At 38.9% G+C, this 71,724-nt stretch overlaps 5 protein-coding genes across 6 annotated transcripts; 4 read left to right on the top strand and 1 right to left on the bottom strand.

Moving 5' to 3' along the window:
• Positions 1 to 18,121: 18,121 nt before the first annotated feature.
• Positions 18,122 to 21,637, bottom strand: hmgn6 (high mobility group nucleosome binding domain 6). Its single transcript, XM_072663358.1, has 6 exons — positions 21,440 to 21,637; positions 20,556 to 20,582; positions 20,371 to 20,400; positions 20,127 to 20,174; positions 19,487 to 19,609; positions 18,122 to 19,002 (listed from the first exon to the last, which is right to left on the bottom strand). Exons 1-6 carry the CDS (start codon positions 21,452 to 21,454, stop codon positions 18,955 to 18,957), a joined length of 291 nt encoding a protein of 96 aa, XP_072519459.1. The 5' UTR covers positions 21,455 to 21,637; the 3' UTR covers positions 18,122 to 18,954.
• A 1,023-nt stretch (positions 21,638 to 22,660) lies between these two features.
• Positions 22,661 to 37,274, top strand: sh3bgrl (SH3 domain binding glutamate-rich protein like). The gene is made up of 4 exons (XM_072663873.1): positions 22,661 to 22,903; positions 33,252 to 33,437; positions 34,012 to 34,092; positions 35,534 to 37,274. The coding sequence occupies exons 1-4, from the start codon at positions 22,859 to 22,861 to the stop codon at positions 35,567 to 35,569; spliced, it is 348 nt and encodes a 115-aa protein (XP_072519974.1). The 5' UTR covers positions 22,661 to 22,858; the 3' UTR covers positions 35,570 to 37,274.
• A 776-nt stretch (positions 37,275 to 38,050) lies between these two features.
• Positions 38,051 to 42,161, top strand: LOC140541079 (uncharacterized). Of its 2 annotated transcripts, XM_072663603.1 has the most exons (3): positions 38,051 to 38,664; positions 39,340 to 39,484; positions 39,566 to 42,161. In XM_072663603.1, the coding sequence occupies exons 2-3, from the start codon at positions 39,352 to 39,354 to the stop codon at positions 40,237 to 40,239; spliced, it is 807 nt and encodes a 268-aa protein (XP_072519704.1). In that variant the 5' UTR covers positions 38,051 to 38,664; positions 39,340 to 39,351; the 3' UTR covers positions 40,240 to 42,161. The 2 variants fall into 2 exon arrangements, with proteins under 2 accessions (XP_072519704.1, XP_072519703.1); XM_072663602.1 differs by having other exon boundaries at positions 39,340 to 42,161.
• A 252-nt stretch (positions 42,162 to 42,413) lies between these two features.
• On the top strand, positions 42,414 to 56,282 carry LOC140540750 (sodium/hydrogen exchanger 2-like). The gene is made up of 12 exons (XM_072663178.1): positions 42,414 to 42,723; positions 45,635 to 46,098; positions 47,687 to 47,937; positions 49,880 to 50,097; positions 50,272 to 50,468; positions 51,878 to 51,967; positions 53,474 to 53,544; positions 54,149 to 54,301; positions 54,437 to 54,533; positions 54,880 to 55,008; positions 55,803 to 55,851; positions 55,964 to 56,282. The coding sequence occupies exons 1-12, from the start codon at positions 42,414 to 42,416 to the stop codon at positions 56,146 to 56,148; spliced, it is 2,214 nt and encodes a 737-aa protein (XP_072519279.1). The 3' UTR covers positions 56,149 to 56,282.
• A 2,886-nt stretch (positions 56,283 to 59,168) lies between these two features.
• On the top strand, positions 59,169 to 68,544 carry LOC140541482 (transmembrane protein 182-like). Its single transcript, XM_072664133.1, has 5 exons — positions 59,169 to 59,348; positions 62,791 to 62,908; positions 63,112 to 63,210; positions 64,999 to 65,136; positions 68,321 to 68,544. The coding sequence occupies exons 1-5, from the start codon at positions 59,169 to 59,171 to the stop codon at positions 68,539 to 68,541; spliced, it is 756 nt and encodes a 251-aa protein (XP_072520234.1). The 3' UTR covers positions 68,542 to 68,544.
• The last annotated feature ends 3,180 nt before the right edge of the window (positions 68,545 to 71,724 follow it).

Below are 71,724 nucleotides of genomic sequence, written 5' to 3'. Positions count from 1 at the left end.
ACACACCCACACTCACACAGCAGGTCCTCGTCACCACGCTGATAAGAGAACTGAGGTCTGTGATCAGCTGCTTTGTGACAACACAAGCAATTAAATGCTCTTCCCAAAGGTCAGCCTCATTCCTTACAGACTCCAACACCTGAGCCAGTGCCAGGGATTGCCGCCACAACAAATCAGCCTATTTATCATTTCTTTCCCATGAGTGGGAAATGTCATGTCAAACCATGTCTGGGATTACTGTTTCGATTCCTAAATTAATTAAGAAGGACAACCTCTTCTTTATTACAAAGGGATACAAGATGACAACTAAATATTTAGCTTGGTTGGGTTATGTCTTTTGAGTTTTGAGGCAAAGGAGTTACCTTTCAGATTACCAAGCAGATCAAGACCGATTCAGTATCAAGGGAGACACTGCCAAGATGAAAACACTTAAACACAGCTCCAGGTAGAACTACTTTCTGCTAATGTCTGGGGCAAACTACGGGATAATCAGGCTAATTTTAAGGCAGATTCACACCTCTTGAAAATCACTTAAAGTGTCATGCAAGGTTTGGACACCCATTGGTCATAGGTTCTGTTACAGTGAATAACTATTACTTGTTTAATTTCCATCTCTTTCAGTTTCAAAATAACAAAAAGAAATGGAGCCTGAAGCAAAATTGTGGCAACCTGCATGGTCAGTAACACCCTATTTGTACCAAGTCAATTACATTTTTGTTACCCCTTTTTTGTACCCATTCTGCCTTACAAAGGGTTTCTAGATCTGAAAGATTCTTGCAAGTTTTTCTAGCACTGCTCTCCTTAAATTGTCAGTGATGTTGCATGGCAAAACATTCAGCACGTGCGTCTACAGGTAGTCCATTGTGGATTTTGAGGTGTGTTTAGGATCTTATTGATTTAATGGTATTAAATTAAATCTATTCTTCCCTCTACCAGTGTAATGTTCTCCATGCCAAGCCCAAAGCATGACCGATACACCTCCATGCTTAACAGCATAGCCCTTTTTTTCTCCAGGCATGCCTTTTTGTAGCCAAACAGTTCTATTTTAACTTTATCAGTCCACAGGACTTGCTTTGCATCAGACTGGTTTAAACTTTCCATCGAGACCTGATGCAGAATTTTGTGGTGAGGCTGAACCTTTTTCTTTTCTGATGACTCACAGTGCACTGAAAAGTGCATTACCATTCAAGAGTCAGCTAAATATTCCTGAAGGTCTGTAGCAGTCAAACGGGGGTTTTGATTTGTCCTTCTATCAATCCTTTATGCAGTTCTCTCTGAAAGTCATCCTGTCCTTATCTTGAACTCCACTTCATTCCTATTAACGTCCATTTTTTAATTACATTACGAACTGATGAAATGGCTACCTAAAAACGCTTTGCATAATTTTCAGCCAGATTATTTACAAAGCTTTGGAATTTGCATCAACTGACCTTGTATATAAATTATGTATATAAACAAGCCTTAGCACTAAAATACTAATTTGGTAAATTTGAGACTTAATTTATCTAAGAGCTCAGATCTCTTGAAGTGCCTGGTGATTCTTTGCTTTTTTCACTCAAAGTCTTACAGTTTTATTTAAAATAATGCTTTTGATCTCTTTTGAAAGCACAAATTACAGCAGTGAGAATACTAGAATACTTATTTTTTTAGCTTTCAATGACTGAAGAACACTGAACATGTCTATAAAATACAAGCAAGGCCTAGAGAAATCAGGGTGTTCCTGAAGCAATGGCATGATGGTTGAACCCACAGTATTGACAGGTCCGGTTGATCTCAATTCAAAGACATCAAGAACACATCAGCTACTCTGGCTAAAAATGACATGCCACTCACTTGGGGCGGGAGCATTGACACATCTTGTCATCGTATGCCTGTCATCATGTTCATCACAAAAAAAGACGACATCTCAATGGCCTGATTCACCAACTGAACAAGACATTCAGCAAGAATGCAGCGACACAGTGCTGGAATCATCAGGGTTTCATTTCATCCAAAAGAGTGCATTCAACTCCCACTCTCTTGGAAGCCATGATATCAGGCATGAATGCTGTTCCATCTGAAATCTGGCTGTGAGAGAGGCAGTCAAGGGGAAAAAAAAGATGCAGCGATCTCCAATGTAATGGTGTCTTGTGTCGTTAAAAGAATCTCAAATTATGCAGTGGGTGTCCATGGGCAAACTACAACATCAAGTAAGGAAGTGCCAGCGTGGATGGAGCTGTCCAGTCATCCAGCAGAGCTTGCAGAAATCTCAGCACTACAGGGAATTTGCAGCAAACTGGATCAACAATCAATGCTACTGGCTAAGACATCTGCCTAAGTCTCTTTCTGAGTGTAGACAAAAACAAACTAATCTATCAATCTATATGCAACTGACAATACCACAGACTAAAATGAGTCAACTTTCTAGTAACATCTTTCAATTGCAATCCTTAAACTGAATCACCTATACTGAAGTAGGCAATAGTGCATTGGCCAGGGTACGCGGGAGAATGGGACAGGATGTGTTGGGGACTGTGTTAGCCACTGTATGTGAAGAAAGGTTTCCATCTGTCTCGCTAAACCTACATTCACACCTGCATGTTTGCCTGGTTATTTGCCAATAATTAAATAGAAAAGCAAAACAGTCCATGGAATTTGACTTGGGCTAAAACAAAAACCTGCATTCATTGTGGCCCTCAAGAGACTATGTTAAATTACCCAGGTGTAGAGAGTAAAGGTTCAACTCATGAAGAAATCAAAAGCATCATGAGTCTCACTGTTAAAGTGCCCTGTGATATCAGCCTATTCTGAATGGGGGTTTCATATTCACTAGAGGTTCGAGGCAGAACCCATCTGTAAAACCTGAGGCAGAACAATTCATCAAACAAGGTTGAGATGGAGGCCCAGCAACCCCCGATATCTAGGCTAATCCACCTACGTAGGATTGCTGCAGGCAGAGGGACATAAAGCTTTAATTTGAGAGGAATCCAGTAGCGCCTTCTGGAGGTGTCTGGTCCCGAAGCACAGAGGGCATAAGTCTTGGCCAGGCTGGGTCTCCGGCAAGGCCACACAACTGTGGAAAAAAGTGAAAAAAATGGATGTCAGGAAATAAGAACATGGCCAGCCATTGTAAAAAGTGGCAAGAATACATTAGCCTGCCTTTAATTATTCTTTAAACCTAAGTATTTTATCAAGGGAGGATGCCCTAATATTTTGATGACAAAATTGTGCACGGCAAGTGAAGCATATAAGGAGCAGGCAGCATTCACATTTAATACGAATTAACTTATTATGGCTTATTTGGAAAGTCACAGATGCATCTCAGCATAAAATTAATTATGTCTGCAAAATACAGAACACTTGCTACAAATTTGTTTGCTGCAACATATTATTGGAAGAGAGTGATGACATGTGTTCCAACTGGGTGCAATTAAAGCCTCGGAAGCAAAGCGAATAACCAGCAATCTGGTGAAATTGAAAAAGAGAAATCCATGGTGTTTGTGCTATATCTTCTGTTTTTTTTTGTTTTTTTTTCCTGTGCAACAGAGAGTTATGGTTCTCAGCACTAAGGTTATTGTGGCCTTTTTTTCCTACTGTTTGAAAAATTATCTAGCAAGAACCTGGACTGCAAAATGCAATAAAATATCTAAATGTCCCTACATATACACTATACATATCCATAAGACACCTACTCATGCAATTTCATCCAAATATTCATACAGCTTCTTTCGAAACTAAGAGTTTTACATTAGAATTAGAGCTGTCAGCCTCTACTCTTGTGGAAATGCTGGATGTTGGACCATTTCTATGAGGATTTCATTTCATAGTGCTGGTGTTGGATCAGTATTTCTTGGTCACAATCCCAACTTTATCTTATCTCAAAGGTATTGGATGGAGCTCCATCATTCCAGGGAACGCAGTTCCACTGCTCCATAGCCCAGTGCTCGGGGGGTTTATACCATTCTAGCCGCCACTCAGCATTGGGCATGGACACTTAAGGCAATGCATTTCTATAGAGATTACATAAGCTATGGTACCAGTGGGTACCAGTAGCTGAATTTACAACCCTGTTATTTTACGATAGTTCTGTTTGTTTTTGAGGGAGCGGACACTGGTTTTTACTTCAACATCTTTGAGCTCCCCTTCTGTAAACACTGGAAAAGAAAATCTGCAGTCACAAATATTCCATTAACTAGCGAAGTCTTGAGGTGTCATGTCGCTCCCCGGTATTAACAACACAATATTCTCCATCATGCCATCATGTTTTTGTCGGTTGTCCAGCTTTGACCAGGTATTTTACCAGTGGGCTGGGTGTATGTAAATGTCTGGGGCGTCAATGTAATGAATCAAGACTGTTAAAAAAATGTCTGTTAACTGTCTTGGTTATGCTGGATTTTTTTCTGAAGGAGGACACAACTGTCTTTAAGGTACCTAGTATTGAGTGTCAGTTCCATGTACTGAACACTTATGATTTAGCTAAAAAATAATAATAATAATAAAAATAATAACAACATTCTAGGGTCCTTTTTAAAATGAAAAAGGCCTCCATTCTCAAACATGTCACTGCAATGAAGGTGTTGGCTGCACTGTAAATACATGTGGATTCAGACAGTGAATTGTGATTACCAGCATGTCATGATGGACTCTCTCAGAGTATGACTTCAAAGCACTCAGTCTTTTTTATTAAAAGGACCTTCAACAAAATCTTAGCTCAGACAACATGGCAGCTAGGGACTGGCTTTTACTTGCCTTCAATTTGTTAATTAGCCCAGGGCCTGGCTTGATCATGATCATGTCCATTAAACCAAAAGGATGATTAATAGATACACAGTGCGTTAATCAAAGGACATGCACTTTGGAGATGTTGAAGAGCTCATAACAATTGCTTTTGGGATCAATCCTCTGCAAATGACACCTACTTCGGAAGTAGATTAAAGGCTTCTAATAGCTACAAGCAAGGCACTATCACTGAAAGGCAACAATTTTACACAAAACCTTTTTTTCTCCCTAGAGGTCCTAGGATGGTTTTCATGTGAGCTTTTTCTTCTCCACCTTTTTTCCATCTGATTATGTTCTTGGTTCCAAGGGTTTTATGCCGGAGGGCTTATTCCACGCTCCCAGTGACAAACATCACTACGTACTTCATTGTTTCCTCTGATCAAACACACCTGATTTAACTCAGTCAGGTAATTAGCAACCACTTTGTGAATTTAATCAAGTGTGCTGGAAATTTAAAAAGCCTATGTTGCTCAATAAAATCTTGAGATTTTTGTATACAGGGGAATTCAGAAACAACCACATTCAGCATTTGTGTTGGACACAGATGGAATTTGGCCCACTGACATGACCATGAAGTGGTGGACATCCTTTGCTACAACACACTGGCTGCAAAGAGGGTTAAGAGCCTTATTCAAGGGCCCAAGAGTAGCAGCTTAGCAAACCCAGGTATTGAATTCACGAATCTATCGTCAATAACCCAGTGTCACCACTGTCCTAAACAAAGCCAACACTGGGCTTTGAACCTAGGATGTCCTGTTTACTAGGCAGGTGTTATAACAGGCTCCAGGACATTGGACTCTGAAATACTTTGTTTAGAACATTATTTATATACACACACACACACACACACATTCCCCAAGACCCCCGACCCCCCAAAATTACTTGTGCACTGAATTCATTTTATTTTTCTATTAAAGATGTGCATTGTACATTTAGTCTGTTCCAGTCACTGAAAGACTAAAATGGCCACGACATTCATGTTTCCTATGAGTGTATGTAAACTTTACCCGACCCCAGAGAGCATCCATATTTATACATGCTTATTTTGAATAATCAAGTTTTATCATGGGATACATATGCTTGTGAAGATTTATAGGAACTGGATATAGATTTAATGTGCTGAACATGACACTTAAATCTGAAAAGGCTAATTAGCACACGTGTCAACATTTTTCAGATTACTTAGGTTAAGACAACTTGCAGGTAGGTTGAGACAACACCAAATTACCTGCAAGCCTAGGACTAATTGGCAAATGTAGGTTTTATGTATTATGCAAATGAGCAAAAATGAATGGTGGAAATGAATGGATTCGTCAGAAGTCAGGGTATAAAAGGACACAATGCAGTAGCACCCCTTTAAGGCTAATTGGGCAATTGTTGTGCACCTGAGTAGTGGAACGTCTGCTACTACTTGTCTCATGTCTTGATTCAAGTCTGTACAACTAATAGTTTGGGCTGGAAAAGTCATTTTATAGAAGAAGAAAAAGAAGAAGATTAGGGTTTTAGCACTGCATGCACAACGGCAGCTATGAAACAGTGGAACTTCCCTTTAACAAAGCAGCCATTCTCCTCTCAGGAGATATGTAGAGGGATGAATCCTGAATTGAAAGACATGGGGATGCTGCCCCCTACAGATTGTCAACAAAATAACAAGTCCTCAAAATTCCACATTGTGGTTAAACCTTTCCATAAAATGTTTAGGCAGAGGAAGTGATTTTTTTAATGCACATTCTGAGTGATTCATCACTGAGATAACTCACTCCTAGCTTTTAAAAATCATCTGCCAATTTTAGTCATCAGGCTACTGGACGAATCTGGTCCCTCAAAGCGTATAATCTCCTGATGGGTTGTAAACACACGGAGGTAAATGGAAATAGGCAGTGTGTCTGAGCAGGCCTCTTTTCGTGACTCACTCTTTTGTGCGTGCCAGAAGCTGGAGAGTGCAGGTAGGGCCAGCAGTGATTCACACATCCGACAGTGGGGACATGTGACTCATGATGCTACAGCCACACAGGAAGATAACAGCCAATTACACAACAGATAGCTCCAGCTGAACCAATCACGTCAACAGGGGATACAGCCACAGCCATGTGTATATAAAATCCATTCATGCTTCTGTCGCCTGTGACGTGTCCTTGGTTCTGCTGCATGTACATTAAGAACGCAGGACTCCAGACTGTCCATTGTTTGCAGATCATGTACACTGCTGACCAACAGAGTGATTTATACTCATAACCAAAAAAAAAAAAAAATCTTATTATTCTACAGTAGCATGCAAATGTTTGGGCACCCCTGGTCACATCACCTCTTACAGTATAGCTAAGCAAGTAAAAGATGACCTGATTTTCAGAAGACAAAGTTACATTTAAAAATATGTTTCAACCAAGATTACTTATCATAATGTACATCTTTTACAGTTTTGAAAAGGATTTGAAGCAAAAGTTTGGGCACCCCACATGGTCAGCACTTTGTAACACCCCAGTGTCAGAGCTCGTAAATGCTTATTTGTGTCAAGCTAAGAATCCTTCTATTCTGGTTTGGGGGCTTTTCAGTCATTCTTCTTTGCAAAGGGCTTCTAGTTCAATGAGATTCTTGGGCTGTCTTGCATGCACTGCATTTTTGAAGTCCATTCACAGACTTTCAGTGATGATAAAGTCAGGGGCCTGTGAAGGGCATGGCAAAACCTTCAGCCCATTGTGGATTCTGAGGTTTGATTAGGATCATTGTCCTGCTATAGAACCATTCTCTTTTTATCTTCAGCTTTTTACAGACAATGTGACGTTTGCTTTCAGAATTTGCTGGTATTTAACTGAATCCATTCAGTCCTGTGTCACTTTCTGCAACATAAGCCCAAAGCATGATAGATCTTTCCCAATGCTCAACAGTCAGAGAGGTGTTCTTTTTTTATTAGATTCTGCAATCTTTTTTCTCCAGATATATCTGGAGCCAAAGAATTCTACTTTCACTCCATCAGTCCACAGGACGTTTCCAAAATGGTGTCAGACTTGTTCAGATATTCCTTAGAAAATGTCTGGTACTGAATTTTCTGGTTAGGATGAAGCTGGAAATGTTTTCTTCTGATGACTCTTCCATGGAGGTGATATTTGTTTTAAAAAATGACCAGTGTTCCACCACTCCAGAGTCTGCTTGAAGGCCAACAAGTATGTTCATTTTTACACTTAATACTTGGTTTGTGCTCCTTTACTACAAATTACTGCATAGATGCAGCATGACATGGAGGCACTCAGCCCCACTAAGATGTTACTGAAGCCTATGTTGATTTGATAGTGGCCTTCAACTCGTCTGTATTGCTGGGTCAGGTGTTTCTTATCTTTCTCTTGACAATAGCCCATAGATTCTCTATAAGGTTCAGGTTCAGAGAGTTGGCTGGTCAATCAAGCACAGTAATATCATGCTCAGCAAACCATTTAGTAGTAGTCTTAGCATTGTAGGCAGGAGCTAAGTCCTGCTGGAAAAGGAATTTGACATCTCTGTAAAGCTTGTCTGCCGATGAAAACATGAAGTGGTAGATGCTAGTTATGACTTTGGACATGATAAAACACAGAGGACCAACACCAGCAGTGCACCCCAAACCATCACAGTCTGGACTTCAGACACTTTGGATTCTGTGACTCTCCACTCTTCCTTCAGACTCTAAGGCCTTGATTGCCAAATTAAATATAAAATTTACTTTAATCTTAAAAGAGGACTTTGGACCACTGAGCAATATTTTTTTTTTATTCTCCTTAGCCCAGGTAAGATGCTTCTGATGTCGTCTCTGGTTCAGGAGTGGCTTGATATTAGGAATGCAGCAGTTCTAGCCCCTTTCCTGGAGACGTCTGTGAGTGGTGGCTCTTGATGCATTAAAAACTTGCTTCAGGCCAAACTGCTGAATCAAGGATTGTAATCCCTGTTGTAATCCCTGATGCTTGTGCACCTTTTCAACCCCCTTCCAGACAACTTTCCATTAATATGTTCTGATATAGCACTCTGTGAACAGCCAGCCACTCTTTTTTGCTTATCTCCTTTGTGGAGAGTGTCAATGATCGTCTTCTGACAGCTGTAAAGTCAGCAGCCTTCTCCATGATTGTGGTTGCATGTGCTGAGGACTAGACTGGAAGATACACAGTATTTATTCTGTTAGTAGTAAGTTACTGAAACTCTAAATTATATATTCCAATAATTTGAGAAGTTTAGTTGTTTAGTTCTTTTCACTACAATAATATGCAATTTGGCCAGGGGTGCACATACAGCTGGTTATCACTGTTAAAATGCTATTGAAGCATGGCTGACTCTCTTTTCACCTCTTTTTCTTATTATTTTAGAACATTATGATTCAAAAGGTTCACACTGAGCCCCTGTGGCTGTGCAAAATGTTAAACCTCTCCCTCTCTCTTAAGTCTTTCCCTCCCACACCAACACTAGGAGCTGCTTTGAAATGTGGCAACATTATGCTTGCTACTTCTCACAATAGCATCTAGTATTTTAATATGCCATCTAGTTCCATCTAGTATATTTAATATGCCAACCATATATATGTACTATATATGGTTGGCATGTGTCTGTATTCAAAAGGCATAGTTGCAGTTAGCATTTCACCACACAGTGAGTCAGAGATTGTATCGAAGGAAGTGGCCTGTCCTTTGTCAGTACTGAAGCATAATGCTGTTATTTTGCATACTACAAACAATACACACTGCAAAATGCCATGTTTTGAACATTCAGGACCTGACCTCAGTCTGTGTGACCTATAGTTGATACAGACTGTTTCACTCCATGTGCCTACTAATTTAGACTGGCAGAGAAAACTGCTCTTACATTATTATTAACAGCTTAGGTTGCAGAAATATGGTAAGGTTGGTAACAAGGGTTGGGACCTTCATGCATCACATGGCAGGAGGACTGAGGTTTCTGTGTGTGCTCTTTTATGTCTGAAATGTTGAAGTGTTAATAGTACTGTAGAGACTGTAACCACTGAAAGCCACTATAGAGATTAAACTCCATGCTTGTCAAGCACAGCAGCATTAATGAAGATGGTCAATACTGCCAGATGTGCATTTTCAGGAATTTGTTGAAATAAAATTAACCAATATCAAATAATAACAATAATATCATATTTTGCCTCTTCCTCTCCTACCCCCTAAACATGCAAGCATGTTCCCACAAATCCACAGATTTACCAGACATACAACAGAACACATTAAAATAAAGATTACGATTAATAAGCATTATTAAAGCAGCATATAGTAGAAAGGTTATGCATATAATAACTAGACAATATAACAGCAAAACAGAACTTATAGAAAGAGCAGCTGTCAAAGCTATGGACTATATAGAATACGATATGTCATCTTTTATCCTGAGCGCTTCACTGTGCATATTTCCTCCACTGTATTTGAAGTTGACGCAGCTGTGACTGTCTGACTGTGTATGTGAATCCAGTGAATGAGGTCTAAGTGGGTCATTTCGCTCATGCCCCAGTTGCTTAATTTTTTTTGTGCTGTTTTTTGAGATGGGAGCCTTTGGATGCATGACCCATGTCCTCTGGTTTTGCTTCCACTTAAACACCTCAAGGGCATTGGACTAGAACCTGTCTATGTAGGCAATATTGGCTTTCAGAAAATGCACCACTTCTCCCAGAACATTGTAACAATTGCAAATGCTTTGGTATTCACCCTTATTTTTATTCTGTTTGCTTTGGAAAAATACAAAAAAGCATTCTCATTACACTAATTGCAGAAATGGACTGGTCAAAATTATTGGCACCCTGTTGCTTGGGTAGCACACCCATAGGAAAATAATAGCTGGAATCAGTCACTTCCTGTAACTATGAATGAGTTTCTTGCACTTCTCTACTGGAATAAACATAGACAGGAACTGTTACTTGCTATTACTATTTTTAATTAGAGATATAAACATGTAACTATCAAAGCATTTATAAATGCAACAAATGTCTGGGAGAAGGGGCGTATTTTCTGAAATTTCTGTATGGATGCCAGTATTTCTGTCCATGACTATAAGTAGTTATAGATGTGTCTAACTGAACCACAGTGACTTTAGAAAGTGTGTGGACCCTTTACAATTGTCTGTAGAAAAAAATTACAGGTTTTAGCATTTTTATCATTTATCATTTGTAAAAATTATTTATATATTTATATATTATTTTATATTTATTTAAATTATTTTTTAAAAATTATTATATTTTAGGTCCTTCTGCGACATTTCTCCTGAATTAAGGTCTCGACTTTGATTTGGACATTCCAAAATGGTTCAACCATTTCTTTGTAGACTTTTTATTGTGTGCTTAGGGTCACTGTTTTGCTGCATGATTCATGGTTAAACTTAAGTCCAAGATTTTATTTAAATAATTTAGTAATTTAATAATATCAGTACTTTCAGTACCACTTTTAATGTAGACAAATCTATAAATCTTTGCACTGCTTTTCTGCTTTACCCTGGGAGGTTGCTCATCCCCCACCTTAAATGGACACCAGGTTTGCAGCATTCCCCAGGGGGAAGGGGTCTGTCGGGGGATTTTAGCACATGGTTACTCTGGATTGGTTGGTTAGACCAGCTCTAGTTTTAAAATGACAACACTCTGGTGTTATCTTCTCTCTCTGTTTGCCATGCAAGCTCTTAATAGTGCCCTGCAATTTATTGTAAACTGGCTAGTCTAGTCAGAAAGTGTTGAAGAGATGCTAAATGCAGCGGGGGCTTGTGGGCTCCTACGTCCACACTTCGAAAGTGTTGAAGTTAAATCTTTCTCATAACTACAACTTAAAAAACTACATTACCTCACTAGCATAAGATTAATACCCTTGAACGACGCTTGCTCAGAAGCTAGATAGCTTTCGCCTATAGCTTAGCTGAGATTAGTTTTGGAATAATACATAATGCTGTTACATACATAGCTAGATATTTTGACTAGATCATTTTAGTAAAATATGAAATTCGTCCATAAACACAGCAAATTGGATAATGACCTGTCCAACAAAAATTACAACCTTGGTGTCACTTTCCAGGCCTTTCAACTCCCTCAGGTTTCACCTCCATTGAAAAGCCACGCCAGTGTTCACTTTGGTTTGACTCTTTATTTATCCAAACTCTTATGCTCTAAGACTTTTCTACTTCTGTCTTTTTTTTTTATGAGCAGTGCAAGCTTGTGACCTTAGCTCGCTAACTAATGATTGATTAGACAGGCCTCCTGTGTGGCCTCCATAGATAACGTTTTTGTTTCCTTTTTGTTGTCCTTTTTATTTCCATTTGATTTATTGATCGCTTTTAGGATATGAAGAGTATTTTATGAAATGTAACAGAAATGTTTCTTAAATAAAGCATCTACTCTAGCTGTAATTGTTTTCTGCCTTTAAAAAGGGAGTAATCACAGTACCACAGTACCATACTGCAGAGAAGGTTTAATATGTGCATATATAATAATATTTACTATGTTCACTACTTTAGATTCTAGTTGCAGAACTCTTTTCATTTGCTTTCATTTCATAGTGGTAGTTTAAACGGTTAGCAGATTAAATCTCCACAACATCAGTTTACTAAGCTGCCTCATTAGGTCAGCAGTGTGCCAAACAGCATGGCTCTACCACACCACAACCAACTATGAAACCAACTTGTAAACTATGGCATCTGTTGAATTTACACATATATAGGTTTGATTATAATAGGTTATATATTATTATTATAAAACTTAAATGTCATACTTTGCATTGACTTTACACCGGCTGCCACAGCAATGCTGTTTAGCCCAATTAACAGTGACTGGCTAGTGATATCAGTGACTTTCAGCTAGTGCTAGCTAACTATGAACAAAGTCTGACAAATCCACACAACAGTTTCACCAGAAAAACTGCAGTGCTTTATGTTTGCCAACTGCAGCCTACAGGACTATCTCAAACATACAGCAAAGAAGTTTCTTTTCCAAGATCTATTCAAAGTGATTTCCATGCTTTTGGTCAGTCTGAACCCACTTTGTACTATAATCAACACTTGTCCCTCGAGAATGCATAAATAACATAAATTATGAGTGTTGTACTGTTGTGTATATGTTACTATATGTTCAGGTGGCACCTACAATTGCTCCACACAAACCAACAATTACCCATAATAAACCTGTATTCAGTGAACCTATAACAAGGGTGTAGATCCTGTACCCAAAACTGAGAACATTTGTATTAGGGTGACATTAACTGACAGTAATTAAGGTATTTACTTAATCAGAAAATAAGTGGTCATTTAGCACGAAAACATGAATTTCATATATTAGCAACCCTAAGCTTAAATTACTCACCTTTAACTAATGTAGGTAGTTATGCATGAAGATGAAGGTTAGGATTCAACTAAATTCAATGTACTCTTGAATTAATTAATTAATGTGTATGCAAAAAGCAATAAAAGCCTAGTGTGAATATGCTATAAATAAAAATACCCTTGATCTAAGATACTGCCAGACAAATCAGTCAGTGCTGATATCTAGATATGAAGATGCCAATATCTGATCATTAAAGACACACACACACACACAATCAAAACAAAAAACTAAAGTCAAATTATGTTTTGTTGATTTATATATATTATCATAAAATCATCTGGCCTTCTTGACTTTACACTGCCTGTGGCCCACTACCTCAATTTAGGCAATTTAGTAGTAGAGGTAACCCTTAGGTTAATCAGCCTTGGAATTATTTAGTTTTCAAGTCCAAATTAATTGATTAATTGATATTAAATGATTTTTAAAATGATGATTCTGCTAGTATTGTGGTAAAGATATGAAAAATATTTCCTCATTGTGATTTGATAAGTAATCTTACAATTCAGAAACAGCCAGGAGCCTATGGAAATTCCACTCAATAGAAAACAGGCTGCCTGCAGCAGTAAAAGGACAAACACATAAGCCATACTGAAGCATTCCACACACAGACTGTCTGCAGAGGCATCAAGTTCTAATATAAGCAGTGTCTAGCCCAAACTGCCCCTTCTCCACTGGCTCTAAATAAACAAATAAAAGAGAGCAACAGCATAAACAATCAGTCAATGAAAAATAAACTGTTACATCACAGAAAGGTGATAATAGTCAAGTCAAATTGATTTGTATAGCGCTTTTACTTTGTTGTCATAAGCAGCTTTACATGATCAGTAATTTGTAAAAGAAAAAAAGAAAAAGAAATAACATAAAAAGACATGAAAAATCTAAGACTCCCAGTGAGCCAGCCAACGGTGACAGTTGCAAGGAAAAATTCCCTCAGAGCTGGAGGGACTGGTAGGTGGCTGCTGGTCTGACGTAGGTAGAGGGGAACCCAGTGGGCAGTTTTCCAGTAGGACAGGCTGGGTGACCATTTTCTTGGAGAAGGTAAAGAGACAGAGTTAGTTCTGAATGGATTTACAGAGAGCAGAGAATGCTGAGCAGTATCAGAGTGTGTCTGACGACTCTGGCAGGTCTGATTATAACATCCTAAGTAAAAGGAGAGAGCCAGAAGGTAACACAGACACAGGAGCACCCTGAAACGCTAGTGTCCATCTACTCCACTATACACAAACCTGAGTGATTGTGTGCAAGCAGCAAGATGACAGCTCCAGCATACTATAAGTATACTATAATTCCCTGTGTCTGTGAAACCCTGGACCTACAACCTTTATCTAAGGGGAAACATTAAGAACCCTGGCTGCAGCATTTTGAACTAGTTGAAGTTTATTGAGGTTCCTTTAGTAATCTAGTCTTGAGATAATAAAAGCGTGTACAAGCTTTTCTGAAACCTGTGGAGATAAAGAATTCTTAGTTGCAATGTTCCTAAGCTGCATAAAGGCTGTCCTACTAATATTATAAAATAGAATATGACGGCAAGATTCTTAGCTGCTAGACCAGGATTAATGAAAGCATCAGCCAAGTCTATCATTAAGTCTGATGATTTCTAGTGTCTTTTGGACCTAAAAGGAGACATTGTAGGCATTGTAATACATTGTAGGCAAGCTAGCCACCATGCTCAGCCACCTTCTCAGCTGAGCTGTCACACAAATCATCCTCTGCCCTAAACATAGCAGTAAATATACACCTTATATGAATTAGTATTAAATAGTATTAATTAGTTTTAATACACAAAATTATTACTGAAAATCCTGTAGGATTATATTCCTGCAGAAATATCCTTCACACAATTGCTGCAGGCATTGCCATCAGATTTTTTAGCAGAAATCCTGTGGAACAAGGAAAACTCAATGTGCCACACTGTACTTAGTAGGAATGTTATTCTCTGGAATAATTATAGTCATGTTTGTGTTTTTTATATTTGTGGGAACCAAGTTAGCCAGTGCTAGCATGCTAATTACTACGTCAGCTTCTTAGCTAAGCTGAGCTGAACACATATGTTAGTCAGCTAGCTACATAAAATCACTACTGCAGTACTACAATACTAATCTGTTTGTGGTATTGTACAGTGGTTTATAATGGTATGGTATATTGGTATACATGATATATTTAGGTTTACTTTTAACTTTTTTGTGTTACTTGATGGGATCTACATTACACAGCTACTTGCTAAGTTAGCTAAGCTTCCTTTACTACAGTCAACCATGGCAGTTCTACACTGTTGGCAGTTCTAGCTATCAGTGGGTGTGTAGCACTGTGCACTTGACCGTATTAAATTATCTGATGTAATTATTTACGTAGGATTTTTACTGTTTATGTTTGCAAAGTTAGCTAAAACTTTTGGTGACCAAGTTTCTGGTTTAGCCCCAGTAAATGCCCATTTTACATAAAGCATAAAGCATCCTATTTTGTAGGATAGACCTGTAGGATAGACTTTGTAATGACGTTGATAACGGGGTGGTATACCCCCTATTGGTCAATATAGTATTTTTGGTTGTTGTCCTATTAGTATTCTGAGGAAGACCTAGTGCTAAAACATTTTTTTTATCTGTGAGCAAAATATACTGGATCGTTTTTGATCGGTGCACAAGACCGACCAACCACACTGAACATCTCATCGACTCATTGGATATCATTGACTCCCCCCTTGAAGCGATATTAACTGGACTAAGTATATATCACAGTTCAACATACTGGTAACACACTAGCATACAGTTTCTGAAGTCTGCACACACTCGTAGTATTAACCAGCACTCTTGCAGTTTGGATATATTCATAAATACATAATTGGCTAAAGTGAACATGTGTGGACTTGGACAGGCCATCCATCTCCAGTTTAAGCCGGTTTCTTTGTGTTACCATATCACCTGCCATGCTGAAAGTATTTTTTCAAGAAAGGTGCCAGGAATCTTTATCATGAGGCTCCCTCTGCCTGTAGGTTAGAGCAGTAGAGTTTGGAGCAGCCTCTTGGCCACTGCTCCTCGATCCTGTGTGTACCTAAAACACACTCTTCAGTATCAGAATCAAGGTTTTCAACACAGCTGCAGTACCTGCTTTTATATCTGTTGAAACGTCCATTAGGAGACCTACAGAAGTACTCAATCTACTTAGATTTGTGTTGAAAAGCTATTCTGTGTGAGAACACACTTATGAGACTGAGACACTGAGGTTTATAGACTTCTGTTGAGTGGGCAGACAGCATAATTTCAGGTCTGATAATTGCACCACATTCAGTTGACACAAGGTCATTGACTATTTATCAACTGATTATCCACTCACAATCCAGCCAATTTTGTTTCCAAATGCACTTTACTCTTTACAATATGAATTCCTCTAACTCTAAACTATCAATTGCGTGGCAACCAACGGCAAATGAATTAAGCAATTGGGCCCAGAGCAACCCAACAGACTGAATCACAACAGAGCAGAAATCAGTAGCCTGACGTTTTCTTTCCAGTGTAGCTGTCTGTTTTAGGTTTTTGTTTTTTGCTGGTTATAAGGAGGCAAGTCAGAGCAGGGATGAGGTCATGCATTTACGCACATAATGTCATGCTTTTGCACTGCCCAGTGACAGGCAGGCAGGCTCAGGCTGACCGATATCAGGAGCAGAACAGCCCTATCAAAGAGCACATTATTCTCAGACAATGGACTGAGACATGGCCATACCCAGGAAATTGTTTGTCAGAAAGGTGCATATATCCTGGCTGTTTTCAACCTTTTGGTTAATACCTGATAACATTTTTGCCAGCAAAACCTCTTTCATACTGGAATCAGCTTTTCTTTTCAAAAGCAGCGCAGCTTGTCTCAGATTGGCAGAAAAGGCCAGCACCCATTAACACCATTTTAAAGCATTACCTTCACTAATAATCATCCAAAACTATTAGTTAACACAAGTACTTACAATGTTAATCAAAATGTGAAGACTTATACAAAGTATACAATCAACTTCAAATGAAGTTTTCAAGCACTAGACTGTCTAATTTCAGTTCAGATGAAAGCAGTGAAACTGCAGTTTTAACATGCACCAACAAATCTCTCATCTGAAAACTGGTCACTTTACTGGACATGTCCCAGTGGTTTGCTTAACCAATTCCAAATCTCTCCAGGAGGAAACCCTGCATTTAATTATAATCCAATACCTAGATATTTTTATGGGCGGTTCTCTTTACAACCAAATTTGCCAATGCCAGTTCTTTTTTTTAATGTGCTAGTTTGCTCCATATGTTCAGTTAACCCTGAACACACTAGCACAGGTACCTTCTATGGATCACATTTGCAATACTAACATTATTTGCTCTTTAACTGGCACATTTACATTCTTAAATGAAAACTTAGATGCTATTTAAATAACATTAAATAAGTAACATGTAACTTTAAATACACATACACAAATAAATATACATAAAGTGAAAAAGAAATAGTTTTCTTCTCCACAACAGTTCAATAACTTCCTCAGTCTTCAAACCATTCAATCACAACGTTGCTTTGTGTACCACATTAGGTGTTTTTTTTAATTGCCAATTTGAAGACCAATAACAAAATAACATTAGAAAAGTGAGTTCCTTAAAACATTTGCAAAGCTCTCATTTGGGAGTATTATTATTTATAGTTATCCTCCAAGACCTGCTTTAGTGAAATCAGTGTTTAACGATGTTAAATCAGGAGAGCTGGTGATGGAATTAAACATTCACAAAGTTACTAGGAACATCCAGGAGAAATCTTAAACCTAGTATTGTTTGTCCAACTAGCTCACAAGAACCCAACTACTTTCTTCAAAATGAGAAACTCGTTACTTTTAACCCCACTGATGTTACTTTAGTTATGATATGGCATAGTGTCTTTAAAAGCAAAAACACTCATTTTACAGAGATAAATGGTATTAACAATGTGCTTGTGTGACTAAAACTTGTGCCCAACACTCTATATATACGAATAAATAAAAAGGAAAAAATAAAAAAAATAAACAAAAACAGCACCACAAAGCAAAGATGAGGAAAATTCTACACTTTTTCTTTATTAAGAGACATCCAGAACATTAGATAGGGTACATGGACACCTGCACACTTCAATAAAGGTTAGAATTTCATCCTAAAAAATGTCATCATTTAGAAAATCTTGTATAACAGCATAGCCTTGGATGAGCTGCTCTCATTTAATTTAAACAAAATATTCTTTTTTCCTGTTTTTGTTCTTTTTTTTCCTTTTCTTTTTAACTGCAGGGTAGGTTGAAATAAAGATCAGCCCATGTAACTCTGCCCCGGAATGTTTTCTGATGTTTTTTTGTTTTTTTTTCCTCTGTATTCCTCTGTCTTATGAACAATACACTGAAATGAGAAAAAAAAAATCTAGTACAAGAAACAAAAGGAAGGAGACTCACTGCACATATGTAAGGTAAAAAAAGAGAAAAAAAATCCACTCATTAAATGGTAATATAGTTCAGATAGAAGGAGGGTAGGGTGGGTGGAAAACAGGACAACACTCAAACTGTAGAAGCAGGTTTGCTCTTACTACCAGACAACCTATCGACACTCATGAAATGCAATTTAAAAAAAGTTGTTTTTTTTTTTAGTGTGTTCATCTCGCAGACACTTGATATGACCACTGCAAATCTGCAAGGTGCTCCGCGTTTAGCTTTAAGTTTGTGCTAAAAATCTGTATCGATACTTATAAAATCATTGATAAAAATATTCCTCTGTTAACAATACGCCTGGAAGAGAGGGGCAATAACATGAGACCGGGAGCGTTTTGGGAGGGAAAAAGAGAAAAAAGTGGGGCAGGGGGAAAAGTGGAAAGGAAGAGAGGGCCAATGGGAGGCAGTGGTGCTACTCAGATTTTGCTTCCTCCTTGGTTTCTTCAGGAGTCTCCTCAACCTGATAAAAGGAAAATTTAATGAGTTTGCACATATGCAAGCATTAGTTTACAGAGTCTGCAAAAATATATAATGAAGTTATTGTACAACTGTAACAAAGTAGCAAGTAGTCCAAAACAAACAGCAAAAAACTTACAGCTGAACTTATGTATGCTAAATACACATCAACATGTTATAACACTTGGAAGATGTCTATGTACTGAAAAGTTCTCATTTCTTCTTATGACTGGAGGAACACCAATTCCGCTGTCCCATGTTAGCTGTTCAATACCACCTTGCAGGCAAAGAGACATTAGGCAATTATACTTAAATGAGCTACAGGCCTGAACATATAATACTACGTCTCATTTACTTCAGGAAGCAAACCTGTTCTTTTAACTGCATTTACTTCTCTACACAATACAAGCATGTTTCTCAGAGATTCCTAATCCCAATTAATGAAGGTCCCCTACACCCCAAAGGTGTGTATGAGTGTGCAACTTTACCGCATTGGTTTTGGATTCTCCATTTTCTGAGTGGTTCTCCTCATTGGCCTCTGGCTCTGTGGACTCCTTGGCCTTTGCCTTGCTCTTTTTGTCCTCTTTCTTGTCTTTGACGGCTTTGTCTTTCTGTCAGGGACATAAACAGAGAACATTTGTACTACATTTTTCACTATTCAGGCAGAGAGATATCAGCAGTGCAGTTTGACTACATATCTTAATAACCTGTAATAATTATTAATTAATATTTCAATCCGTATTTTTTCCCCATAGCAATAATCTATAGTTAGGAAGGAAGATTATATCTTAAGCACCCTTTTATAATGTAACCTCTTAAACCCTGAGGGCATACTTGCGTTACCACACTATAGCTCCCTACTCTCATTAGTACATAACAGTTAAGCCCTATGCTTAAAACCTAAGTAATATGCATAGTGTTTAGATGGTATTAAGGATTGCATTCTGCATTATAAACAGTCCCTGATTAAATTAATAATAATTTTATCAAAGAGGGTTATTGCCATAATGCTCTACCAACTGTTTGTAATTTTGTTTTTACAGATTTAACTTGGAGAATTCAATGCAGTCACTGACTACTGTGCTTGCAGATGCAACACTGATTTATGACTAGTACTTTTGTACTTACCTTAGCTGTCTTTTTTGGTTTTGGTTCAGGCTTGGGAGGAGCCGGTCGCTGTAAAAGAAACAGTCAACTATAAGTGATCTGTTGTAAAAGTAAATAAATGAGTGACAAATCAGAAATAAAAGGGAAAATAATAAGGGTGTTCATAAATTGGGCAATTATAACAACTGCAACTTAATGTTGTAATATATGTAGGACGACAAATACAAATTATAATAGAATACAAAAGATATATTTAGCTACTTACTGCAGATAACCGTGCAGATCTCCTCTGAGGCTGAAGAGAGAGAATACGTCAACACATTACACAAGAATATCTTACAACAAATACCTGTAAAATGCAAAGCAAATACTTGCCTTGGGGAAGAAAAAAAATAATAAAAATGAAAGTTAACCAAAAATAAATAAGAAAAAGTTGAGAGGAATAAATACCTCCTCCTTTGCGTCACCTTCAGCTCCCTGTTGAGAGTGATCACAAGACACAAAGTGAAACAAATTGAGTATCAGGAACTTTACTGTTACTCCTATAATCACACCAAAGAGAGCATTTCAACCAGCAGCTTTACAAACTAATCAGAGAAGTCTGAATCCAGCAGTGATCACAAACTGTGTCCAATAATTTTATTAGAGTTGGGTTCAGTGGACAATGGGAGTGTGACATCTCTAACACCCCTTATTAGTTAGCCCCATCTGGTCAACCAACCTTTGCAGAAATTCAAAAAAAATCAGGGAGGGAGATGCGAGAGAGGGGGAGGGGCCGACCTGAACAACCACAACGCCATCTGCTGCAAGCAGGGCGCAACTGCAGCCATCTGGCAGCGCGAACAAAGGGAAAAAATAACAAATATGTCTTTTTGCGGCGATAAGAGTGCACCATGATAAGTATGGTCGAAAAAACGATTCGTAAGTCGATTTTTCGAGTGCCTCTGGAGTCCGTTTGTGCGCTTGAGACGATAAAAACGCCGTTTGTTCTTGGTCATTTTCACAGTGACTAGTTGAATCTGCAAAGCATGGCTGCTTGAGGTTCACCAGCATGGAGACCAAGCTGGATTTCAGACTCCACCGAGCAAGACTGCTTGGAGGGGGAAGAGCACCCGTGCACTCTCATAATGCAAAACTACGCCGTTTAAACCGCAATAAAATCGCACGTTTAACAACAAATATTTCTGGGAAACACGAGATTTTGCTAACAAAATGAATTCGCGTAAAAGCCAGGTCTTGTGAAGATGGCTTTACAATAAACAGCGAGCTATCAATGGCTAACTGCTTCTCTGATTTCACAGTAAAACTATCTGCACACGCGGAGGGCTACATACCTTTCTTTTGGGCATGTTGGATTCCTGAAGGGTGTCTTTGAAAAACTACTAAAAGCGAGAGTTTTAGTTGACGACGCACAGCATATACGTGACCGTCTCCTTATCCTAAATACAGTAGTAAACACACAGGAGCATTAGAGCTAGTGGCTGAATGAGGGGGAGGGGTGCGGCTAAGACGTGATTGATGTGTGCTCGGCCAATCAGAGCTCAGCGTTCGGAGCTGCGAATGAAGAAGAATAACCAAGCCGGTGTTTCTCGTACCCGCCAAATGCTTGTTGCCTGAGCAGAGTTAAAGGGTTAAGAAAGTCACACAATTATCCAGTGCATCGTTTTAGCCTTTAAACCTGGGGCTTTCTGCGTTATCTTTCCCTCTTAATGCGTACTCTTATTTGTGGTAGCTAGCTATATTTTAAGAAACAGCGGGTCGTTATTGATGGCCGTTTGATAGCGAGTCTTCGTAAAGGTTTATGTCGAGCCTTATATTCAGCCGAGGTCCAAAATGGCGCCCTCCTTGCCCGGTGCATTCTCGCCGGTCTTTCCCTTTTTGCCAAATTCACAGCCCCGACAAAAAAGGAGCCTCTATTGTACTCGGAGGCGAGAAGCCGCCTGTAGGTGGCGTCATTCGCTCTCGTTCACTAGTAGATATTCTGTGAGAGGCCATTTGGGCAGATTGGGCCTCAGCAGAATACAGGCTGAAACAGAACTGACTACTTTCTCTTAGGAGGCGAAAAAAGAGACTTATAAATTATACAGTGGTGGTGTAGTTTTTTTTTTGTTGTTTTTTTTTTTTACATTAAAATGTGGACGAGAAGAAAGAAAATGCTTGCAGGAAATTTTAGAAAAACGTTTTAGGTTTTTTTTGTTTGTTTGTTTTGGTTTTGGTTTAATTTGCCGAAAAAAAATCGGTGTCAGAGAAATAAGGGTCGAGGGAGGTCTCCTCACAGACTGGCACACTTTAGCTTGGGGAGTAGCTGAATGTAGTGCATATGTTGAAGCAGCAGTTAGCTAGTGCTACCTTTGTAGGCTAGGCTGTGTTGATGCTTGAATGGCTAATGCTAAAAGAGTGGAGCTGGATTTAATTTAACGTTAAAACCACACACACACACACACACACACACACACACACACACACACAGGCAGACAGATAACGTTTTGCATATTAGCAGTGTACTATTATCGAGCAGGGGAGGGGTAGGAGAGAAAGGAGGCGGGGAAGTTGTGAAGTCCATCTAGAGAAGACTGGGAGGACTAAGCGGTCTGTACAGACGTGCAGACTTCTCACGCTGCGAGGCCACGACAGCCAGCGATTTGAACGAGGGAAAGTGCACCTCCATCCACCTCACTGTCATTTCCACCGGCCTCGAAAGCTCGCCAGGGTTTCCTCCTCTCGGTTCGCTGTCTCGCAGGGCTTTGAAGATCATGGTGATCAAAGTTTACATTGCGTCGTCGTCCGGATCCACCTCGGTAAGCGCACTGACAAACGGCTTACATATAAAACCGCGCGAGCTCGATGCTAATGACTGATGGACGAACTTTGATCTGTGAACAGTTACAGCGGATTGGAGGCTAGCTGCTAACAGCTATGCCACAGTGCCGCTTTTCTGCAGGGTGTTGCTTTATGAACCGGACCCCGTGCTTTAGGAACTAGTTACAGGATGTTGCTGAGAGATTCTGCTCACATTCCTCCTCAAACAGACATAAAGGCTGTGGTAGAGGTAAAGAGAGGCAGAGCAGGATGCTGTTCCAGAAAAGCATCTCGACCAGGCTGTTCACGAACATGGCCAGCATAGGAAGTCGAGAGATAGCTCTCAATAAATAACTCTAAATATGGCATTGAACAGGCAAGTTTTTTTTTTTTTGCCCAGAGTGATGCAGCCATTTCCTGAGTCTGTGTGTCTGTCATCGTCACCTAGACTCAAGCCCAGATATCAGAGACCTGAAAGAAAGAACCAGCTTTCCTGTGATGGCAGGTTATATAGCTAGTAATAATGGTGTTGTAAAGCTGTGTTAAGGGAGTGGTAGGAGCTGCTTTGGGTGGACAGAAGGTTTGCAGTGTCATTTTTTTAGTTTCATTTTTTTTAACAAACCTAACTTTTAAACTTAATTGAGTCTATTTGCCATCCTTAGTCTGGGAAATGAACTTTTGTTGTCATTAAAAACATCACCCTTTGGTGATCTGTTCCCCAGTGCCACAGTCTGCAGACGTGACTTGGGTTTAGCTGGCTCCTCCTAATTTGGTAAGTTAACAGATGATGCTATGCTTAGAGGACCCAAGTTATGTAACGCCAGAGCTCACCTTTTAGAGCTCCAAGCAAATGCACCTTTGGGAGTTTTGGAAGTTAGACGTCATAGCATGGAGAAAAGAGCATGAGTTGGTGGGCTGGAGTGAATTTGACCAATGCTGGCTGTTTCCATTACTTTCCAGAAAGGACAAAGTGTGTTCAATGCTAATCTCAAATAGAGCTGGTGATTTAAAAGAGTTTGGTCTCAGGTTGTTAACTCTATATAAATAAAAAAAAACCCTGTTGGAAAGATTAAGTGCACCAGGGTTAATGTGGTTGTGTGTTTCCTGTTACACACATGCCTTTCACTACAGTCTTTCCCCCCCCTTCGCTCGCTCGCTCCCTCCCTCCCTCCACACTCCATTAATGTACTATGCTGATAGGAACCAGACATTTGGCAAGTTTGATGCATCTGAAAGCAGCATTACAGAAAGTTATGAATATTCTGTCTGATGCCGTTGTTGTACATTAGGTCTGATATGACATTTTTGGCCTAAAACTTACTTTAAACAACCTTAATGGTGGGGCGTTACATGCAGGACCGAAAACAAACAGTTTTACCATTAACATCATCTACAATGTTGGAAAAAGGGTGTGCACTAGTGTGGAAGACTTCTTGTGTTTTCGTGTGCGTCATTGTGCACACACATGCCTTTAACTACAGTGACTCATTTATTTTTCATCAGTTTATTGCAATACATTAGTAAATGAATACATTTATCTTATGCAAACTTTTGGGCACCCTTTACATGTCAAATTACATGTGTTGTAAGTAAGTTCACATCCTTTGCACATCCTCTGCAAACCCGCACATGCTAAACTGTTTGCTAGCGTTATTTAACACATTGCAAATACATGACATGCAAAAGTAATGGTGTAAATGTACAGACATTTTCCACTATGTTGAATAAACAGGAAGTCAGCTCTCAAATGTGCATTTAATGTGGATTTAATACTGGTCTGCAGATTTGACTGAGGCTGGAGGAATGTGTGTCTGCTCTCATTTAAAAGCTTCAATCCCTATGGGCCCTATGTTCACTAGAAGAATTGGAGATGCAATTTCTGCATTTAAGCATGCTCACTCTTGTTGTGTTCAGATGCATCAACCGCAGAAAAGGTTTGGTGGTAGTTTGGTGCTTGAGTTTACCCACAACGTCTAGCTTCCTTTGTGTTTCAGAATTTTATTACGTGATGTGATGAAATGTATGAGGTGTTTTTTTTGTTGTTATTGTAAAGTACATTTAAAACAATCATAAGTTGGTAAAACATGCAATGTCCACTGTTTAAATTAAATTTTGCACGAAACAAAGTTACATATGTCAATTTAGATATCAAAGAACAATTTATAATAACTTTCAAAGTTCAAAAGTCTTTGAATATCAAACATAGTCAGTATGCACATCTTGGATATAGTTACATTTTCAGTTTTTTTATTTGTATCAGCATTGGAAGGTGTGAAAAGAAAAAATAATACTGCCATCAGATCACAGTTCCCATATTGGTTTATACCTACTGGAAAAATTATAAAGTGGGCTCATTTGTTGTAGGGTTTAAAATGTTTAAAAATTAAACTTCAATTGCATATCTCATCAACAATTTCCCTTTTACCATGGTAACCTTAGGGGTTACAGGCTTCATTATACAGCTGCTATCAAAATGATTTAAGCCCTAGTGCATTTTTGTATTAGCAATTAACCAATTCTCAGCTGCAAGAAACCAATCAAGCAAGAACAAATTTAATAGCTCAACACAACTGATAGAACAAGTGCTTTCTCCAAATGCAACACAAAGTGCCACTTTTAATGACTACTGCATTACTTAGTAGAGCACCCTTTTGCGGTTATGACCTGCTGCAAACATGAAACTTAGTCAGACACCAGCTTCTGGCACCGTTCCTGAGGAACTTGGGTGCTTATTCTTGGGTTTGCATGGGTTTGCAACCTGCCAAAGATTTTCTGTCATGTTCAAGTCAGACTGTGATGGCCACTCCAGAATCTTCCAGGACTTCTTCTGAAAGCAAGCCTGGTGGACTTTAAGGAATGCTTGGGATCTTTGTCCTGTTGGAAGGTCCAGTGACGCCCATGCTTCCTCACAGAAGGCCTGACGTTTTCTCGTAGGATTTCCTGATACTTGATTGAATCCATCTTGCCCTGCACACACTGCAAGTTTCCAGTGCCAGGGAAAGCAAAACAGTCCCAAAGCATTGCTAACTGCATTGCTTCACTGTAGGCGGGGTGTTTTTTCAGTGTATGCTTCGTTCCTCCTCCTACAGACATACCGCTGATCCATAGGCCTAAAAAGTTCTGTTTCTGTTTCATTGTTCCACAGAACAGAATCTCAAAACGTATTTATATGATTTTAAGTAGACTGGAGCTTTTCTTGTGCTTTTGGGTCAGTAGAGGTGAACAGACATGGAGATCTTCAGCGCTTAGTGTGCGCCTTACTGTGCAAACTTGAAACCTCTTGCTGCAGGTCATGCTTGCACACTCTCAAGGGTATTTGATCACCTGTCTCTTTAAGAATCTGGTGGCATCCAGTGATGGCTTCCTCTTTCTGCCATGTCCAGGTGATGTAGCCTTGAACTTTTAAACTCTTTTTCTAACGGTATCTCTTCCCTGAACTTGACTGAACTTGAGTCATATTTTTACATTCATTTAAATGTCATAGTTAACAAATCTCTAGCCAGTCCAGGTATTTGAAGTGTTTTCTTTCAAGCACGCCTAATACAATTAATAAAGCCCTTGATTTGCCACCTGACTTGCAAAGCTGTGCTGAAAGTTTGTATATTTGCAGTGCAGTGGGGGAGGAATAATTGGGCCATTACACCAATATTCATCTAAAAGAAACCAAGGTCTGGGTGAAAGATAACCGGAAATGTCCCAAGCAATAAAGCCTGCATACAGTATATTTAAGCTATAAGATGCAACAGTGATCTGAAGTCTGCTGTCAGTCAAATGCTTTTCAACCATTGAACATCAAGGAAAGAATCATGTACAATACATGATTCCCTAACTCGCAGACAGCTGCATACCTGAGGTAAGAAGTTTGTGTGGACAGCAGGTTAGTTGACCTTAGAAATGGGTCTCGGCCCAGTTTCTGTAATATGGTGTCACATAACGCCTGATAAAGCTTATTTTACCCTTAATTTTGTTCCAGTCTTTAAGCTGTTCAACAGAAGTGCAACAAAGCTTGTTCTCTGTTTTCAGTAAACAAATTAGCAGCATGGTGTGAATCAACTTTCCTTATTTGGGGAACACGTAACTTAGAACTCAAAACCCTTTAGATTGCAGAAAAAATGTGAAATGCTACCTCTTACATAACACAAGGAAAATTCAGACACTATTTATTTTTTTCCTAGCTTGATTGAGCAATCGAGGTTACAGAGACAAAGATCAGTGCAATACTTGAGTGTTTGTCACAGTTGAAGTCAAAATGTGTCCAGTATACACCAGTGACTTTGTAGACAACTGTTCCTCCCATATTTCATCTGAAGTCCTTCCTCTGGAGGTATTATTAGTGAGTATGTCACCCTTTTCTGCCCCAACAGTGCACTGATCTAGGAGGTCTGTGTATTGAATATTGGAACATTGCAGTGAGGATTTAATTGCATACATAAGAGCAGAGTGAGGTCAGGTACTGATGAAGATAAAAGTTCCATCTAACTCACCTCAAAGGTATTTAATGGTGTGCCGTTGCTCCAGAGTCTGTAATTCCACTGCTCCACAGCCTTTATATCCTCATGTGTGTCTGCTCTATAGTCCATGTCCCATTTTATTGGCAATGCCTAAAGTAGCTGAAATCAATATTCAGAAGGGATGTCTGGATACTTCTGGACATGCAGGATTTCTCAACTGTTTGGGAAGCATTCACAGAGCTAGCTTACTGTAACACTTTAGCTGTTGTTGTTCATATATTTGTAAAATGTAAAATTATGGCTGTGCTCTGCTACTAGATTGCAACCGTGACACACCCCTATAAATATTGTATTACATAGTCACTACACTTAGTCACTGACAAGCAAAGTGACCTTCATTTGCTACAAAATGTTATACATTTCTTGCACTATAATCAGCAGTGTTCCCACATTTCCTAGTTATAAAAGCGTGTCATCTGGCAATAAATGCTTCTGAGTATGTTGACTCATTAGGCGCCTTCTGACATTGTCTACAGTAAAGTGTGTTCTGAGCAGGGAATTGGTCTGGAGGAAAAACTGTTCCAGCACAATGAATGCAGTATTATATACAAATATATACAGTGGCTGGAATTCACACATATCAATTACTCTACTGAACAACAGACAGTCTTTGGAACTTGGTACATAATCTTGATATGTTGATTATGGTATATACATGTTATTACAGATAGGGATGCACCGACACCCAAATAAGATATAATAAGCTTGAAATAACAGCATTTACTGGTTGAGTAACTGCACATTTTAAAAGTTCCAAAAAAAGAAACATGCAGGTAGGGAAGCATAATCTTGTTAATCTTGACCAAACAGCTTTTTAATTGTTGTTGAAAATTTTCAGAGCAGTGAAAAGATTACCTTTTGGCTTTAGAACCACATGAAAACAAATATAAAAATACTAATATAAAAGTACCATTAAATGTCTGTTTATGACTGGGTTTTACTGGTTGTTTAAACGTTTGATTTCATAAAGTATGCAAACAAAAATGTTCAATGTGGAAAAAAATAAAAATAAATGCTAGTTACAGATACAGTCACATATAGTGTTTACCTATAACAGTTTGATGTTACCATTGCCAGTAACTGTTGCGACCGATGCTGCAGTGTTTGATGATATGTTTTCTTGCTAATTTAAAGTCTTGACATGATACATTATAGTATTTGTCATTTTAATTACTGTGGATGGTAACATGACACTGTTATATTACTGGATGTAATCTTTTATGCTAAAGTGCAACAACATGTTTATGCCATGTTTGTATTAATATTATGTTGTGCAGTGGTCTTCAACCCTGGCCCTTGAGGCCCATTGTCTGTCTTCTCTACTCCCCGCACACCTGACACAAGTAATCAGCTCACTGACAAGTCTTTGCTGAGTTTAAGTGGGTGTGTTCAAACAAGCATGTGCAGAGCAGTGGGCCTCCTGGGCCAGAGTTGGAGACCACAGATGAAGCAGGATTCAAATAAAATGTTACTCATTCCTATGACGTTTTACTGTATTTGTGTTCATTTTTATGTTGCTCTCTAAATGATTGCTGCAATATTCTTGTATTTGTAGAACATTTCAAATGCGCTGTATACAATTTCAGTTTAATACACTTTTTGTAGTCAAATTCAGCAAATGTTTTCTAATGGGTTGCTTGCTCTCCAGTCTGTTTGCATGCTTGGGAAAAAGTCTGGTGTTCATACCTAGCTCTGGCTCTGTAAACGGGAAATAAACAAAGTTGCTTAGGTTGAGCCACACAACACCATTCCAGCCAATCAGCAACAGGGGGCGCTTGTGCTTGTGGGCAGGGCAGGGGAGACTGAGTATCTAGCACTTGCTAGCTATTTGTTGAACATCCCGCGTGGTTGAGAGAGAGAAGATCGAGAACCATCCAAACCATCTATTCCTGCTCTGTACCTTTGTTTGGCTCATTTGGCTGTTTCACAGAAATGTCAGTATTGTTTTGTTTGCAAATGTTTTTAAATAGATTATTATCTATGCTAGGCAATATTTAGATGGACAAGACCATCAGCCGGCAGGCTAATCCTGTGGTAGAGGAGGTGACTAGCCGGCACACTACCACTGCAGTAATGATGTGGGACGAAGCCGATAGCCAGCCCACTATCACTCCTGTCGAAATGTTGGATGAAGACGTTAGCTGGCATGCTAACACCGTGGTAGCGATGATGGATGAGGCCGGTTGCCAGTGTGTTTTGGATGCTGTATTTGTGTTTGCTGTCTTTCGGTCCACAAGCTTAGTGTTGTTACTGTATGAATTGGGTGGGGGGCAGAGCTTCTGAAGGGAGCACTGTATTTGTTTTGCTGTTGAGTTCAAATATATCAGCAGTTGTTCTCCAGAATAATGCCCAGCACCTTTAAAAGGCAAAGAGAGACATTCAAAATTTCAGATTGTATCATGGTTCCCAATGCAGTACAACCACTACTGACTTTTACTAAAGAACCGTCAAGGAACAAGCAATGTAGATTTTATGCCTGACTAAGATTTGAAAAAGCAGATGTAGCATTAATAGAGAAACACAAGAGCACAGGTGAGAACAAAGTATGTAATACTGTAGTACTTGAGCTACAATTATATAGTTAAGACAAAAGCACTGTTAGATCTCCCTTTGGTCAGTTAAAAAGTAGTGCTAGCATAAACAAACTGGGTTGGCTGAGAAGCTTATCATTTGTTTACTGTCTGCATTGCAGCCTACACCCATGGTTTTACTTAGAACATTAGATCCAAAAAGAAGTAGAGAGGTTTTTGGAATTATCCTTATCATTATTCTTTTTGTTAAAACTCTTTTGACTATAACCATGGATGTTGATTTTCAGTAGGAGATTACTCTAGATAGTCCAGCTAATTTTAAATGTCTAAATATGTTAATGGCTAACGATTTTGTCCTTCTGTCTGTTCATTGAAGAAGAGAGTTAATTGTAGCGAGGATCAATACTGCAGGCCATTACAGGAGACTGACTGATATTGATTCAGTCTTCTCCCTGTGGCTGTAACAGTAGACCCTGATGAGATAAATCCAGTATGTACTGTATCAGCCGAGCCCTGATCAAAGCATGAGTGAAATTACATCATGCTGAAATGATGGCTACTGTTATCTTGCAGGCTACGAGGATGGCTACAGTAATAGACAGACAAAACAAGGAGCACAAGGAGCAGTCACTGTGCTCAGTCCTTAACATCCTCTGGATTCAGGACAGTTCACAATGCCCCTCTTTGTTTACCATAATAATATTATCTGAGCTACGGTAATGTGTGGTGTAATTGAATGGAATTCTAAATTTGGAAGGGCTAAGGTTAACATTGTACTGGAGTATTGTTTTGTTCATATGCTCACATTTCAACACTGCATCACATTTTGACTTCCTGCATTCCACACTTTCTGATAAAGAAATGGGAGGAAAATTCTGGAGGTTGTTCATTCCCAGGAGCAAGAGGGAACAAGGAGAGGTTTGTTGATGCGTCCAGTAAAAACAGCCTGCACCTTTGCATGCTGCTAATATTCAAGAGAGGGAGAAAGAGAGAGGGAGAAAGAGAGAGGGGGAGGGGGGGAGGGGGGGAGAGGGAGGGAGGGAGGGAGGGAGGGCGTGGTACAATCATCAAAATAGTGAAGACAATTTTTTTGGCTTATCCACCCTAAAATTTTGCTTTTACTTGGCTTCTCTACAATGACGTTTTGTGAGTCGTTCTGCTCCTAAAGAGCGTCTGAGTTGGAGGCGAATGTTGCTATCCTCTTACATTCTCTCTAGAGAGCTTGCGCAATGACTGCTGAGTTAATGCTGCAGCCTATTTCCAGGCATTCCATAGCCGTCCAAGGCACAGCACAGCTGTTGGCTGGTTTTGCATGCGTGCTCTATGTCTCCATATAGTGATACATTTAAAATAGCCTGGTTTACATATAGGCAAATGTGTTTTGCATAAGTCGGTTTGGCGTGGTAGACATTTGAGACGCGTACCTTCTAGATGAATCCTGCTGCAAAGTCAAGTCAGCTTATGTTTTACAGCATTGGCTTCATATTTTAGCAAAAAGTCTTGTCTTGTAACAGAAAAAAAAACATTTTGGTGCAAGTTTATTGCGGTCTAAGAATTATTATCAAGTAATTACATGGAAAACAGTAGGTTTTCCAAAAAAAAAAACACTTAAGGATTCAAGTAGTTATTTTGATTTGCCATAGTTTATTACAGAACTTTTTCCAAAGAACTCCTTTAAAGAAATCCTTTGTTTTAGGTATATTTATAGTATATACTGTGTTTTTACAGGCAAAACTGCTAAAGTAAATAGTTTTAAACAGTTTGCATTTTTCATGTCTGCTTAAGACTGGAAAAAGCAGCTGCAGCATTGAGAGAGAAACTGGAACACAGGATAGAAAACGATGACCTCACACCAGTCAAACAGAGAAAGTGTGTCCGCTGAGGTCCAAGTCCTTTGGTCCTTATAAGCATTCCACAGCCATATCCTTGTACTTGAAACTAATAATCTTAAAAAAAAAAAAACAACAACTTTGTGCTCTGTTATAGCATTGTAGTAGACAGTAAGCAATGTCCTTTGGTCATATAAAACAGAGCAATCATAAACAAACTGGGACGACGGTGATGCTTATCATTTATTTACTCGTCTGCAGTGCAGCCACCACCCATTCAAACAGAGTTAGAGATTTCACGTTTGAAACCACTGGCAGTTTAATGGAGTTTAAATAAGACAGATTTCTGTAGTTCCCTATTTTCCCTATTATTCATTATATGTCTGGACTTCCCTGTTGAGGTAACATGAAAACCAGAACAAGTAGCTCGCATGGTGTACAGACTTAACCCACTCTACAGTACTCTCCTGTCTGTCTGTTTTTCTATCTGGCAGTTGTACAGCATTTGGAAGTTGGCCATGGCTGACTTCCCCACAGCAGGTCCTTATTTGGTTTGTGCTTGACCAACTCCCTCCTCCCTTGACTGAGTCCCACTAGATCTCCAGGCTTCCGTCTTTCCTTCTAGGGTCATTCTTCTTTCTCAGAGCCACCCACTGTAGTCAGAAAAGCCTAGCACCTTAAAACCTTGCAACATCTGACTGATAGCTCTAGTTGCTTTCTCATAGGCATAGGCAAATGAACTGTCTTGCTGGTTGTGATTTGCAGGCCTTTATTTCAAAATGCATATTATTAACAATAGCATAATAATGACAGCATTCTATTAGTCTGAAATAAATCCCAGGTTAGTTTTGCAGCATGACAAACAGTATGGATTGCTACAAATTTGGACTGTTAACTCCCAAGTTGCTGCAACTGGCAAGCTGGATTTGGTGCTACAGAGGCTTTTGAAAAACATCAGCATTAGACTTCACACCCAATAGATATCAAATACTCTCTCTCCTAAGCCTTGAAATGACTGGTGTGCTGTTTTTGGCTCTTCCTGACTCAGGCTTTGAATTTCAGAGACAGTGCAGATTAGTAGTAACGTACACAAGGTCACATTTTTGTGTGAGCATAGTAATATTTTAAATATCAACTTCTTTTGTATATATTTTTCAAAGACTAAGTTATGGTTTTTGGTTTTTGACTTGTAATATTAATGTTTTGTTTGGTAACATGCATGCAACTCCTTCTCCAAAAGTAATCAGAGCTGTGAAGATCTGAGGAAGTGAGAAAGTAAGCAAAGCCAAAGTTAAGAACCATTTCCTCTGTCCAACAGTTCTCTGCATGCAACTGTGATAATTGTTATGTGTTCTTGTGTTCACAAAGAAACGTCTTGTTCTGAAAGTGGGAGCACTGAGGTCAGTTACCCATCATGATAAGAACATCCGCTTAGGGTCACTGACTCAATCTTCCATCCTCTGTCTTTGCCCTTAGATCAAGAAACAGCAGCAGGACGTCATGGGGTTCCTGGCAGCAAATAAGATCGAGTTTGAGGAGTGTGACATCGCAGCCAACGAAGAGAACAGGAAATGGATGCGGGAAAACGTACCTCAAGACTCCCGGCCCGCCACAGGGAACCCCCTTCCACCACAGATTTTCAACGAGGAAAGATACTGTGGGGTCAGTCCTAAACACAGTCTATCTAGATTTGCTGTCCTGAAAAGCTGATTCTGTACAATGTGTTACTGCCTGTTAATAATTCTGCTCTGAAAAAACAACAGGCTACTGTTGCATCTTCCCTCCCATTTCACCCACTTCAAATATTTCGTCTGTGTTGTGATGCAATTGCATAGACTCCTGACAGAGCTTGAATGCAGCCAAGCCTGCTCCAACAAATGAAAAACAAGCAGTGCCAAATTCCATGGACAAAGGCAGCAGTAGCTTTAGGACAAATACAGCTGGAGCAGGAGGCTGGGAAAAGACCTGCCCTTTGCTTTTGCTTTCTTTTGTGCATGTGAGATTACAGCACACAGTCCCGTCCCCCCCACATATCACATACACACAGTCCTGAGTGTATCAGTTTTCTGTTGTTGTCTGTGCCTCAGCCAGCGACACAATGCTTGCATGTTGCATTCAGTATGCCCCTTGCTGTGTTTGTCTGGCTTAAGCCCTGAAAATGTGTTCTGTGAATGAGCCATGCTCTCAGAGTGAACTTCTATGATTTTTCTCTTTGTAACCCCTCCCCCCACCACAGAACTATGAGGCCTTTTTTGATGCCCGAGAAGACAATGCTGTGTATGCATTTCTAGGCTTGACTGCTCCCCCAGGTTCAAAGGTATGCATTTTAAAACAAACCCTGAAAAAAAGACAAGGACTCTTTATTCCCACCTCACATATTATAAATGTCCTCGCTTGCTGGAATGTGACTGTGTGCGAACAACAATAATGGCACAGAGTTTAGCCGCCCTATCGGATTTGGCAGGCCGGGTGCCTGCCCCCGCTGTGTTGGTACAACCCTGCGGAGTAATGGCCCTGTCCAGCTCTCAGCAGCCCCAGCGTTAATTAAGCTGCTGCCCCTTCCTAAAGGCCAGAAGCATGCCTCAGTGGGTCCAGAATCTTGTCTGATGATCCCAGACTATGTTCCAGGCACCCTGCCTGCTATGGCTGCAAAATGTGTCACTCCTTAATCACACTTCGCAATGCTAAAATCGCAGTAGTGTGTAATATGCAAATTATCAGTAGCCCTACTGCTTACTCTGCCCTTCTAAGTGCTGAAGGAACCTGGAGACTAATAATTACTGTTTACCGCTGACCTCAGAACATGAGCATAAGGGGTGAGCTTAGCATCTATTCCTATCCGTGTCACAAGCAGAAGCAGAAGTTTTCTTCTCTCTGGCCCCCCTAGATGACTGGTGGGGAACTGAAGTGGGTGGGGCACTTTTCTATTTAATGTTCTCATATGATTTAACTTAATTTTACACTCAACGACAACTGCCGTGAAGCAGCCTTCTTGGCCACAACTGCAGGAAGGAAGGTTTGTCTATGCTTAGTTGCCAGTTTAATATAGACACGTAACTTAGTGGTGTTACCAGGTACCCCAACCACACAGCTACTGACTATAGCCTTTATGTTACAGCACAGTTTGTCAGATATTACTTGTCTCATGGGATGTTATCATAATGACAGTTCAATACAAGTGCAGCAACATAAATGGTCAACTCTGTATATACTGCTGAAGGAAGACTAGCTGGATGTTAATTTAGGTGTTCCTAAATATTACTTCGGCAGCATTCATTCATGCAAAAATGACCCTCTTTTAATGTTATGGATAATATAAGCTCACCGGATAAAAAACACCAATCCTGTAAGGCAAAGATTATATGTGTCTCTTTAGATAGCTGTTCTTTTCCACAATGTCTGTGCACATTTAATTTCACCTGTAGTTTCAGAGTGAGCTCTGGTGATTTTCAAATGGTGTAATCCTTACTGGGCAGGACCGACACTGTTATTAGGGCAAGCGCACACCTAACTGAGTATTAGAGAAAAAACGATGCATGGGACTCTTTTTCGTCCAGTGTGCTTCTCAGTATTTGCCTGTTTCAAATGCTAAGGAAGTTTCCATTTGATCAGCCAATATTGGCTAAGAACAGGACTTTCTAAGCTCATGCCAGTAGCACTAGGTTCAACAGTAGTAAATCTTTAACTTGTCATTGTTTGACCTGAAATGTTCTCTATTCTCTCTCTCGCGCTCTTTCTCGCTCTCTCTTTCTCTTTAGGAGGCAGAGGCGCTTGCCAGGAAAGAACAGCAGTAGTCCACAACATCTTCCATTACCCTCTATATTCTCCAAGACTGCAGCTAGACTCCAGCGCTTCCCCTCCTCACATACAGTGATCGCAAATGCAACTACCTGCTCTGTCCTTTCACTCCTATCAACATTCCACCACTATCACTTTAGGCATTGCTACCCCCTCCAACACAAATAGACGGCCTGTTTTTGTCCACCCTGCTCCTAAGCGTCTTAAAAATTATTGTCTTACGACAGTGGATTAATCATTCATGCCAGTTATCAGAATGTCCTACAGTATGTGCCATCTTCCTTGAGAAGTCCAAACACAGATCTGTTGTTGAGCATACACTCGTATTGTGGTATATGTTAATGAAGTGCCATTTGCAAGTACTTAAATAACCGGTGCCTGCATTGCAACACACAGAATGCACTTAGAATTCATCCGAATTTTCATCAGAAAAGATTCCCTGATAAATAACGTTAAAGGGCTATATAAGTAATAGTTATGTCTTATGTATTCTTAAATGTGTTGCTCTGGTGTCAGAGTCTATTGCTGTAGTCTTAAATCTGCCATTTTGTATGGAAGGAGAATGCTTTTGTCTTTTGAGATTGTGGTGACTTTTAAAGGTACACTAAGTAGAAATGTTGACAATTCTGTGGTCAGCAGTGAACCTTGTAATATGAGTCAGCATAAAATACCAGGTTACTATAAACATGTAACTGAGCCACTGGTTTCAATTCTGTACATGAATTGTGTTGTGTAGTAGACTATAGACAGGTGACCGAGGAAGAACCTGAATAAACGATGGAGAAATGTAATGAGTGTAGAGGTTTCCAGACAGGTGTGCTTCATGATACAGTTGAGCAATTACCATCCTTCCATGGTCATGGTCACAGTCTGCCCACAACTTTTACAAGAGGGTTGCCCTCATTACTAAGATGAATATACATTTGATAGTTGGTTAGGTGAGTATTTATATAATCACCACATTCTCAACAAGTAGGTGATTCTTTGTGTGGTGTACAGCAAGAGGAAAGAACAGGCCTGAATGCTTGATCTCTCCAGTCACTGAATGGTTTGTGTGAAAGTGATGTTAATGGTAATGCTATGGTCCTCACAGTCACCAGATCTCAACCTAGTTGAACACCTATGGGCGAGGTTGGATTGGTTGTGATCTTTCATTATCAAAACACCAAATGCAGGTCCTATGGAAGAATTATGTTTTCTCAATCCAGTACGGTCTACTGCAAGGATTTGTAGAATCAATGCCAAGGCATCCTGGAGCTGTTCTGGTGGCTTGGGGTGACCCAAAACCTTATTGAACTGTTTCCCCAGACATGGATTAAACTTAGTCTTTGACTAAATTGCAAAACCAATAGTATTTCACCAGTGAAAAGGTATTTCAGTGTAACTCTTAAGCCTAATCTAGGTCTGGGATACTGTCCCTATGTGTTAGTTAGAAGTAGCGTGGCTTCTCTGAAAGGTCCACACCACAATGAAATGCTTTCCATGCAGCAGACAACTTCTAGCGTGTCCAAAGGCCGCTCATGGCTTCAAATGAAATTCAACAGCACAAATATAACTTTACTTAGTGTACCTTTAACTCTTTCTTCCGAGTGTCTTGATAGTGTACATTTTTTTTTCTATTTTATGAACAGGAAAGGTCATGCCAAAAAAAAGAATGATATTATCGAAGGGAGCAGGAAAATAAAACATTGTTTCATTAAACTGTTTCTTCCCATTTCTTGTCAGGAGACGGTCTCACATTACATTAATTAAACTTTTAGGGAAGAACTGTCAGATACAACTTCCCATCTACAAGGAACGATGTAAACATCCCAAATGTAAGAGAACTGCTGACAATGTAAAACAGTACATCTGAATATAAAGAAAACTGCTATTACGTTTATATTCAAACACATTTTACAATACAGTAAGGAAGTTGTTTTGTGGTGTTTTGTGGATAGTCGTAAACTTACCTTCATGACCAATAGCTGACAGACTATTGGTCATGCCCATGAGCTAATTACACAGGCTTTTAGGAGTTGAAGTCCATTAAAAATAGGAAGTCTGCTAATACAATTAATCCACAAGCCAAACTGCATTAAATTACTAATAAAATGTGGCCTGATCATTGTCTATGTTACATTTATAGACAAACACACCATCAACAGTTAAAAAAAGTAAGTAACACTAATTGGTGCTGACCAATCTATTCCTCTCAGGAAAATTTGCTTAGTGTCTATCGTGCCTTAATGCAAACAACTTTGAGGAGACATGTTAAAGAGGAAGTTGGAAAACGCTACAAAAGTACTGAAAAATTGCTTAGAAAAAATAGGACTGTTGCTAATTCCCAAGGAGTGTGCATCCTATTAATATCACTCCAAGAGCACAACAGGCAATTCTAAAAGAGTAAGAGCAAGAGTAACAGCAGAGGACCTACTGAGCACTCTACAAACTGCAAAGGTTTGTCCATGGGTTCTACGTTGGCTCCACATATGGCTTCCCACCAGTGTCAGTGATGGGATCAGGAAGGGTTATACATAGGCCCTGGGTTGTACACTGTAGGGGCCTAGATGGGAGCTATGTGAAGTTAAGGTAAGCTGTAACGATGTAACCCATTTAGCAAGCCCAACTGGGTCAAAATAAAAAGACGTACAAACCCACTCAGAGCCCATGCCCACCTTAGCCCCAAATGAGCATGTTGGCTGGGATGTGTTACCAGTATATTCATTTCTGTTGACAAACATAATTTTCTGGGTCGATTTACTGTAAGATTCATTATGTTTTTTTCCAATTGTGGCAAAAGGTCAAGATATAAAGCCCCTCATTCTCTGAGACAAAGCGCCAGTGCCTGAAAAAGAAGGGATCTGCTCATTTCAGAAGCTGGACCACACCAGTTTCACTTTCTGAAAGCGTGACTTCCAGCACTCGTGCTACTGAGCTTCGGTTCCTGTTCCATTTTAGAAAGCAGATGTGTATAGATATGTGATAAAATCCACGGATGTCCTCAGTTACTTTGGTTCTGAGAGAGAGGTCACTGAAAATAGTATAGTCAGTAATAGCGGATAAACCTACACTGCTTAAATCTACATTCTTATAAGAATCTACAACCCTGGTAAGTGACCTGCAATTCTGATGCCCTAATGGTTGATTATAACAGCTGTCGTCATCCAAACTTGCTTGTTCTCAGTATTACAAAAGCTTTAACATGCCACAATATCTTTAGCTATGCAATGTATCCTAATGACAGTTGAGTCTTGTGGAAAGGCTCCTGAACAGCATATCATATTGAATAATCTCTTTCGAAAGTAGACTAAGAAACAAGCTAGAGATGGAAAATTCAGGACCAGAAAGTAAAAATCCACCCCAGGATTTAGTTTCAACTGCATGGGCAGCTCTACTGCAGCTCTGCAGAAACAATATGGATTACCTTTTGACTTTACACACCAATTTACAATTTCTAGTTTCAATTTACTGAGAAACTGCAAAGCCAAATTAAAAGGCCAATTCAATTTTACCTGAATTGAAATCTGAAATCAGTGCATTGCAGAGTTTTAGTTCCAAAGTATTGCTAGTTGAGGGTTTCAAGATGATGTCAATGTAAAATACAATATTGCATTTAATGTAATGAGGAGTGTAATGAAAAGTGACCAATACATGTTTAAACTTAATGTTTACACAGTACATCAATAAACGTCAAAAATCTTCACTGAAATGTTTAACCCATTATTGCTAATGTTGATGCTAATGTAGTTTCTAATGTAGCACAATGGTTCTGTGTTATCTAAAGGTTTGATTGGAGATGCTGGGAGAGAGCTTCATACATCTGTTAAAATACAGACAAGAGGATAGTCTCTCACCAGGTGTAACTAGGGCATCGCTCACTTCCTCTACGGACAGCGTTCATGGCCCCGGTTCTTACTCTCAGGTGCAAGGTAGGCTCTGGAGTACCTCTAAAGAGACAATTTGGGTGAAATTTACATTCAGTAATGTTGTTTTGTACTATTCACTGACAGAAACACCAGCGTCAGACAAGCCAGCACTTTCAGACGTGACTTATGAGGTGAAACAGTCAGGATCCCAGGATCCTCACCCCAGCCCTGACCTGTACTTCTGTAAGACTTATGTAAATCTGAGTCAAAGCCTGCCGACCAGCAATGCCTTGAATGACAGCCCTGACATGCAACTGAAAGGCATCTCCGAGAGCCAAAAGAACCTTCTCTCAATGAAGCCGCAAGAGTGGCACACATCAGACATGGATGAATCTGCCCCCCAGCAGCTCCGGTTCATTCCTGAGCAGGCCCACATCCCTGACAATGGCTACCTGGTGATGGACAGCAGCATCATGCTAAATGGAGAGCCTCCGACTAACTCCATGATTAATGGTTACCTGGATAGAAAGCTCCAGGAAGTGTACAGCCAGTACCTGCAGGAAAGACTGGCATGCCCTGGATCTTCTCCTGGTTGCAGCCTCTTCCCTCTTCTCCGCCAGCCCAGCCTGCCTCAGCTCAGTGAGCAGGCATACATGGATTCAAGCCTTGACCCTGAGGCCAGACCAAACCAAGTCCCTCCACTCGCCACCAGCCAGGGGCACCTCAGCCAACGAGCCAGCTCCAACTTCAGCTCTCCAGTACTGCGCATTTCCAACGCAGAACAGCCCAAAAGACCAGTGCACCCTGACTGCCTGTAAGAAGGGTTGAAGCTGGTACTGACTTTGGTGACTTTCAAAGACAAAAAAAGATTAAACAATTAAACAATTAATTTTCATTTATTTTAATATTTCATAATTATTTAACTGTCAGTTTTAGTTTCCCATTTCCCATATAACAGGTTCCCTGTTAATCATGTTTTTGGTAATGCAGTATTATTTGGCCATGCATTAGTTAACATTAACAAATCATCTGCATCAGCATTACCGAACAGTGAACAGAATTAATAAAGCAATACACCCCAAAGTGTATAGCTTAAATGTATTCTACATACATACATCTGTGGATCAAAATACAGTCAGATCCAAAAGTATTTGGACAGTGACATTTAAAAAATATATAAATATATGCATGTGTACACCACCACATAAAATCAGAAATAAAGCAATCAAAAGGGGTTTGACAAATGCATTTATTAAAAAACAAACAAACATCCAGGCAATTTAAGAACATGCCTGAAAAGATAGGCATATCATTGTGAAGAGATGCCTTAAATACCAGTAAATTCCAGATCTGGAACAAGATTCATTGGATTTATTGGACAGATAAAACTAAGATTAGCTTAAGTATGGAGAAGGAAAGAAAGGATTTATGATCTAAAAACATACCACATCATCTGTAAAACATGGTGGATGCACTGTTGGCATGGCATGGCAATGGAACTGGATCACTGGTGTTTACAGCTACAAGAAGCAGGATACATTCTGAAGTGTACAGAGCTACACTTTCTTGCTCAGATTTAGTCAAATGCAACAAAAAAGTCACCTGACTTCAACCTTATCAAGCGGCTTTTCACATAGTGACAACAAAACAGAAAGCAAGACTGTAGTACAGGACTGGCAAAGAATCTCCTCAGGGGAAACTCAGCATTTGGTAATATTCTCGGGTTCTTCAGGCAGTCATTGATTGTAAATTATTTGCACCGAAGTATTAAAATACTTACATTTATGAAATCATTTATTTATCAAATCAAATTGAATGTATTTCTTTAGCGTTTTTACAACTTTTGTTTTGATTGTTGATTGTTTGATTTTAAGTACAATTTGTTGGTGAACAGAAGCAAAACCACAAACAGTATGTCACTCTCCAAATACATTGATTTGTACTTAATTGTGTGTCCACAATAATCAATTTGAATGAATGCGGTTGACTAATGTGGTTAATTCAAGGCATTCATAAGTGATGCTAAAAGGACGGTTTCAGCATGATTTACTATCATTTTAAGTGCTTTAAAACTTGTAGGGATGTACAATGATATGGGAATCAAATCAGTATGCACGGACCGCTGCTTAAAAATATTCTTTTGATTTGACCGATATTTCAATCATATTTGATGATGTATTTCTTTGACTTTGGAAGATCAGAATATTACAAATGATGCTGGGCTGCTGCACTACAAGCTCTACATTTTAGTAATTTTACTGAATTTGTAACCCTCCACAAATGAATATATGGATGTTATATGGATGTTTAATAGTAACACTGACAATTTCATATATTTATCAGCATCATAAGAAATTACACATTATACATACTGTGTATTAGCATTGGCCCACAGTTCTCAAATCTATGAATCTCTTTGTGATTTGCTAATGTTAACCAATTTAGTTGGTTTAGAAAAAAGTTCAATTAGGCAGCTTGATGTAAAGTGTTATCTTTTTGTGCTTGTAATAACAGTAGCCTCCAGTGGGTTATGCACAATTATTAATTAAATAAATAATTTAACCCATAGGAAAAAAGAAAGGAAATCCTGTAAAATGTCAAATTGTTCTAAATGACATAGCGTTAGATACTAAAATGCATATTTGCAAAAGGCTGTATATCTGCCACCTGCTGCTACATTATGGTACTGTACTTATAATAAACCAACTATAGCAAATTAAAAAATCTGCATACTTTTTAATTGTTGTCCGTCAATGAACACATTTGCTCGCAGACCAGTGTAATTCTAAACAAAGTCTTATTACATGCAGCTCATACTGATTCGTCATACCCTGGTCTTACTGATGTGGCTCCCCCTTAAAAGTCCCTTACAGCTGATTGGATTCCACTGCTAGCTCAGGGATTCCTGTGCACATTAGTGCCTGAGTGCATCCGTTAGCTGGGGAGCCAGCCAGTGGGGTGTGGGTGTGGAAGGACAGAGATACACACACGCATGCCCCATCCCGCTCTCCCCTTGCTCCCCTGGCCAGGCAGCAGCATGCTGAAACTCTGGATCCCCCAGACCTACCTCCACCTTCTCCTCCTCCTACTACTACTAGCAGATCCCTCAACTGCCCTAACATCCACCCAAAATCTTTCACCTCAGCTGGGGAACCACAGCAAGGATAGCATTGATGTAGACGAAGCGGAGAGCCATCACACTGGCTCCATAGCTCTTCGAGTCTTCAGTGTGGACTACCACCATGTGCAAGCTCCCTTTGAAATCGTGCTCTGGATCATGTTGGCATCTTTGGCTAAGCTAGGTGAGTTTTTTTTTTTTTTTTTGTAGTAGAGGTTAAAAGAGATTTCTTCAAATCTGAGCCTTGTTTAATCCATACTAACACCAAGACTCTTGAGTGCATGTTGACACTTTGTCAACAGATGTATTTACAGATAATATGCACAGAATGTTCTTTATCAAAAAGGTGATTTTATTTCAGAATAATTCACTATGTTTAAGGGAGCATCTGCTCATTATCAAAGTTAATAATAATAAAGGCAAAAGTTTGTACTTTGTATTTTTAAAAGCTCAGTGCTCTTATTATTTCCTCATATGTGGCCTAATCCACAAAAAATATTGAGGAAGGCTGTGTGAATATGTTCAACTGATGCGACTGATGTGTAATGAAGTCAATGTAATCAAACTAATTATACAAACAACTGCTTAAATATTTTGTGGTGACCTTACAGAGTATCAATAACTCTGCTATAACATTTGCTATAAAAAACATCCTACTGCTCAAAACATGAACACTGGTATCAAAAAACACCTAGCACCTTTTGCACTACTCTTCACAATAGGCTACAAAATGATCGAAATCACATGTTTCTGAGGATTCCACTGGTTAAATGCCCAGTCAGAAACTGTTTACATAGACCGGTATGATAAACTACAAAGCAAAACATCAATACAGTATACATAGCATGAAAGCAAAAAAGATCTTGTGAAGCAAAAACATGTATGCAATTTGTCTACTTAAAAGTGAAGACTAAACATCCTTAACTTAAGCAGGAACTGCAAACATCTGTAATACAGGTCTAGCAGAACATCACTGGGAAAGAAACCCAGAGTCTGGTGATGTGGATGGCTTCCACACTTCAGCAAAAAAGTATTAACAATGGTTATTTAATGTAGTTAAGCTGTGCTATGGTTGACAGCTAAAATAAAAAAAATAACTTTTATTAATAAATAACCTTATTGTACATCCAAACTTAATCATTAGAATAAGTATAAGATAATCCAAAATGAACGTTTCTTAAAGAAAATCCTCCATACTAGTTAATTGTATGGACTGCACACTCCATAACAATACAGCTTTCCACAATAAGCTGTAGAAATAACCCCAGGTAACATTAATATTCATTTTAAAAAGCATTGTATTCATTGCACTTACATTCTCAGAGACCCAAAAATGATAAAATTAATAAATGAATAATGCACAAACCAATAAATGTGGGATAACTATGGAATTGGGTTAAAGGTTGTGGGCAGCAACACTGCCTTCTATGGGACAGGCTACTTTTTAATTCCCCAGCCAAGCAAACCACACTACACCAATAGGAGACCATGGGCAAGACTTCTAACGCTACATTCACCTACCTAATGCTACCTAAATTAGAGTGTTAGCCAAATGCCGTGAATGTAAATGTACAGTGGCTATAAAATGTGTTCACCCCGTGGATGTTTTCCTCTTTTATTATTTTTGTAAATGGAATCAAGGTCAATATAATTTGTACTTTTTAAAAAAGAAAAAGAAAACTGAATTTACCAAAAAACAAAAAAAACAACAAAAAAAAAACTTAAAAAAGTTAAAGTGAAAACAGATTTATTATGTTATGATTTATGTTATGTTATGATATGTTAGATTTATGTTATGTCAATTAAATAAAAATATCTAATGTAAAAATAAATGATTGCATAAATATTCACTCCCTTCAAGTCAGTATTTAGTAGATGCACCCTTGCATTCATTCACAGTCTGTGTGGATAGGTCTTAATCAGGCTTACACGTCTAGGCACTGCAATTTTACACAATTTTTCTTTGCAAAACTGCTTAAGATTTGTCATGTTGCACAGTCCAGCAACAAATTCTCTATTGGATTGTGGTCTGAGCTTTTCCTCAGCCACTGCATAACATTGTTGTCTTAAAACTATTTCTGTGCAGCTTTCGCTGTATGTTTCAAGTCATTGTCTTGCTGGAAAATAAATCTTCTCTTGCGGACTGAAAAAGCTTAGGAGCCTTAGTCAAGATTTAATTCGTATTAATTTTGCCACTCTACCACGAAGCTTTGACTGATGAAAAACCCAAGCAACAGTTGTCATATGCAGAGTCTTTCCTTTCTGAACTGCTGAAGCTTTTAATTCATTCAGAGTAGTCAGAGTTGTCTTGGTGGCCTACCTCCCTAGTCTCCTTCTTGCACAGTCACTAAGTTTGTGAGGAGAGACTGCTCATGTGCCACATTCCTTCCATTTTTTAATGTTGGATTTAACTGAACTTAATTGAATTGTGACTTTTTATTATTATTTTATATTGTGAACCATCCCTTGACTTTTCAATTGCCTTTTTTTGCGTAGAGTGTTCTTTTGACCTTCCAAACATGTGTCTCTATACTATCATCACTTCGAACATATTCACTGCACTCGCGTAATCCGCATTTCATTAACTGTGAGATTACCAACTGTCTGGACCTCTGCTGAATTAGGTAAATCACTTTAAAGGGGGGGGGGGGACTATTTGTGCAATCACGTAATTAACATTATATCTTTTATTTAATTGACATTACTTTGTAAAGATCTGTTTTCACCATGATATTAAAGAGTTTTTGTGTATTTGTTTTGTCAAATTATATTGACCATCATTTCATTAAAAATCAATAAAAGGGGAAAGCATCCATGGAGCTGAACACCTTTTAGCTGCCAACAGTATTATTAGCTGCCTTCACAAGGATTAACGAGGGCATTGCTAATTATTTTAGTAACTCCCATACCATGCATATTTTTCCAATGGCAATAAACCACCAGAATCCATCTCTGTATAAGAAAAATTATACCAAAAGCCTAGACAGAATAAAAAAAACAACAACACTTGAATAGACTCCAGATCCCACCTAATCCAATCCCATCCCACCATAACAAGACTACAAATTTCACTGGCATAATGATATCGTTCTTAGGGTTCCACTGGTCTGGACGAATACCTGCCGTGGTACCTGAAAGCTGTCTACTAATCATGGTGGGCCTACTGGTTGGAGGAGTCATCTATGGGGTCCGCCACACCGCTCCACCTGTCCTGAGTGCTGAAGCTTTCTTCCTCTACCTGCTCCCACCCATTGTTCTGGATGCTGGTTATTTCCTACCAGGGAGGCTCTTCTTTGAGAACCTGGGCACCATCCTGTGGTATGCTGTGCTGGGTACGCTGTGGAATGTGCTAGGTATCGGGCTCTCGCTGTATGGGCTGTGCCAGCTAGGTGGCTGGGGCCTGGAAGAGGTCAGCCTGCTCCACTTCTTGCTCTTTGGAAGTCTGATTGCTGCCGTGGATCCAGTGGCAGTGCTCTCGGTGTTTGAGGAGATCCATGTCAATGAACAGCTTCACATCCTGGTGTTTGGAGAATCACTTCTCAATGACGCAGTAACTGTGGTAAGAGTGAAAGTTGGATGATTTTTCTTTCAATTACAGAACACAGTGAACAATATAAACCAAGCCATTAACCCAAGATCCGTGGGCCCACATTTTGTGGGCTGTCTGCTGTTGTTTGAACTGTTTAAGTGCTGACAAGGACTGGCAAGCAAAAGAATATATATATATTTTTTCATATTTCATCTTTAGGTTTTTTTGGCCAATATATCTTAATATCTACTAGTAAAAAATAATCTTCATAATCTTTTTTTAAAAAAAGGTAAAAGGTCTTCATATTCGTTGGCAGTGGTGGCTCAGCCGTTAGAGCGCCGGGATATCGATAACAGGGTTGTGGGTTCGATTCCCGGGCTCGGCAAGCTGCCACTGTTGGGCCCTTTACCCTCTCTGCTCCCTGGGCGCTGGAGTTGGCTGCCCACCGCTCTGGGTGTGTGTGTGTGTACTCCCCTAACACGTGTGTGTGTGTGTGTGTGTTCACTACCAGATGGGTTAAATGCGGAGGACACATTTCGCTGTACAGTAACAAATACGTGCACCTTTACATGTAAAGTGACAAATTTCAAGCTTTGTTTTTTGTTTTATCAGTGTGGCTAATAGCTCACAAACATTACAAACCCTGTCTCTTAAATTATTAGCATATTTCATAAGCACAAACAGAAAAGGATGTACAATGCAGAAATTTAAATACTGAATACTGAAGGCCAGGTTGCTTTGATAGTAGCCTTCTGCTCATCTGTATTTCTAGGACAGGTGTTAGGGTTCAGGTCTGGGGGATTGGCTGACCAATCAGGCAATATCATGGTCAGCAAACCATTTGGTAGCTAAGTTCTGCTGAAAAATGTAATCATTGAGCATTGGTAATTTTTTTTCTCCTTAGCCCAGGTAAGAGACTTCTGAAGTTGTATTGTAAGTGTGTGTGGCTTGATATTAGGAATGCAGCAGTTGTAGCACCTTTTCTGGGGACATCTGTGCATGGTATCTCTTGATGCACTGAAGTTCTTGAATAGACACATGACAATCCTTTCAAGGCTGTGGTCATCCATGTTGCTTATGCACCTTTTCCTACCATTTCTCCTAACCAGACAACTTCCCTTAATACACTATATTGCCAAAAGAATTCACTCACCCATCTAAAGCATTGAATTCAGGCGTTCCAATCAATTCAATGGCCACAGGTGTATAAAACCAAGCATCTAGGCATGCAGACTGTTTCTACAAACATTTGTGATAGAATGTGTCACTCTCAGAAGCTCAGTGAGTTTCAGCGTGGTACCGTGATAGGATGCCACCTGTACAAGTCCAGTCATGAAAATTCCTCACTACTAAATATTTCACAGTCAGTCAGGGGTTTTATAACAAAGAGGAAGTGATTGGGAACGGCAGCAACAAAACGACAGGCCATGTAAAATGACAGAGCAGGGTCAGTGGATGATGAGGCACATCGACAACTACAGGATAAAAGAGACAATGCTAAATACCCCCCCCCCCAAAAAAAAAAAAAAAAAAAAAAAAAACAAACAAAAAAACAACAACAACCCAAAAAGATAAAAAAAAAGCCTTTTTGATTTTTCCTTCTGTCATTTTTCCACAGGTGCTATATAAACTGTTTGAGTCCTTTCTACGCATGCCAACTGTGTCCAGCGTGGACGTGCTTGCTGGAGGCTGTCAGTTTGTGGTGGTAGGATTGGGAGGCCTGTTTGTGGGCCTGTTCTTTGGGCTGGTTGCAGCCCTCACCACTCGTTTTACTGCCAGAGCACAGGTCATTGCTCCACTCTTTGTCTTCCTCTACAGCTACCTGTCCTACCTTACCTCGGAAATGCTTCACTTCTCCGGCATCATGGCGTGAGTGTACAGCTACAGATATCTAAACACACAACCGTTCAGGGGACAACAGTGGTATCAGATGTTACCAGCAGGTCCTGCAATGTGATGTATAAACAATGCAATATAAAGAAAATGTAAACTATTACAAACTTTTACATCTTTACATTTTTCATTCATGGGGCTCATTTTTACTTTAGAATTGTATAAAACAAATATAATACACTAATCTTGCCTAAAATGTGAAAAAGAATGTACCATCTTTAACTGTATGCCTTTCGAAGATCTGTTCTGATCTTCTCCTTACTTAACTATTCACAGCAACAGACATTTTGACCAAACGTTTGCTTGCATCCATAAATTATAATTATATATATATATATATATATATATATATATATATATATATATATATATATATAAACACAATTCTTTTGAAATATATTTAAATAAATTTGTTTCACTCAGTATTATACCATTATATCATCACCATCATAAATCCTTATACATCCAAAAATTAAAGCTTTCCAGAAAATAAAACCCTCAATGCAAAAAGATTTTATCTATATTTTGACATAATGTAAAGTAGTGGAAAAAAGAGCAAAAAGCAAGGTTTTTGCATGAGAGTGAGGATGTATAGTTCCATGCACTTGTGCATTCAATTAAAACTAGAAGCTAACACTTTTCACTACATATATTCTGGTAAGGAAGTGTGACTGAAATGGCACACATTGTAGCTTTTCAGCTACTTTCAGACTGTTTCAGGATATGGTTAACCAACATCTGACTTCCTCTTATTGCGTGAAACTGTCATCAACTCACAGCGTTATTTAAACACATGCAGGGACATTTCTTGTCAATTCTTATAAGGTTAGGAATGTGTGCTCAAGGCTTCACTGCAAGATTTTAGACAATGTATATGTTTACAATAACCCTTCTGGGGAGACCCAGAAAGACACAGTGCTCTGTAAATAAACAAAGGCCATTTTCACTTAGTCCAGAGCCCTGAAAACTGTATAGGCTGATTCAAGATAAGCGTCAGCCTCTAAAACAGTTTTTATAACCTTCAGAAAGACTGGTCTCAGATCAGCCAAAACCATCACTCTTCAGAACCACCAAGCATAAACTAAAAGAGACAAAATGGCAATTTAGCTTCAGAACAGATTTCTAAACATTACCTTCACACTTCATAGAAGTCTTAATATTGGTCTGCCTGTGCTGGTAAGGCCAATGAACAACCTAACATATTTTTGTACCTTCCAGCATTATTGAACACTGTTTGGGAACATCACTTATCACTGTTTGAGAACCACTGGTCAAAAGCAGTGTTTGCCAGCTAAGTACAGTGCGGGAGGCCCACCTGTACTTAAAGTGTGCAAGATAAGCAAAAACAATTCCAGGTTTGCTGGAGTAATTGTCTTTACTACCCAAGGAAAGATTTCTACTAGATGTTGGAGCATTGCCATAAGGATCTGATTGCAGCAAGAGCGTTAGTGAGGTCAGGATGTTGGGTGATCACTACCTCACCTCTTCCCCAACTTATCCCAAAACTATTGCATGGAGCACCATGATTCCAGAGATCTTGCCCATGCCTGGGATTAGACATTGTGCCAATGGGCATGTTTTTACAGCTCCAGAGAGTCCAATTCCATTTAAAGTACTTTACTACAGGGGCTAGACAAGCTGTTTGTGTGCATTTGCACATCTGTATCAGCAATGGGTGCAACCTAAAGATCCCTAAGTTTGTGGATGTGACAAAAGCACTTTCCAACTGGACAACATTTTTGTGTCACCAATCAAACACATTTTAATCCAGTTAAAAAAAAGGTTTCATACACTGCACTGCAATACATACAACTAAACAGGACTAACTGCTCTCTTTGTAAGGAAACATGTGGTTGTTCAGTGTTTTACAATAACTTAAAATATGTAGAATACAATTTCTGTGCTGTTCTCTCTGCAGTATTGTGACCTGTGCTGTGACTATGAAACAGTATGTGGAGGCCAATGTCTCTGAGAGGTCCAACACCACCATCAAGTACTTCCTGAAGATGTGGAGCAGCGTGAGTGAGACCCTGATCTTCATCTTTCTGGGCGTATCTACCATCCAGGATGTCCACATGTGGAGCTGGCCCTTCGTCTCCTCCACACTCTTCCTCTGTCTGCTTTGGAGGGCTCTTGGTAAGTGCATACCATTGAAACACTCCATGTACCTTACTCTGATCAGATAGATATCTGATCTGTGAGAAAATTTTCAATCAAACAACTGGAGACAGAAGACAAGGCCAAAGTTTGCATTATATGGTTCATCGTTGTTGCTTTCTGTTCTTCTTTCATCTCTTCTCCACTCCTCAGGTGTACTCCTTCTTACAGCAGTAGTCAACAAACTTCGCCGCAATGCTGTGACCTTCCGTGACCAGTTCATCATTGCATATGGTGGCCTGCGAGGGGCAATTTGTTTCTCACTGGTCTTCCTCATTGAAGATTTCCCCAAAAAAAGGCTTTTCATCACCACCACCATTGTGGTCATTCTGTTCACTGTGTTTGTGCAGGTTGATCAATGCATGCAAGATGTCTTACCATCACATTTATATTTAAACATACATGTTCCCTCCAAAAATATTGAAATGGCAAGGCTGATTCTTTTTTTTTGTTGTTGTTATAAATTTAATACATTAAATAACATCATAGCTTCCACATGTAGATATGTTAAACAATTTAGATCATGGCAGCTTTTTCAACTGAGCAAAACTATTGGACCATGTGCCTGACAGGTGTTTCTTGCTGCCCAGGTTTGCTTTGTTAGATTTATCGTTTAATCAATGAATTGCTGTGAATGTATACTCTTGGTGTGAGCCCTAGATGTTGCCTGTGAAAACTGCCTTTATTATAGAAAGGATCACTAAAATAAAAACCAGATAGTTGTCTATGGGAGAAAAGTAAGACATTTTAAAGCTGTGAAAAGAGGGACAATCAATCAGAGCAACTGCACAAGAATTGTGATTTATAACCACACTAATAACCACACATCAAGTAGGTCAGCCAAGGAAAACAACAGAAGCTTAAGTCAGAGGCATATTAAGAGCAAGAGGTGAGGAGGTGAAGGTATCAAAATCCTTTGTTGAAAGATGACTTTGAGAGCAGAAATATAGAGGCCATATCACAAGATGAAATCCATAGTAAGAACTGGAAGGGCAGATTGGAACTTGCAGAGAAATGATGGGATCAGCCACAAATGTTTTATAGACAGATGAGCCCAAGATTAACCTCAGTGAAAGTGATGGAACTGCCATAGTTTAGAGAATGATAAGAATCTGCTCATGATCCAAAACATAGAGGCTTCTTATTTAAGCATGGTGGAGGTAGTGTTTGCAAGCCTGCTTCTGGAATGAGCTCACTCTCACTCAAACTCATAATGGTAGCAGCAGTAGAAGTCTGTCTGCCAATTTACAGAAAATGCATGTAGTCCAATTGGGAGAAATTTTACAATGCAGCTTTAGCCAACATGACAAAAGAGGGGAAGAGGGGAAAAATGTTTTAGACTAAGCAAATCTGTGTTAAAAGCCAGGAAGCATCTAACAAACGCAGAATACAACAGTTAGGTGATATATTAGTGAGTCACTAGCACAAAGCAATTATTGCAACAAAAAAAAAAAGTACATTCTTATGCTTTTGCTCATCTAACATTTTTGGTATGCCACCAAATGTGCCATTATCTATGTTAACATATCTAGATGTAAATATTAGGAAAATAAAAGCTAGAATTTTCACCCCCCATCTCATTTATTTATTATAAAATGTATATATATATGTCATACATATATTTAAACAAAATATATGGTCTTGCTGTTCCACTATTTCCAGAGAAGACTATACATCAGCAGCTACCTACAAGCAAGATAAGTGGTTGAATACATTTTTATCAATCAATCAATAATTAACTCTCCGTTTTGTGCTTCAGGGTATGACCATCAAGCCTCTGGTAGAGCTACTTGACGTTAAAAGGAAGAAGAGAGTTTTGCCCACAGTGAGTGAGGAGATCCACTGCAGGGTAAGTGAGCCATTAGAGCAATGCTGTCATCTTCACAAAGCTCTTGTTTCACTTGCTTAGCTTTTAACACACAAATATACAGATACCTACAACACAAAGAGAGTTAGTGTGAGAAATCTCTGTATGTCATCTTAAACAAAAGGGAAAAAAGATTAAAAAAAAATCTCCAGATTAGTTACAAAAAACATGTGTTTGGATATGTAATAGTCTGGGGTCTGAGGCAGTTTCCAGTAGTGTAATTTAGAGCCAAGAACAGAAGTAAACAAATATTACTAAATATTTACACTTGGATTAAATAACAAAAACACATAACAAAAGCTTTAGTTTAAGTTGCATCCTACTATTTTGGATATTTTATTCTGAAGTGTAGTGCAGTATAAATAAGTCTCCAAAAATGGAAATGGCTACAGTATACAAAGTAACAGTATAATAGGTAGGTGCATGTGCTTTATTACTGCCCACCACTGGCAAAAACTGGAAGCACACAGGTTGACAGAACCATCCTAGGCTAATTTATTATCAGTAACACAAAAGGCAAGGTAGGGCAAAAATAGAACAACGACCAGGACTTGAAAATACAAGGGGCTGGGTTAGTTAGAATATGCATAGATTAGTTATCTCCTTCTTCAAACGTTCAGTTCATGAAGCCATTGCTAACAGGCTAATGAGCTGATTCATGTGTTTTTAATCAGAGATGATATACATGAGTCAAACAAGACCAGCCACAAGACAGGCCGATGGTTGAAACTAAAACTGAATGATGAATAAGCATGTGCATTATTGAGCAAAATGCTACAAACTATTAGGTTTTTGTCAAATTTATTTTAGGTTTTCTTTTGAGATCAATTTGACCTTCAGTTTTGAATATTTTGGTCTCTTGCCATACATAGAGATAGAATCTGGTCTTGTAGTCATTGCAAAGATGGCCACAAAGTTGAAAAATGATGAAAAAGCGAATGGAGATTACACAAAGTCACAAAAGTGAAACAGTGGCGATTTACAAAAGTGCTTCGCTGTTTACTCAAAAAATACAGTATAGACTACATGTATAGACTACAAAAGATATGTCCAAGCTTAGATACTACTAAACACAAAAGTGTTTAGCACTTTTTGAATAGTTGGGTCTTCAGTGTTATCAATAATGCCCCACTATCATCAGAATAACTTTAACTTAATTATCAAATCATTAGAGTGGCCTAAATGATAGAAAAGCAGCCTTGTGACCGGAAAATGAGATCAATCCCCTGAACCGTCAGGACACAACTTAAGTGCCCTTTGAGTAATGCACCTAATGCCCAACTGCTTCCTGCGCACCACAGCTAGAACTGCCCACCACTCTAGGCGCATGTGCTCATTTCTCCTGTAGGGTGCACGTGTGTATGTGTGTGCAACACAAATGGTGATTGAGTGGTTCTTCCTTCTAAATCTTACAGTTGTCCTTCAACCAACATACCAACCTTAGCCTGTTGTCCATGCTAATTAAATAACATGTTATTCTATTTACAGCTCCTGGACCACCTGTTGTCAGGGATCGAAGATGTTGTTGGTTACTGGGGGCAGCATTACTGGAAAGACAAGTATGATCCCCTATGTCCCTCTAATTTGCCTGATAATTGCAAATGGTGACAGGGATGGGCCTATGTTTGAGCATACTAGTGGTGTGCACAGTTTGCACAGCCTGTAAAAAGCCATGTTTTACCATGTTTAATGCAGCTCCACTTTTCTTGTACAGGAGCAAACTGCCCAGTAGGGGGCAGTATAGATCTTCGCATTTGGATGTGTCTGAATTATTTGGGTTGATTATCTGATGAATCTCAAGCTTAAAGCTCAGATTCATATTTTGATTATGAGATAATTATTATTATGTACATCAACATAGTACCTAGTAGTGTAGTGACCATTGTATCAGTACACCTACCATGTACTGTAGGTGCAGTTTGTAGTTTGTAGGTTTACAGTTATGATTGTAGCCCATCTGTGCACAATATGTCAGCCATCATCTACCCCATATCTACCCCATCATCTACCCCATCACTTTTCTAACCAGACCACCTGTTAGATATTGTTCGAGGGGCTATTCCCAGCTGGTATGAGTTTATGAGTTTTCTTACACATTGTGTAAGAGTACAGGTGGCTTCAGTAAAAGCATTATTTTGCATCAGTACCTGTGGACATCCACAGGTTTGAACAGTTCAACACAAAGTACCTGAAGAGATTTCTGATCCGGGAGGATAAGCAGCCAAAGTCCAGTATCGTGCGACTCTACCAGGAGCTGGAACGTCGAGAACAGATGGGAGAGGACGATGAGGGCAAGCGAGAGAAAGCACCTGCAGTGTAAGAGAATCTCTGACACACATGCAGGATGAACAATTATGCTGGTGTAGAAACATGCAGCTATGACAGAACTTGTTGAATAACTCTAGTGCAAGCTCAAAACCATAGGAACCTGCTTTGATGTCTTTACCGCAGTGAGGAAAATCAAATCCAGAGCAGACCACTATTGCCAGAGGAGATGGACAGCATAAGGAGGATTTTGTCCACAAACCTGCGCAACTTCAACAATAAGGTATGACCCTGACATGTATAGTGTTCATACATGACTTTGTGTTTACCCATAAACCCCAAAGCCCATATTTCAGCTCACACTTTAATTCTTGACTTTAATATCTATAAATATAATCAGAGTGAACTATGTATAAGGGTAGGATATTGGTTTTCATATTAGTTACCAAATAAATACTGAATGAGTTATTCAATAATACACCTCAAAAGTTAACAACTAAATAATAAGCCTGGAGCTTAACTATCTCTTGACATGTTATGTTTATATTTATGTTTATATATATTTGCTTGTATCTAGTTTGTATACTTTGAACAGTGTGGCTACATGACTATCTGATGGATTTCTCTAGCATATCACAGCCTATAGCAGACACACTCTGCACCAGGACTTCACAGTGGATGGTAGTAGGAAAGCAGGTCTGCAGCGGCACCAGAGTCTGGGAGAGAGACACAGCTCTATACAGACACACAGCAGCCAGGTTCACTTGCGTTACTGACACTCCTGCCAAACCTTAGTCTGCACTGACCAGCCATAACTTTAAAACCACCTGCCTAATATTGTGTAGGTCCCCATTATGCTACCAAACCAGCTCTGACTCACTGAGGCATGGACTCCACAAAGCCTCTGAAGGTGTCCTGTGTTATCTCGCACCATAACGTTAGCAGAAGATCAAAAGTTGTGAGTTCACTTGTTGTAGCTGGTTCACCCTGGTCTACTCTTTCTAATTTTAGTAATATACCAACCACTAACCTCAAGACTTGCTTGATGTTTTGGAGATCTGTCTACCCATCACAGTTTGTCCTCTGTCAAAGTGACTTAGATTCTTACGCTTGCCCATTTTTCCTGCTTTCAACACATAAACTTCTGTTCTGAACTGACTATCGCTTGCTGCCTAATATGTATATCCCACCTGTATATACACTGGTTGTAACCAGATAATCAATGTAATTCACTTCATCTGTCAGTGGTTTTAATCTTATGGCTGATCGGTGTATGTAAACTGTATAATGCCTATTTTTGATTGTCATATTATATGATTGAAAAAAAATTAAAAGGAACGAAAATTGGAAATCAGACAAATTATGGGGATTATTCCTAATAGATATATTAGCAGGTAATATCACCTCATACTTGTAACATGACCTCACACTAGCATTTAGCTCCTTCAGATCTTTCGATTTTTTTAAACTTCTTATTTACACATTGTTGTTTATTTGACGAAACATCAAATGACTCATGGCTTTCAATCCTGTGTGGTTGCACTTTAATCAGTGGGATCATGCAGACGGCCGGGCCGCATGCCTCTCCAGGTCACTAACAGGTACCTGCTCGTCCCCACATTTTGCTATATCCTTTAAACTAAGAAATAGCAGAGGAAGCACATTCATTTGCATTGACTGTCGACAAGTGGTGTGTTCTCTGCCTTCCAACAGTGGGTCAAAGTCCCAGGCCTGTGCACAGCCCAGCAGAGGTCAGCCCGAATGGACCAGTGAGAGTCACCTTGGACGGATTGGCCAATCTTTCTGGTCCATCTCTTCAAAATCAAGCCTCCAGCACTACCAGAATGCACATGCCAAAGAAACTCAGCTTTGTCCTTGAGAATGAGAAAGAGAAATAGCTGTCCTCTCAGCTTATAAATCAATCACACATCTTGGAGTGATGTCACTCAGCCTTTTACGCATAATATACACAATGCTGCTACGTACAAATTATTATTTTAATCATGGCCTAACATTACAGTTGAATGAAATTAAAACCTGAAGTGACCTTCTTTTTGAAAGCCAATGCCTTGGTTTACAGTAAACTGCTAATGACTGCGGAATTTCCTGTAATTTTACGTATATCTATGCTTTTACATATATCATGTGTTTTTTTTCCTCTGAATACTTTTTGCACAAGATTTCTGGTAAAATAAATGCAGCTCTTAAATTGCCACATATTGCAATAAAGTTGCCAAAACAATAATAGTTGTACAGTATCAAAACTGACACATTCAAATTTCCCCTTGCATGTAAGCATTGCCTGTGCCTTTGGCCTACCGACTGTAGAGGGGTGGGGTTGGTGGACACATATGATTAAAATTTATAAAACAAAACTGCAGTGTTTGAAATATTGATATTTCTTATAGCATAGCGCAATTTTATATTAGGAAGATGCTTCAGATGCTTTACTGTAATAAATTCTGGAGTCCGTCTGGATCTTATACCCCTATGTACAGTTCATATTATTAGGCATTACTATGCATTATTTATTGGTCTAATAGACCAATTTCTTATGATATGGTTTGAATAAAAAAAAGGGTGCTTAAACAATTGGAGAGAATTGATCTAAATAATATATTCCAACATGTCTTTACTTTCCTGTGCATGTAAGACTTACTGTATAATACAGTCAACACAGTTCATGCATGTTTAAAAAGTCTTAAGAGTCAGATCCACAGATGTTTAACTAAGGTAAAGTTAGCATGCTATTTTTAAGGCATACATGGCAGCTTATTGTCACTGCAGGCTACAGCCTAGGGTTGCCACCTTCAATCTGTATATTCACTTACTGGACACTCACTTATTGCCTTTTTTCATTAATAACCTCCGTGGATGGATAGCTATATAACTCACAATGTAATCTAGGGTAGATAGATATCAGTTCTGCTGCAGAAGCCAATGAGTTATCATGCTGTAGTGCTAAGCAACAGCACACATTTCAAATCAGCAGTCCCTAGGGTAATCCAAGCCGATCAAATTTATCTTTTGTATATAAATAGTTTGATTGAATAAAAAATCAGTGTGAATTTTATTTAAAATTGTTAAATTATTCAATCCCTGTTATCGATAGCCCGGCGCTCTAACCCCTGAGCCACCACTGCCCTCTCTACTAAGGTTGACAGGTGTCTGGTTTTGGACTGATCAGTATAGGATCATATATTTTAAACTCTACGAGGATTCGCCTTGCACAATTGAGTGTCAGATATCGTCGCTATACCAGAAAATCCTTGTGCCTTTATTTTAGGGGGTTTTCTTTTACATAATTTTAAATCCCATAATTTCAGGCATTTTACATTGTGTCGAAACATTTTGAAGAATAGACCAACTGAAATGCTTCAAAAGTACTTGGAATAAAGTCTGTTTACACTGAAGGTTAGGAGCAACTTTTTATCCTCCTGTAGTTTTAATTTTGGAAATATAAGAATTTGCACGGCAACAACAAAATTCTTAATTACAATAATTACCATAAAACACTACCATCAAATCATATGGTCAGTCAGGTGGAAGGAGAAGTGCTTAGAAGGTCTTAAGCCACTTAAAGAAATACTCCAATGCTCTTCATTCTAACCTCTATCTGCAGTAAGCGATCAATTACCACAATCATTTTAATGAGTCTCGCTGTACTAAACCTGCTGATTAACACATGAGTTAAATTTAAGTTTTTTTGAGCAGGTTGGTTACTAAAATGTACTGAATTCCAACCCTCCAAGGCCAATACTTCTTCCCCCTGGTATAACTGCTGGGCAGTCACATGACACGGCCATAAAACCAGATTAAGCCTTGAGTGGGCTTGAACCGGCAATGTGATACATTCTAACCTAACACTACTGAATGACCCAAAGGCTATACTGAACCTAACTGCTCTCGTTTTCAGTTTCAGGGAGAGATTTTTCCATGGCAACAATCTACACAGTGTTCTGCTGTGTCCATATATTGGAAAGACTACACTGAGCTCAGAGTGGTAAAGTATGCCAGGAAGTTTGGGGGTGCAATTGACATCCACTGGCTAATTCATTTTTTGCTTTCTGTCCAAGAGTAACACTGAGGGGCTACATAGCTTTGATCAATAAACAGTGCCCACTACGCTAACAGCCCACTGCATTCCGCAGCCAGTATGTTTCCCAGAGACGTGTGGCCTAGTGCAAAATACGCTAAACAGAATCCCTGGCACTGGAAGATCTGAAGCTTTACAGGTCTTCACGCATTATATATGCCATGTTGATTAAATCAGTTCAAACTTGTGGAAGACTAGAGTTATTAATGTTGTTTTGATTAATTATTTAAATGTAATTACACAATAACATACTATTCTATATCCATAGTTTTTTCTGGCCTTTTCCATTTCCCCATGTGTTTCCTTTGGAACAAGAATGCATTGTTTTAATTTCAGCAAAACTAGACAATAATTTCTTCTAATAAATCATCCTAATAATAATTCTCCTCTTTTACTATCAAACACAAAATTGGTATTAATCAGAAATGTAGAATCCATACTTTGGACAAAAATGCTCCATTTGTTTCAGTGATGTATTAGTATCATCACTGAAACAAATCAAATTGATTAGTATTAATTTCTTTTTTACAGATGAACTATTAACTTCTACAGGTTGAAATAGGCTACTTAGTAAGCTCAACAGGGCACTCCACACCTTGCTTTGAGCGTGGAATGCCTTCAGCCCACCTAGGGTAACCCACACCAAAGTGTGACCGGGCTGCTTCTTCTATCCCCTAAAATAGTCAATCACCCCCCCACCACCACTACCACCCCTGTTGGACCCCTCCCTCACTCTTCCTGTGCCCGCAGCCCCCCACTGCAGGGCTGGGCCGCTGTCCTTGGCCTCCTCACTTGAGCCTACTCACTTTGGCTGGCTGCATCATGAAGACTGGGGTGGCCGCCCTGGTTGGGGGCTTGCTGGGGGGCTTGGGGGTTCTCTGCTTCTTGGTGGCGTTCGGCACGGATTACTGGCTGCTGGCGAGTGATGACTGCGGGGGGCTCAGGCAGCTGGATACGACACTTCGCACAGTCAGTGCAGAGAAGCAAGACAACAGCACTGAGGTAACACACACACACACACGCACACACTGCCTGCACGCAGTCCATGTCTGGGAGCTTTAAAAAGTACTATGCTGAGCAAACAAGCTTGGGCTGTGGTTTGTATACTACAGTTTACAGAGCAAACAAACAGGATTAATAGCTGTTTTAGAAGGCATTAAACAAATGACACAAGTGCAAAAACTTGGGATTCATTTGAAGCAAAACTTTTACTTTTGAAAGCAACAATTAATGAAAGCAACAATTAATGTCTTTGAAATAATTTTAATGTTAATCTTGAGACTTTTTTTATATACCAATGACAACATTCTAGGAAAGCAACAGCATTTCTAAACCAAACCTGGCATCAAGTAAAGAACAACAAATCTGATTTAAGCTTTCCACTCTCCTGTCTAAAAGTAGCCCAAGGCAGTTAAAGATACATGCATGTCTCACCGTACAATCTGTTCTCTACTGGGCTGCCAGGCATGAAGCATAATTATCAATTCTGTCCTATTCAACGGTAAACATGTCTTTTTTGACAGTATCAGTAAATCAGCGCTAAAACGTTGACCTACATTTAAATTACTGACATAAATTCAGTAATTCAGTCACTTTTAAACACATTTAATATACAACTAGTAGAATAATAACCCACCAACTCAATTCACTTTGAAAGAATAACTTTCTAGCGAAGAGAATCTAATAAAAACAGCTGAAGTATTTAACAAGGGTGTGTCAGACCGTGACCAGCTGTCAGGCATGCTGGACTCTGCAGACATGTATCTCTGAAAGGAGACTTAATGTTGAGCCAAGCTTTCATATTAAACAGAAGATCAGCTTGTTACAGGCTAAAGATGAGTTTTGTCTATAAGAAGGAACAAAAGTACTGCTGATTAAGTATATAGCCTACTTCATAGCCTACTATATAGCCTAGCAGAGACCATATGCAAAATCAACACCTGTTATCAACATTCTTCTCAATATCAAAGGATCTGCCTTGTTTCTTACTACCTTTACAGGCAGATAGATAGCAAAAGCAAAACCAACGCTTGTAAAACATTTTGAGGCTCTTTTAAGAAAGTGATAATGTTTCCAAATAATTCGCAAACTTTGCACACTAACATTATAGCACTTTTGTAACACGATTATAACATTCCAAGCAGGCTAAATAGACATTTTAGTCAAAAACTAGCTTTTAACATTGTTTGTAGTGATTTGCAGCATTCTGCAAGCGTGCAGCATTGTATCCCTAAGCTCACTTTGTGCATCAGTGTTATCTCACTATAATACCCACCATATGTCACACAAATATGTCGGCAACTGATCTGTAGGATAATAAATACAACCAAACTAACATTAGCGTAGCATTTACCTCACCCCAGGTAAAAGCTATACGTAGGTTTTCCTCTCCAGGTCCAGCAAAGAGAGTTTCTTGAAAATTCTCTGTCCATGTGAAAAACATTCCAGGCCAGTAGAGTGTGTGTTCAACTGTGCTTTCTAACAACACAGACTATGTAATTGAGTTTAACCAGCAGGCCTACTCAACCCGATCTCTAAAATTTCAGTGATTTGTGTTAGTGTGGACTTGAGGCCGAAAGTATTGCTCATTTTATCTTAATATCCAGACACACTTGGTTGGGGCCTAAGTCATGATCTAATTGAAAATTGAAAATTTCAGTATGAAGTATTGTCATGATAAGTTGAGATTTCTTCCTAGAGCTGTGTCCTACTCACTATCCTCTACATGACAAAATACAGACCACAATATAGAGCACTATTATAGGAAACTGAATTCCACCAGTTAGCCAACCATTTCAGACACCTTGTCATGTGTACGAGTTAACTACTGTGTGACAGCACAGTAAAGATAAACAGATTGTGTTACATAACAGATTGTGTTACATAAACAATCTGAACCCCAAATAACCAAACAATGTGATAAATTATGGGTATTCCATGTCTGATAGCGTACATCATTTGTATACTAGTTATTGCGGTGCATTGTGGGATCTTTACAAAAATAATATAAAATAATAATAACTCCGGACACCACTACAAATGGCGAAACCTCAAAGTAGTGCACTATATGGTGAGCAGAGCACAGTTTCGGGCAAAGCTTCAGACTACAAGGTGAGTTTGACCAGCTAAATAAGAATCTATGAGTAGAGTATATACAACAGAGTAAATTAATCATTTTATAATATTTTTTAAATATGACAAGAACTTTTACCAAAGAATAGCCCCACCAGTTTGTACAGAAGTTCCTGTAGTTACTGAATAATACTTAGTGTGTAATAAGCCTTGGAGTGTTAAGGGGTTAAATATGACATTTATTTCATTTGTAAACAACCTTGAAAGATCTGGTGTGATCAGTGTTGATCCATGCTGGACAAAGTCTGTTCTGTACATCACTGAAATACCAAGGCCTTGAGTTTTTAAAGGAATTTAGTATTTATTTATTTCAATCAGCTCAGTCTACCTTTTTCAGAGTACTATTAAATATTTTTACATTGAGACTGGTAGGCACTCGATTTGTGACCACGCTTTATAGCAAACACTCAAACAAACAATGTCTATAGCTCATTTTATAATACAGATGAATCAAAGGTATTAGTCTTCAGGTTTGGCTTCAAGTATAACTTAAAGCACATTAGTGACCTGAATATGTCAAAAGTAAAAGCATTTAAATGGAAGACTGGAGGGAATCTCGCTATTGCTTTTGAGTCACTTTCAGGAAGTGGCATCGGTTACAGAGTTTATTTTGGGGCACTGCTGAAATGAGACATCACTTTTTTATTTTTTATTTTTTTTAGCGAACATTACCCAGATACTAGCTATTCTTCAAAACAAAGTACATCATTCACCATTCAGACATAGCTACCTAGTGTTGTCAGCATGACAGTTTCTGTACCAGCAAGTCATCATCCAGACTTGACAGCATTGCAAATCTTTCTTCCTTTTAAGCTACGAAAACCTACAAAAAAACACACACACATATGGTTCCCTGCACCATCAATCATTTTTATGACAGCATTGAGTGTGCAGAATCATTTCATATGTATGCTTAAAGGGCCACGGACCACAAATTATTTCCACTTTTGTTCTTAAGAGGCTGCATTTGGCAGCGAGACTGTATTCGGCAGCACTCCACAGTACCTATCCAAAAAAAAAAAAAAATGGAGCCATTTATTCAAAAGCAGTGGCTCACTTCAAAGAGCTTTACGGCTGCAGAAGGGTTGCCACAGTAGGCAATGTTTCATATTATTCCAAACAGTCATAGGTTCTTCCAGAGGTTCATGCAGTGTCAACACGAGGAGGAGAACATGAATGGAAAATGGATCATTACATTTTCCACCCTTTCATGCACTTTATCTACCCGGCTTAAATATCACATTTTTAAAAGCGTCCTGTCCTGTTCCCGACAAACCGCTTCAGCTCTTGCTCCCTTTCCACCTCTCCCCAGGGAGCGGAGGTGACGGACCCCAGCCTATCCCCGCTCACTCTCCATCACGAGGGCTTCTTCTGGCGCTGCGTGTTCCAGAGTGACCCCTCGCTGCACGTAGTGTGGGCTGTTTTGTTCAGTGAGTAACAAAGCCTGCACAGCTGAGTTATTCCACTCTGAAGTGGTTGAGCTTTGGCCTTTGTGAGTGCTATGCAATATGTATATTTTTACCAGGAAGCTGTTTGAGACTAATACTGCGCAACACAAATTCAGATCATAAGCATTTTGCTCTCATGTGACTCTTCTAAACATGACCGGTTCTGTTTCTCGGCCCGATCGCAGCAAACCAGCCAAGATCAAAAGCCTGCGTTCATGGATACCTCTTCCCTCTGCCGGTTGCGGTTGGACCCATCCCTCATCCCATTTACGATGCCACTGCAGGTGAGGCCTTTTGTACGCCCACCCTTTTTTCAGAAGAACACTAGACTAGACTAGGGGGGGCCAAACTTTTTGTCATGAGGGGCCAAAAGTGCAATGGTTTGTGCCCCCATTCTTCAAAATCGGGGTTTGTGGTGAGCCGCAGACTTCAACAATTAAACAATGTACAAAAAAATTATTATTCTATTTATTTATTTTCTATTAAAATACTTCTAGGACTTTTTTTAAAAGAAAAGGAAAGTTTTTATTTTGATCACAAGGTATAAGTCTGGACTGCACACTATGGCCCTCATTTTTATCACTAATGACTTCTTAGCCATTAAAAGTCATTCTAATGCCTTTTTGTCATAATGTATAGCAGGTATATGGAAATGTAATTATTACAGTAACTAATAGTTATCATATAAATCATAAGAAATAACTATGTTTTCATGCATACACACGTTTTACATTCAGAGACAGTAAAGCAGGATTTTAGTTTAGTCTGTTTGTGTTATGCCACAATATAAAATGCTCAGGAAAACTGAACAAACTATCTGTTCTGGTTGCAAAATGTTCATTCTCACTACGAGTTCCAAATGAATGACAAACAGTGAAGCCACTGTACTGACATTTCTTTAAGCTGCAGACTATGAATGTACATGAAAATGTATAAGGGGTATAACTGGGATATGGAGCTTAATTCTTGTTCAAAATATGATTTAAAGATCTTTAAGAGCTTGTGTAAATACATCACAGTGTAGACTAAATAATAAAAATACATTAATTGTGAATAATGGCTAATAGCTGAGAGGTATGTCATAAAATATTAAATTAGAAATGATTCAAATGTATCAAAAGTCTTGTAGCACAAAAACCTTCTACACGATTAGATCAAACTCTCTCTAATAGGGAAGATGAGCTTAACACCATGTTTCTGGAACTCTGGGACCAGAGCCATATGTAACCCAATGCAGTACAAGAACACATCTGGGATGCTATATAAATATTAGGAACAGTCTGTTTTAATAATAAAACAGAGTGAATGATTGCTTTGTGATGGGAATGAAGATGAAAATGAAAATCAGTTCTTTGATCTATTTCCTAAGAAAACTCATCTTTGCTTGGGGTGGTATTTTAACTTTTCAAAACATGGAATACATTTTCAAAGTTTAGGAACTTGGAAAATGTCTTATTTTAGGTGGGCATCCTACACTGTAATCCTTAATCTGCATTTAAAAAGAAAATATGGGCAACGGTATATATATACAGAGAGTTAGAGTCAAGTGACAACTACTGGCAGTTGTTCTTTACAATGCATCAAAACTCATGATGACTTATCCAATAGAAATTTACCAAAAGGACTTGAAATTAAGAATTAAGAATATTTTCATGGTGTTGGTTTCTATGTCTGTATCTTTATCTATATTTATCAATATATAAATCATTGCTGTCATATCTTTTGGATAATCATTTTCATTATGGTGTACAAATTTAGTAGTGATATGTACTATGTGTGGTATACATGGTGCTGCCATTGACTTACTTACCAAACCCTTGGCACCATAGGTTTGGTAAGTCACTTCTATAGATCCATTACACGCCATCTCTGAAAGAAAACATAGTCCCACAATAGCACACACTGTTCACATTATTCTACTTATTACAGTTTGTTATTTTATTATATATTATAATTAGAATTTCATGGACATTGCTTAGAAGCTCCACACATCCTGTCACTTTTTAGGACAAAATGATATTTATTATCACTGTATACCATCTTTCACTAAAACAAGAACTGTGTGTGTTTAGTGTTCCGTGGCTTCTGGACCATGCTAATAATCCTGGCCATTGTTGCTAGTGTGACCGGTGGCTTTCTTCTGGTGTGTGCAGTTCCTTTCGTCAGCCACAAACTCTACAGGGCGGGTGGTGCCTTTTTCATCACAGCAGGTACGAACTGGCTATGAATATGGAAAGGCCATGCACTGCCTGTGTGAGCATACATGCTTGTGTTTGCATGCATTTGTCTGAGCAACACCATGTCACTAGACATTAATTCTCCTCATACGTTTGCGTGAGTAAGTGTCCCACAGCCAACAGAAATAGCCCTGTCCATCACCAGTGTGCTTGGAATGCTACTGCACACAGACCGCTGAAACTGGACTCTGCCAGCTGCCTGCAGTGTGACGTCTACGAAGCTCAGACACAAGCACAACAAGGCCTGACCAGAGTATATAGGTGGTCAGGCAGATCACAAAATATCGTAAACTGCCTTAAACAGCAGACATTTAGACAATATTTAAAAAAAATCAACAGTTTAAAGTTTGAATATATATTTTTTTGGACTATATTGATTTTACATAGGAAGGTGGGGTAATGTCATTATTACCTGAGTTTCTCTGTGATTTTAGTCCCCTCCAAATGTGCCATGTCAGACATGACAGATTATGTCGCCTTTACCTTTTGCAAAACAAGCCATAGAATAGCCTCAGTTTATATTAATCCCGTGCGAATCGACATGTGGGTAAATATTCTGTTATATCCCATGGACTTTTTTGTAGCTTTTCTTAAGAATGGAGGTGCTCGAGGGGTCATATAGTTTCGTTGTGAGATGAGCCAAAGTACTCCTCGAACAGCTTTAGGCTGTGTAGCCTATAGCCTACATGAATCTTATGAACATGTAGCTGCTAATGTTCAAACTAAAATGTCATTATTACTTTAAGTGGGTTATAAGATTGTTTATTATCCTGTGTTTTGGTGATGACATCAGTGTGTAATGCCAAGATTTCTTTTCCAGTGAAAATTGGTCATAAATTGTACAGACGTCCTGTGGTTAAATTACATTACTCCACCTCCCCGTGTAAAACAAATCCCACCTGAATAGGGCTTAACCCCTTAGCGTAGAAAGGCTTATTAGACACTAAAGCGTATTATTCAGTAACTATAGGGACTCCTGTACAAACAGGTGGGGTATTATTTGGTAATGGAATTGCAATAACTCTTTCAGCCAGCCAGCAGCCAATACACTTTTTAAGAATTAATTGAATCAGTATTTGACAATTATTAAGTAATTTAATCATTACTTTGATGATTAATCAGGTGACACAAAATGACCAACAAACCACACCAAATAAACCATTTGGGAAAAAAGAACCTTAAAATGCAAGTAAATGGGTGTATTCATCAAACTCTCTTGCTGTAAGAGAGACCTGTGAGACCAATAAATATAGAGTTGTATGGATAAGTTTAAAAACAACTGGTCCAATGACTATTTTTCTAAGTGAAACTAGGTTAACAAATTCTCCATAGACAGTGTGCATCTGCACATTTTTATGCACAATTACAATTGCTATTTTTAACATACTGTGCTCTGAAAGAGAAACATACAGTATTAAATGTTGCTTTCTGTAGAACTTTTCAGTTAGAAAATCCACAGAACAAATGATTTTACACTTTCGCATATAACTGTATACACCATTGGGAATACCAGCCTATTATTAACCAATTAATCAAGGAGATAATTAAGTTATTATCATTTATTTTCATTATTAGTCATTATTTTATCCATGATGCTCAACTGTAAACAGTATTAACTGTCTGACTTTTGTCTCAAATGTCATTAAGAACTAGATGTTAAACCACACGATTATGGGTATTTATTCAAAAACATTGATTAATGATAAACGGCAAGATTACACAAGGATATACAACCCTCCAACACCTCATATCACACTCCTGACAACTCAAGACATATGTTTCAATTGAATTTAATTGGCTAGTGGCGTATAGGAACGAGCAAGCAATGCTGGATGTAAAGTTTGATAGAAAGCTGAAATTCTGATTGCAGTACATTCATGTTAGCAAATTAGCAAACTCATCAGCCTAGTGAACCAGCCAGGTCCATAGGATCGAGTAGATAAAGTACTAAGTGAAAAGCATAAGTGATATGTCCAGTAAACACAGGCACTCAAGTATGGAGACAGAAATATACTTTAAGATCAATATTTAAACATGTTTAAGTATATAAGAGTAAAAAGTAAATGTTTCAACAGATAAAATTGAAAGTCAGGGCATACTTTTTAATATAAAAATAACTTGTATAAAAAAAAGAGAAAGAAAAATAACTAATGCTGGGCACAATCTGATCATGCTCTGCATAACTCAGAGAAGCCAATCCACCCAGGTTTACTTTTTAAACAAATTTGGTGCATGGTGCTGCACCTAAGAAGCAGTTGTACAGTTAAATTAGCATAGCAATAGGCAGCGGTTTACAATGGAATGAATGTGTTTTAACTGGACCAACAATATAAAAGAGAAAGGAAATGCATAGCTTTGAAATACATAAACAGTGCTTTTGAAGGTCTAAATGCAAATGTAAGGGTCATTAAACCACAGTGACATTAGACATTTGTAGCTGCATTTGCAAAACGGGCATGACTGGGGATGCATTGGAAAATTGTTGCTATTGGTGTGTTAAGAGAAATTGAATTATCTTAACTATATTAAATATTTCTGTTATAGATAAAAGTTATAGATACATTTATAAATAGAAACCTTTTACAAGCTGAATTATAGTTGCATATGACTTTTGCATTTATGAATGTCTTTATATAAGAGGAATTCTGGGAATTATCAGTCATGCTATACAGAAGTTTAACCTAAATAAGGTTATAATGGTTTTAAAAAATTTTTTTAGCCCCTTATGCTCCATGACATTTATTACACCTTAAGAATGACTACTTGAGTAGGAAGAGTTTAAGAGTTGCTACATGAAAAGCAATACAAACTGGCTGAGTTGTTACTAAGTTATAACCATGGCCAAAAAAGCCAGGAACCATCGGTTGTCATCATCCAATTAAATGATGACTGCAGTTTTATAATTATTCAACCCCCTGAACAGAACCCCTCATAAGAGCATTAAGAAATCAGATGTTGTCTCAAGCACACCTGATGCAACTAATCAAGGGTCTCACTAGTTATATCAGGTGTGCTTGAGATAAAATACATCCAATTTGATTGTGCCAAACCGGCTTCGAGGAGGTAGGTATAAGCAGGACGTTTTATCCTGTCAAATACCAAACTTTTGGGGCATCAGTCATTTCTGATATTTTACATTTCTCTTCCTGTCTCCTAGCATGTCTTTTCCTGGCACTGGTGGGCTTGTTTGTGCTGTGGAAGGAGTTAGTGGACGTGAGGCGATATGTCCTACAGGAGCGCGGGGAGGACTGCCCTAGTGCACATTTGGAGGCGCACTACGGCTGGTCCTTCATGGTGGCAGTGGCTGGTATCCCCTTGGTCCTTCTCTCTGGTCTCCTTTTCTTTTGCATAGGGAAGCACCTCCAGAAGCATACGTAAGAGAGCGGAGTGGGAAGGAGATGTTGTGTCTGACAGAACAGTGGGTAAACTTGTGATGGAGACCAAGGAGTGAAATCTCTGACCTCAAAATGTCACGATTTGATTTCAGTCACAATTCAAGGTGTCATAAAGCCTCACATTTTAAAACAATTTGATTTGATTCAGAATTACAGTATATAAGTACAGGAATAAAAGGAGGAACTATTTACTTAGGAGCACAAAAAATGCACCAATCCTTTTGGGGACATTTAACATAATTTGAACATATTGTAAGAATTTTAATTTTGGCCAGAAGAATCACTTACTTTATTGAACAGAATTAAAAAGTGAATATTCCTGGTCCTAAATTGAGGCAGATGAATCGCCACTTTCGGACTGATACATCATGATTGTGCATTTTACACTTCTTGCATTTTATAAAACTGATTTGGAATTGGCAATACAAAGGTCCCATAGAAGCCTGTTATGATACAAAAGCATCAGTCTTCATTAGTCTTCTTTATTAAGATCATAAAAATTATAGACAAATAAAGTGTATTTATACAAATAATGATAAAGTTATAGATAGAAGTTATAGATACATTTATAAATAGAAAACTTTTACAAGCTGAGTTATAGTTGCATATGACTTTTGCATTTATGAATGTCTTTATATAAGAGGAATTCTGGAAATTAGCAGTCATGCTATACAGAAGTTATTATACCTACATAAGGTCATAATGTTGTTGTTTTTTTTCCATAATATTTAAGATATATTGCAGCACTGTTAAAAGGGCTAGCAAGGGCTAGAACTTAGATTAACATGAATTACATGCAAACACTGTCTAACATATTATGTGTTTCATTCTACTTCATTTTACATAAATGTAATGGTATAACAAAAGTGATGCAAACTGCACATGTACCATTCATTGTGATGAAGCAAACTTTAATAAATCAATCAGGAGTGATATGACTGCATGAATAGAAAAGGGCTTTCCATTCTCAGAAATATTTAGCTAGAACATAAGCTGGACCACTGTGGACTAAAATGCTTCATTTTGTAGCATTTCTTAAAATGCGATGCAATGTTTTTGAGTAGTATTTTAAATTCAGAACCTTTCTGAATACTGAGTTTTTCTTGACTTTGTTCTTGTCAGAAACAAACTGGAAATGCATCTCTAAACCAAAATATGCATAAGATTCAAGGTTAAATAATATATCAATGTTTTTATATTCTACATCAAAATGAAATAATAAAATGGCTCACTGATAGATTATCTGCATGTACACTCTGACAATTAAACATTACCTAAATATACCAAGGACTACTCAGAAAATCTGAGAATATGCATTTATATAAAGTACCAGTCTAGTGCAGCTTTCAGATTATACTAACATGAACCCAGCAGCTAATGTGCTTAAATAACATGAGGATGTACAATCTCCTAAGCTCACTTTACAGACACAAAGGTGGGTTCACACAGACATGCAGATATTCAATCAGAACTGAACTGATAAAATCATGACAACTGCGGCTGCTTAGCTTAGATATATCAGGCACTCCATCCAAGTGTGGGCAGGGGCTTTGAGGTTGAACCTATAGCCGTGTTTAGAAGTGTGTATTACATGATAATTAGTATGTAGAATTAGTATTCCACCATTAGTATGACCTTCTAGACGTATGTGGTTTTGGACGTAGTCTTTGGCTTCCTGACACGTAACACGCTTAACTTGGAAATCACTTCTCAGATGTACACAGATATTTTTTGTACAAATCGTGTGTTATCTGGACAAAATTGCAAGCCCTGGAAAATATTGCCAGGACTGGTTGACATTGCTTTATGAGAGTGTATAATTACCCTGAAGCCACACAGGTAATCTGCTGCCTATCGTTTTTGATCACAAACCTAGTTCCTACCTAGATTTCCACAAGGCAAGGGGTTTTGGGTACATCCTGACTTGTTTACATGTACTGGAACTGTAATAACTGAGCAGATGACCTAAACACTTGTACTGTTCACTGAAATGACTGCCATATTTTGATGAATACTGTGTAATATATTTGCCTGACACTAAACCATTTGTGGTTGTTGTTTTGTGTTTTTTTTTTTCTTTTATATTCTTCTTACATTTCCAAGATATAAATCATGTCTATTTATCTTTTTGGCAGCCCTGCTTAGTCATAAAGAAACAATGTGATTCAGTGGTAAAGATTACTTATTGCTTTCTTGACAGACCATACGCATAGCACTACCCCCGGGGGGCACCATTTCCGAGCTGCGACCTACTATAGTCAGCGCCCATAGTGTCGCTGTGCACGATACATTCATTACACAACATATGCCACCCACAAACAGAGGTCTATACAATAGTTAAGGGTCCTAGTGGAGAGAGAGTGAGAGCGATTGAAAGAGGGAGATAGAGATAGAGATAGAGAGAGAGAGAGAGAGAGAGAGAGAGTGCACAAGATGGGAGAGCAGGCTGGAGCTGTTGCCCCATTCATGGCTGATTGAAATGAGATCAAAAGCGGGCAGCACTTTGATAAATGCACAGCTGTCCGCTCCATGGCACTGCTTGTGTACAGTAGAGAGGCCACCTGCCTTTGCCCTCCCCCCAGGGAGCGCTGGTCACCTGACCTGAGGCGGGCTCGAAGGGTGAAGGCTGAGAGCGCTGCTCGTGACATTCATCTCAATTATTTGCATATCAGAGTCCACCCAGGGCCCTTCACACTGCACACACTGGCAAATCCCCTTAACGTTGTGCTGGCTAGCATGAAAGCGGGATGATTTGCCATATAGGATGAAACAGTAAAGGCACATTTTGTTGGAAAATTCCAACACGTTTAAAGTAGGGTTAAACCCTAAAGTTTATTAGTATTTATTAGTTCTACTGTAGAATCCATTATGAAGGTTCTATTTTAGTGTTGGTGCAATTGATGTTTGTGGCAGTAATGTAGTTATGAGCCAGAATAACTTCATACAGGGTGTAGTGGGTTAACTGAAATCATATTTCTGTCAGTAAATATGTGAATAAGAGCCCTAGCAGATTCAGACCAGTTTATATAGACATATGGTTTTATTTAGGAGCTTAGGTCAGGTCAGGCTACCGCAGCAAAGTGCTTATGGCAGGCTGCCAGCTTTTCTTAGATTTTGCCTGATCTGGTAGCCATGTGGATCCATAAGTTAGTTCACTCTGCCAGTG

The sequence above is a fragment of the Salminus brasiliensis genome, chromosome 19 (genome assembly GCF_030463535.1).
Source record: "Salminus brasiliensis chromosome 19, fSalBra1.hap2, whole genome shotgun sequence".
Lineage (NCBI taxonomy): Eukaryota > Metazoa > Chordata > Actinopteri > Characiformes > Bryconidae > Salminus > Salminus brasiliensis.
The sequence above is the reverse complement of the archived record's forward strand: the minus strand, read 5'-3'. Positions and strand labels throughout refer to the sequence as shown.

What these genes read in the sequence shown, in the direction of transcription:
- hmgn6 (XM_072663358.1), bottom strand. An exon ending in GATCTGCACGGTTATCTGCA is followed by an intron (nt 20,175 to 20,370) that starts GTAAGTAGCTAA and finishes TTTCTTTTACAG; the next exon opens with CGACCGGCTCCTCCCAAGCC. An exon ending in GAGAATCCAAAACCAATGCG is followed by an intron (nt 19,003 to 19,486) that starts GTAAAGTTGCAC and finishes TCCTTTTATCAG; the next exon opens with GTTGAGGAGACTCCTGAAGA.
- sh3bgrl (XM_072663873.1), top strand. Translation starts at nt 22,859, where the DNA reads ATGGTGATCAAAGTTTACATTGCGTCGTCGTCCGGATCCACCTCG. An exon ending in CGTCGTCCGGATCCACCTCG is followed by an intron (nt 22,904 to 33,251) that starts GTAAGCGCACTG and finishes CTTTGCCCTTAG; the next exon opens with ATCAAGAAACAGCAGCAGGA. An exon ending in ACGAGGAAAGATACTGTGGG is followed by an intron (nt 33,438 to 34,011) that starts GTCAGTCCTAAA and finishes CCCCCACCACAG; the next exon opens with AACTATGAGGCCTTTTTTGA.
- LOC140541079 (XM_072663602.1), top strand. Translation starts at nt 39,352, where the DNA reads ATGCTGGGAGAGAGCTTCATACATCTGTTAAAATACAGACAAGAGGAT.
- LOC140541482 (XM_072664133.1), top strand. Translation starts at nt 59,169, where the DNA reads ATGAAGACTGGGGTGGCCGCCCTGGTTGGGGGCTTGCTGGGGGGCTTG. An exon ending in AGCAAGACAACAGCACTGAG is followed by an intron (nt 59,349 to 62,790) that starts GTAACACACACA and finishes ACCTCTCCCCAG; the next exon opens with GGAGCGGAGGTGACGGACCC. An exon ending in TGCCTTTTTCATCACAGCAG is followed by an intron (nt 65,137 to 68,320) that starts GTACGAACTGGC and finishes CCTGTCTCCTAG; the next exon opens with CATGTCTTTTCCTGGCACTG.
- LOC140540750 (XM_072663178.1), top strand. Translation starts at nt 42,414, where the DNA reads ATGCCCCATCCCGCTCTCCCCTTGCTCCCCTGGCCAGGCAGCAGCATG. An exon ending in GTGAGGAGATCCACTGCAGG is followed by an intron (nt 51,968 to 53,473) that starts GTAAGTGAGCCA and finishes TTCTATTTACAG; the next exon opens with CTCCTGGACCACCTGTTGTC. An exon ending in CCTCTCCAGGTCACTAACAG is followed by an intron (nt 55,852 to 55,963) that starts GTACCTGCTCGT and finishes GCCTTCCAACAG; the next exon opens with TGGGTCAAAGTCCCAGGCCT.